Source organism: Lacerta agilis, chromosome 8, assembly GCF_009819535.1.
Source record: "Lacerta agilis isolate rLacAgi1 chromosome 8, rLacAgi1.pri, whole genome shotgun sequence".
NCBI classification, from domain to species: domain Eukaryota; kingdom Metazoa; phylum Chordata; class Lepidosauria; order Squamata; family Lacertidae; genus Lacerta; species Lacerta agilis.
In genome coordinates, this window is record NC_046319.1 from 32,526,577 (window position 1) to 32,598,665 (window position 72,089).

At 42.7% G+C, this 72,089-nt stretch overlaps 1 protein-coding gene across 1 annotated transcript; it reads left to right on the forward strand.

Annotated features, from left to right (window-relative positions):
* Window positions 1-17,092: 17,092 nt before the first annotated feature.
* Window positions 17,093-34,425, forward strand: MLYCD (malonyl-CoA decarboxylase). Its single transcript, XM_033156823.1, has 5 exons — window positions 17,093-17,779; window positions 26,629-26,741; window positions 26,903-27,059; window positions 29,615-29,764; window positions 33,876-34,425. Exons 1-5 carry the CDS (start codon window positions 17,186-17,188, stop codon window positions 34,407-34,409), a joined length of 1,548 nt encoding a protein of 515 aa, XP_033012714.1. The 5' UTR covers window positions 17,093-17,185; the 3' UTR covers window positions 34,410-34,425.
* Window positions 34,426-72,089: the final 37,664 nt, after the last annotated feature.

Sequence of the window (72,089 nt, forward strand, 5' to 3'; positions counted from 1 at the left end):
CTTTTTTAAATACACAAGTTTGCTTTCCAACAACATCTGGAGGACACCACATTGACTGGTATCCCTGTGCTAAACATTGCATCACACCAGCCCAAATCCAGCAGTATGAAAAGCAGAAATAGAAATCTAATTTCTATTAGTGCATCACCAATGCTGGCGAAAGCAGCAATGTAAATCTTCTGAACTTTATCTTTGATGCCTTCCTGTCTTTATTTCTCCCCTCTCCTTGTTGACTGGCGATAGCAAGGCACCTCCATCTTGGGAGCTTGTTTCAAGACACTGGCATGGAGTCTCCCTTTCTTCAGCTATCCATGTTCTCTGCCATCTCTTGACCTTGCTTTAATTATCAGCTCCTGCCTCCAGAGAGATCCATAACCGCAAATCGATCAGCAGGAAACAGAGGTTAACGAGAAGGGTTTTTTTTGCTACCAGACTCCACTGTTAGTTCTCTTATCATTTGAGGGCAGGACAAAGGGCTGCTTGCTCTTTGCTTGTGTGATGAGACACACTGCTTTCTTCCTAAGCAGTTGTAGGCTTAGGCACTGCTCAACTGCTTATCTTATAATTTGCATCTTATCTTCCTTCATGGATCTCTAGGGTGGCCCTTGCAGCTCAACCACCCAATGGTTATTTAATTTTTTTTTTGGGGGGGGGTCTGCTTATATCCTAATTTCTCCTCTGAAAAGGTCTTAAATGTGGCTTCTTTTGGAGTGGCAACACCTGCTCAGAGTGCATTTAAATTGTTAGGAGTTTGATGTGGGGTAGGCTATATGCTGAAACACTTCTAATTCCTGGATCCAGCAAGTGTTGAAATCTAAGCAAGGATTCAAATTCTTGGAATAGCCAGGCTAGCTTCTTGGTGAGGTGATGGTCTGAGTATGGGTCATTAAGATAACGAAGGAAGTGGCTCTGTGCCAGAGGAGAGATGGGTTGGTCCACCTCCCCTCCCTCAATTCGCTGGTAATTAGAAAGACAAAGGCCAGTGTTGAGAGTTGTGTGTGTGTGTAAGGTAGAAGCTAGAAGCAAGGCATGCTTACACCACAGCAGCCCTCTTACCCCACCCTGGGCTCCAGCATCCCACGCTATGCCACTGATGCTTTTGAATACCAGTTGCTGGAAACATGGGATGGGAGGGGGCTCTTGTTCTTGGGCTCTGCTTGTGGGTTCCTCACAGGCATGTTTGACTATTGTGAAAGCAGGATGCTGGACTAGATGGCCGATGGACGGATCCAGCAGGCTCATTTTAGGTTTTTAGGAACAGAATTTTCAAGAAAACAAAGGAGTCAAAAGACAAAGGGCTTAATAAAATAGGGTCTTCTGCTTTAGACCCAGCAGTTATTGACTACCAGTTTTGTAACCAAGCATTTTCTCCTTTCTGTGCACCAAAAAGGGCAGAAAACTCTCTCTTTCTCTCTCTCTCTCTGCAGCATAATTGGAAATTGTTTTCTTTATACTCGTAGATCTATTCAGGGCAAAAAAATAGATGGTGCTCACAAGTGCTTTTACAATCTTTCTTTTCAGAGCCCGTTGACAAAACATCCAAAGCAAGCAACTTTGAGCCCTTCTATCATTCTCAAATATTTTAAAATTAATTCTATTGGGAAAGGGATGTAGGACAATGAAAGAGGAGGATGTACCGTAACTTGGCAAGTTTTCTTTAAATATTTTCCCCCCCCTCCTTTCTGGCAGGTTATTTGCCATTTTATTACCCAAACCAAATGTAATCATGGATTTTGTATTCACTTTCCCCACCTTAATGTTTCCATTCATTATGCCTCCTTTTTGTAGCTAGAACGTTATCTTCTGGAGAAAATTATAGCCCTCTTGGTCTGAGATGAACACATTTTGCTTTAAATTGAGTTCAGAGTGGTTTTAGCACCAGATATGGCATTTACTGCAAATTTACAGCAATCCTGAGGGGGAAAGCTTTTAACTCACTTGATTTCCACTTCTCCATCCCAATGAAGGAATTTTTTTTAAAAAACAACAACACAAACCCCCACTTGGTTTCTAATTTCCCTTACAATGAAAGCAAAGTCTCTGTACCATTGCTTTCAGAATGAGAAAACTCTTTCCCCCAACAAAAGCAAAACCCTTTTGCAGATCATGGGTGTGTTTTCTGCATCAGGTGATATCAATGGATGTATGGACTGCCCCTTAAAGACTAGTACATTATACATTCATTTCCACACAGAACAGGAATGTTTCCACACTGGTCACTTATTGTGGAATAGCCACATTCTGTTTACATGTTTTTTTTACAGGCCATCTGCATGATGTCATTAAGAAAACACCCCCATCATTTTTCCTTCAGTTTTTGAGTTTTCTTTTTTCATACCTCAATAAAACCCTACTTTTAAAACATAATATAATAGCTTTACATTTTCACCAGCTGCAGATGATCCATCCCTTTGATATTCTGATGGGTTATATCCATTATAGACTGCTCAGCCATATTCTTGGTTTGCTTCATCCATTTCCTTCTCTATGGTCTCTCTCTCTCTCTCTCTCTCTCTCTCTCTCTCTCTCTCACACACACACACACACACACACACACCGCTCTCTAGGAATACCAGTTCGTCTTTTTCATCTTCTCTCCCTCCAAGTCTTCTCCCTTTTTTAAATTTTATTTTAGATGGTAGTGACTGATTATTTCCAGGCCACTCTTTGAATTTTTTTATTTTACAGGGTTGAGTAGAGTGGGATACACTGGCTGGAGTTAATGGGAGTTGAATTTCCACCAGTTTTTATTGATAAACTACTGGTGTTTTTACTGAAGTTTTGGTAGTGTTATGCTTTTATGCCAACCGTTGTTATATATTTTGTGAAAGTGTGGTTTATAAAATTTTAAAAATGAAATTACATCTAGAAGACACCATGTTGTCTATCACTGCTCCTTGTAATAGTAGGGTTGTATCCATTAATTTGTGGGACACGGGTGGCGCTGTTGTCTAAACCACAGAGCCTAGGGCTTGCCAACAGGAAGGTTGGTGGTTCAAATCCCCACAACGGGGTGAACTCCTGTTGTTTGGTCCCAGCGGGAAGGTAAGCGGCACTGCAACCCCCGAGTTGTCCGCGACTGGACCTAACGGTCAGGGGTACCTTTACTTTTACCTTTATCCATAATTTAGCATAATCAGCAAGAAGATCAAACCTATCCATTCTCAAAGAAATCAGCCCTGAGTGCTCACTAGAAGGACAGATCCTGAAGTTGAGGCTCCAGTACTTTGGCCACCTCATGAGAAGAGAAGACTCCCTAGAAAAGACCCTGATGTTGGGAAAGATGGAGGGCACAAGGAGAAGGGGACGACAGAGGATGAGATGGTTGGACAGTGTTCTCGAAGCTACTAACATGAGTTTGGCCAAACTACGAGAGGCAGTGAAGGATAGGCGTGCCTGGCGTGCTCTGGTCCATGGGGTCGCGAAGAGTCGGACACGACTGAACGACTGAACAACAACAACAACAACAAAGCATAATCAGAGTAGTCACACTGGAATTAATACACATTACTAACTTATGTTTATTATCTTCAGTTAAACTTAGTTGGGCACACACACAGTCACTCATACCTATACCTGTATATATGCACGCATATATCTATTCTTACAACTGTGGACAAGAGAAGAGAGCCCAGCAGGAGATGCAATGAACATCACTGTCACTCACCTTACAGATTCATTTCCATTCTATGTTGTACTAGATCTTGCTTTGTTCTGTTCCTTAAGCACAAGTGACAGATGATATTAAATTCGTAAATTACATGGATTTCATCCCTGTCATGGGCAAATTAGCTGATGGGCTTTGCTACCTTGAGGCTTCTTGATGGTTTTCAGTGCTGCGTGTTCCAAAGAGTTCACATTCCATTGCTTCACTGCCCCGGTGTTGTCCTTTCACTTCTTGTAGACAGGCTGAAAGGTCTCTCTGTTAGCTTTTACCATGTTGCTGGAACAAGAACACAAAGAAGTAAGGAACTTGTTTCCAGCGTACAGCTTGACAGGCATCCCAAAGGCTCAGTCGCAGTGAGATGAAGGTTCTCAGTGGCATGGTAAACCAGCCCCTGAGCTGAGCCCCTCCAGGTTGTAGGTAAAGACCCATGCTACTGAATGCTGTCACATGAAAAAGCAAAAACAAAAACCTGCTTTCAAATAGAAAGCTACTATAGACGAAGCTACAGCTTTCTCCCAGAGACCTTGTTGAACAGGAGAAGAGATCTTCATTTTGATTTTCCTTTTTTTGTATATAGAAGCATTCACTCATGTGTAAGAGCTGTTTGACAGTGGAGCAGACTATCTTGGAAGGTGGTGGACTCTCCTTCACTGGAGGTTTTTAACAAAGGTTGGATGGCCATCAGTCATGGATTCTTCAACTGTGATTTCTGCATTTCAAGGGGTTGGACTCAATGACCCTCTGGGCCCCTTACAATTCTACAATTCTGGAGTGATCCTGCCAGGAGAGGTGTGTTTGTGAATAGTGGACTTCAGCTAACAGGGCTGCTCCAGACCAAGACATGTATCCTCAGCACCAAGATGCCTCTTTAAATAGCCATGGCTCCTACCAGAAAATTCTGGGAGCGGTTCTTTGCTAAGCGTGCTAAGAGTTGTTAGGAGACCCCCCATTCCCCTCACAGAGCTACAATTCTCAGAGTTCCCTGGGAAGAGGGATTGCCTGTTAAATCCCTCTGGGAACTGTAGTTCTGTGAGAGGAATAGGGGCCTCCTAATGATTCTCAGCACAATAAACTACAGTTCCCAGTATTATTTGAGTGAAGCCATGACTGTTTAAAGTAGTATCATAACACTTTAAATGTATGCTGTAAATGTGGTCTTGTTCTGAAGCAAATCAGCCGTTTGCCCCATTAGCTGAAATCCACTATTCAAAAATACACACACATTCCACAACTCAGTTGCTTTTTCTTCAGCTGCAGATCTCTGATACACACTCCTAAAGAACCTGAAAACCTCTACTCTATACAAAGCAATCTAGTCATTTCCAATAGTGTACACTGTTTGCAAACTATCTCCCCTCTTTCACACCGCTATGGCTTTCTCCAGATCCACAGATCTCTTCCCCTTTAATTGAATTGTTGCAGCAGAATCCCTAGGAAGTCATTGGCATCATCAAGCTTCACTGATCCAATTACACTTGCAAGCTAATAGGGTTTACGCCCATCCCCAAGCGCCCACACAATTATAATTCTAACCAGCGGTAGAAAGAGACCAGGAGTTTCTCCTGGGGTTCGTGCTACAGATAGCCCAAAGTACCCCCAGTGCAGGGTAATTTAGATAATTGCTGAAAGAAAGATGATGGGGCAGTCTGGAGCATATTTCAGTTTGGGGGGCAGGGATTTACAAATGACAGAGGGTCACACAAATTTATACACTAGTGTGTCATATATTGAGCAAGATTAGTTTTGCAGAAATCCAGGCAATAATATTGCCATCACACTAGGAAGATGCCTTCTGTTTCATGCCCAAGCCTAGTGTTATGGATTCCTTTCTTAGATATGTTGCAGGTTAATAGCCCATAATGCAACACACTCCATGCAAGGCTGCCCTTGGGTCTGGTCTGAAACTGTCAGCTACTGCAAAATGCTGCGGCTAGGCTAGTGATGGGAAAAGGCCAGTGCCAACACATGATACCAGTGTTTAAAGACCCAAACTGGGTTCCTATCTGCTACTGGGTCAGGTTCAAAGCCAACAAACAACTTAGGCCCAAGGAATTTTAGAGACTCCCTTATGCCACAAGTCTCTCACTGATATAATCTGGGAGAGCATCATTAGCATGCCAGTGAGGAGTCTTGCCACCAGTGGAGCAGACCCAATTTTATAGAACTCCCACCCCCCTGAAATCAGGCAGGTGCCTACGAAAAGCATGCAAGCAGGACCTGAGCGCAACAGCATTCTCCCCTCCTGTGGTTTACAGCGACTAGAATTCAGAAGCATCACTGCCTCTGGCAGTAGATATACAGCATTGTAATAATAATAATAATAATAATAATAATAATAATAATAATAATAATAATTTATTTATTTATTTATACCCCGCCCATCTGACTGGGTTTCCCCAGCCACTATGGGCGGCTTCCAACAGAATGTTAAAATACAATAATCTATTGAACATTAAAAGCTTCCCTAAACAGGACTGCTTTCAGATGTCTTCTAAAAGTCTGGTAGTTGTTTTTCTCTTTGACATCTGAAGGGAGGGTGTTCCACAGGGCGGGTGCCACTACCGAGAAGGCCCTCTGCCTGGTTCCCTCTAACTTGGCTTCTCGCAGTGTGGGAACCATCAGAAGGCCCTCGGCACTGGACCTCAGTGTCCGGGCAGAGCGATGGGGGTGGAGACGCTCCTTCAGGTATACGGGACCGAAGCCATTTAGGGCTTTAAAGATCAGCACCAACACTTTGAATTGTGCTCGGAAACATACTGGGAGCCAACGTAGGTCTTTCAAGACTGGTGTTATGTGGTCTCAGCAGCTGCTACCAGTCACCAGTCTAGCTGCTGCATTCTGGATTAGTTGTAGTTTCCGGGTCACCTTCAAAGGTAGCCCCACATAGAGTGCATTGCAGTAGTCCAAGCGGGAGATAACTAAAGCATGCACCACTCTGGGGAGACAGTCTGCGGGCAGGTAGGATCTCAGCCTGCGTACCAGATGGAGCTGATAAACAGCTGCCCAGGACACAGAATTAACCTGCGCCTCCATGGACAGCTGCAAGTCCAAAATGACTCCCAGGCTGCGCACCTGGTCCTTCAGGGGCACAGTTACCCCATTCAGGTTCAGGGAGTCCTCCACACCTGCCCGCCTCCTGTCCCCCAAGAACAGTACTTCTGTCTTGTCAGGGTTCCACCTCAATCTGAAGCTGCTGACAGCCTTATCCCCCGTGCATTTGTCTAATCTGAAGCTATCCAGGCTGGTGGCTTTTTTTAACTGCTTCTGGTTGAACTAAATCATTTATCAGCCTTAGGCAGCATGGCCAATGGCCAGAGAAGATGGGAGCTGTGGCGTTGGGAAAGTCACAGGTTCCCATTGTTAATCTGTCGCAAACAGCAGTAAAACTTGAAAGCCTCGTTATCACCTCATTCACTGGCCAGAGAAAGGAGAATACACCGGTTGTGCTCTAGCAGATGGCAGAGAGAGAAGAGTCAATGGTTGAAAGCACCTTGGAGTTGTGGCACCTCTTTCTAAGGAATCTGACATCAGGTGTTGGTTCTGCTGCTGTATCGGAGTGCCTGGCGTTTGCCTCCGGTCATGTCCTACTTGTGTGCTTGAATCTATTTATTTAAAGCGACTAATACATGTCCTTCTACAAGTTTGCAACACAGTTTACAAAGAACAGAAATTGCCATAAAAACTGCTTAAAACCAAATTAAAACATTAAGGCATTACAACTTTAAAGAATTGGGGAGAGGGAGGCAATTAGCAGAGATAAAGCAGATACAAAGCAGCATAAAATCCATCAGCGAATCTGATTTAAAAGCCTGGGAAAATAAAAAGGCCTTTGCCTGGTGCAGAAATCCCATCTGAGCCTCATTGTAAAAGCTGATGTTGCAAAAACATCAGCAGAGGACGGTTAGGATGCCATGCTGAACCATGGGCTATCATTGCATGCAGTACTGTTTCCATTCTGCTGTACATCGTCTTCTGCTAAGACCTACATTATCACCACCACAACCACCACCATCACCAGTGTTATTATATTTATTACCTGCCCTTCACCCTGAGGTCTTACTATCTGCAGTGGTGAAATGTTGTGATTTATGTAATTCATCACTCAACGTGTGTAAGCTATGTGAGTTACGTTGTCACTACATTATTCCACCCCATTGTGTTTCATTGCAAAGGAAACACAATGCAAAGTAGCAGGGGGTTGAAACATAACCAATTTCATATTGTTTGCATTCCTTGAAGAGTATATTTTTAGGAACCATCTTGTTTTAAACTGTTTTTATGAGTGGGCTTTAATGTTGTAACCTGCCCTGGGACCTTGCGTTGAAGGGCAGGTAATTATTATTAACAACAACAACAACAACACTGAGAGCAACAGCAGCAGTGAAGACCAATTTTATTTGCTGGATTGATTTCCGCTCTGTCCATGGGACTAATGAGCAAACAGGCAATTTCTGCTCCTGTTACTTTTCATCAGAATTCTCTGACACCCCAATATCCCTAGTAGTTAGATGTAAAACAAAACAGGGGTTAAGAAAACTCAAATGCAAATGTTTCCAATACACTCCTTACAAATATACCAGGGGGAGGGGGGAGGGGAGAAACAGCAGCCTCAGGCTTGCTGTCACTCACCCGTCACAATAATAAACCAAGGGTTGCCAAAACACCCAAACCAATTCTATAGGTCTCCTATGAGGAAACTGAACTGCCCAAAATCAGCAAGTAAAGCTACTCCCACCTGTCACCTGTACTTGTCTGCAAAGGAAGATGATGTTAAAGGCAATGGAGCTAGTCAACGGATGTCAGTCCAGCTTCCAGATGTTGAGGGATTAACAACCAGAGGGATAAACTGTGCCCTTTTGCAGCTCCCACAACACCTGGCCGACTAGCAAAGCCAGAAGGTGAAGTTCAAAGGCCTGGCACCTTATACTTTTTAAGTAACTTTAATCCAGGTCTTTTGTACCTTTGAAGTACACATATTTTGGTATGCATCCATTCCTCCCCAGAAGCTAACATATGTCATCTTATATTCCCAACGAGGACTTTAATTAAGCTGTCATCTTTTCCGGAGCCACCGTTAACAGTTATTCGTCCGGCTCTTCATTAGATCTGGATTCCGTTTTCATTAGCTCATGCCGGCTGTTGACTTTATTCTCTGACCCATCACGGTACAAAGAAGGGCAGAGATATGACACCTCACTCAGAAACCCCAACACAACTAACAGTTTTCTCGTGACAGATGCCAAAACTGACTTGTCAGAAACTAACTTCGTGGCTTCAGCTGTATTAAATGCCGCATTCATTTGCTTGGATGATGAACGCTTGCTTCCACTCTGGGCTTTCAAACAAAGCACTGTTTATGCTACGGTTTTACTTTGTAAACTCTACAGCTTTGGAAAATCCAACACAGATACACACACAAGCAGATAGTATATAATATAAAACAGTTGCATATTCCTTACCCCTATTGTAAAGAGGTGGGAAGAGCTGGAAGCTTTATACAAGAGTAGAGTTACAGAAGAAGAAGAAGAAGAAGAAGAAGAAGAAGAGGAGGAGTTTGGATTTGATATCCTGCTTTTTACTACCCGAAGGAGTCTCAAAGCGGCTAACATTCTCCTTTCCCTTCCTCCCCCACAACAAACACTCTGTGAGGTGAGTGGGGCTGAGAGACTTCAGAGAAGTGTGACTAGCCCAAGGTCACCCAGCAGCTGCATGTGGAGGAGTGCAGACACGAACCCGGTTCCCCAGATTACAAGTCTGCCGCTCTTAACCACTACACCAAACTGGCTCCCTGAATCACCAGAACAGCTGTGGCTTGGTGGGGCCTGCTCTACCATGAGGCAGCAGCCTCAGGTGGCAGGTGCCATAGGGCAGGGAGTGGCATTGCTGTTGTGTACCTTGTGGCTTTCCTCATACTCCATGAAATAGATTTTATGTGTTGAGGGGGGAGGAGGAGGCAGGCAAAAAGCTCAGGTGGCATTGAGCAGTGTGCTCCTTGGGGGGCAGGTCTGCTGCCCCTCCTGGCTGTTCCCTGCCTGCCGCCTGAGGCAACTACCTCACTGAGTCTCATGAGTGGGCCTGCCCAGGCTGGATGCTTGCTGAAGCAACATTGGAGCCCTGCCCTGCTGCCAACCTTGCATTCAGCCTGTGCTCCTGTGCCTAGTGCTTGCTTCACATGTTTTAGACTTTATTAGCACATATTTCCACCCTTTGGCACATCTTCCTGTCTCAGGTACAGCTCACCTCCAGGGCAATATCTCCAGCAAGTTGTTAAGTGTCAGGGAAAATTAGCTCTCATTGTCTTGAAGCCTTCCAAGTGAACGATCTACTACTTCAAACTTCAGCTCCCACGATGTAGCCGGGATGAACATCGACACTAATCAAATATTTAAAAACCTAAATTGACGTTGGCTGGTGAGAGGGGAACAACAAAGCAGGCTGACTTGATTAAAACATTTTGCTTCAAATGGGAAATGCGGGCTTTGCATTTTAAAAAAGTTTCTTCTAAGACCAGATTTGCATAATTAAACGAAGGCTCTCCAGAAGGCCTCCGAAGCATCCCCTCCCCCTCTGGGATGACGAGGCTGTTGTTCTGGGGAAAAAAAGAAAAAGAAATAAATGCTCTGTTCTGTTCAAAAGTACACAGAAGTTGCTGTTCCCTCTATACCTGCTGTTTCCGAGATGAGAGGTAGCCGTTTGAATATTCAGGTGACCAAAAGGAGAGAAAGAATTGGATGCTATTTCTACTTCCCGCTATGCTTCCAGGAAGCTTTAATTACAGGAGTAATTGAAAGAAAAGCTGGAAACAAAACCAGCTTAATTTGAGGCATGAATGCGAGCCCATTTAAAACATCTTAATTGATGGAACAATTAAAAGGCAAGCAAACAGAATAAGCTTTAAAAAGGAGGAGGCGGGAGGTGAAAAAAGCAAACCCACAGGAATGGGAAACAGACAGCTGACACAGAGCGGACGTAAATCGAATGCAAAGTGTTTCCAAGAGTTCTCGCATTTCCAGGGAAAACAGCAGAAGACGCATACGGTTATTTCAGATCCCTAATTCTACAAAAAGTGGGAAGTTCCAGGTATAGGGGTCAGGGCCGGCCCTACCATTATATCCTACACAATATCATAGTGGCCACCCACTTGGACAGCTTTAAAAGAGGATTAGATACATTCATGGAGGAGAAAGCTACCAATGGCTACAAGCTCTGAATGCCAGTTTCTGAGAACCACAGCTAGGGAGAAGGACGTCATGCTCAGGTCCTGTTTGCAGGCTTCCCATAGGGGCACCTGGCTGGCCGCTGTGAGAACAGGATTCAGGACTGGGTGGCCATTTGGTCTGACCCAGAAGGGTTCTTTTTAATGTCCTTGTTAGGCAGAGTAAGGTGGAAACTTCAAGTGGCCATTGGTTGTGGGTGGAAGCAGCAGTGAGATGCGGAGAGGGCAAAGCTGTGTGTCCCCCCTAGTCTGTTCTGCACCACCCTAAACTAGACTGCAGTGTGTCAAGATACTAGGCTCATGCATTTGGTTCAGCAAGACACTTAGGCTTCTGGGTAACAGTTGAGATTAAAAGAAAGCAGGTCCTTCCCCCCTTCTAGTTGCAAGCACTCACAATTACTTGCATCTGATAATCTTGTACCAGGCCTTCAAGGTCAAGATAGCCAGTCCATTAATTGGGGAAACATTATTCAACTCCAGTCACAAGAAGACCATAGACTCTCAGTTCTGGAGAGTTACAGCTTCAACATCTTCTGATTGGCTGAGAAAAGTTGAGCTGGTTGCTATGCAAAAGGCCATAAGTCATCTACCGCACACCACAGACCTGGCTAGCAGGTGGGTGTTCCCTTCTCATTCCTCCATGTGCATCCCTCTTAAAGTGGCATGCTCTGTAGAAGATGACCATCCCAGATAGGACCATGCCACTCTTCAGTCAAGAGCATATAATGGCAGCGTTCTCCTGCCAGAACCCAAAAACTGTGGTTAAGCTACAACAGTAGTGGAAGCTCCCAATCTCCTCATGAGAAGGAGGGAGGAGAGTAGCCTGAGGTACATAGCAGCTCATCCCTATAATGCTAAACTATGGTTCAATCTTATATGTGCTGTGTATGCAGTAACTAACATAAGCAAAAAATACACACATGAAACATAAGCAAAAAATACACACATGAAAGCTTATACCCAGAACAAACTTAGTTGGTCTCTAAGGGGCTACTGGACAATTTTTTAAATTTTATTTCGAACCAACATGACTACCTACCTGAAGTAACAAAAGCAAAATGACATATCTAGGTCTTGATGAATGTACAGTCTCCTCTATTTTAGTGAAAGGAGCAGGTTTTCTGCTGACTGCTGCCACCCCAGGAAACATCTAGGAGTTTTAGGAGGTTGGGGTGAATTTTCAAGAAGAAATGACTGCTATTAAGATTTGTTTTCCTCAAGCATGGGCTGTAAAATAAGGGAAAGCTACAGGTCACTTGCTAAACAGGTAAGAGTAGTGACTTTGTTTTAAGAAAGGCAAGGAGGGAAAATATTCTGATATATTATTGCCATACAATTCTGCTATTTTTTTTCAGGGGGGGGGGATGCAAGTTTAGCTGAGGATTTCATAAGAGTTGCATGTCTTTTAATAGTGAATAGAATCTGTATTAAGAGAGATTGGGGAATCCTGGATCTCTTTCCATTTTGCAGCATATTAGCTGGATTGTAATAATAATAATAATAATAATAATAACCATTAGAATATAAAATAACTACCGGTACCAGAATACTAGAAATCATCCAGCCATATTATTTCTTCTATACACAACATACATAACAAGTATGCTTTTTTCTGTATGTACTATTTCCTCCCAGTATTAAAAACTAGCAGATGCACAGATAGGACTACAGGAAAAGGGGGAAAACCATGTATGCCATCTTGAATCCCTTGAAGGAAAAGGTGGGATATAAAAATGCAATAAATAGATGCAATACAGTATATAAGCCTTGATAAGTGCTTGGAACCCGAGTCTCTCACTGCTTAGAGATTGGGGTGGCGTGTATCAATATTTAGCACCTAAGTGGCTTCCTCGGTTGAGAAAAGGTCCCCGCTGTCACAATTCCTAGTGGCAGATTTCTGTGTCACTCAGAGGCAAGCCCAACTGAATTCCATTGGGAACTGTGAACCTTTGAATTCTGTGATTTGGCTCAGCATGTTGCCAATAGTTTCTGAAAGACCAACTGCAACCTCCTCTCCCTTGATATCCATCTGCAGAACAGGCAGCTGTTTGAGAAGCACATCAAATGAGCCTATTAGTATTAATTGTGGTGCTTACCTAGCTCACAAGTATTTCTGCATATTTAAATCATCTTTATAAAACACTTTGCCATCCCGGATGAAAGGGAGGAGCAGAGAGCAGTACGTCTGCCCGACAATTCCATTTGTTTGACTCGCTCAGAGATGTCTTCATGAATCCACGCGCAGAAACAAAGGAGAAATGGTGTCGGAGAACAAAAGCCTTTGATTATTGTGAATGAAGCAGAAGAGCAATTAGGTGTTTTTTTGGAAAGAAAAAAAAAGATTCTTTAATTGCTTGAGCCTCTAACACAGCCTCCGTTTGTCTTCCTTTGTAATAATAATGTTGTCTTATTTTTGAATACCCATGGGCACAGAGGGGGGGGACACCCCCAAACTAGTTTCAGTTTAGAAGTGTACAGTTGCTTGAAGACAATAGACGTCTGGGTTGCATTTAGCCCTAGGCGAATCCATCAATTTCAGTTTCTCAGTTTCTCCCAGTTTCAAGTTCAGTTCTCCACATTCCCACATCAGTTGATAATGATGACAACCATTCAATTTATCACCCACCCTTCAACCTAAAGTCCCAGGGCGGATCACGACATTGAAACACAATATTAAAAAGAGTTTAAAAACAACTTACAATTATATAATTCTCATGAAAATACATCAGCATTGCAGTGCAGATTTATCCTAAGACTTACTTCTTAAAATGCAATATAAAAGTTGCTTCCATTAATATCACACATTTTTGAATATTATTTTCATTGATATATATGCATTTTCATGCATGCTTTATGGACATATGACTTGGCTGGAGAACTGCACTTGCTAAAATTCTCAGAAGGGAATGTTTCTAAGGATGGTGTATCCCTGTTTGAATATTGTTTCTGAAAGTGCAAGTTAGGTAGGCTCGCCTTCGAAGTGCTTTTGTGTGGCTAGAAATGTGTCCTTCAACTGTGATAATACCTCTTGCTTGCTGGGAAGAATTGAGAGATAGTTGGAGTGTGTGCTTAGAAACCTCTGGCTTTTGCACAGCAGGAATGCAGCCTGTCATATGAGTCACATCCATTGCTCTGTCCACTTTTGCATCTGGCTTTACCCAACATGGGCATGTGGTCCCCAAAAGGTTGTCAATGAAAGGACGTGGCCCTCAAAAGGCTCTCCCTTCTTGTTCTAATTCATAGCTCAATCTCTCAGCTTTTACACTACACCTATACCTGTCCCTTCTCCAACAAACCAAATCTCAGTGGTTTAAGAACTCCTGGTCTACAACCATAACAGTTTCTCCCAAATGCCAGCATCTGATCAAATTGCTCTCCAAAACAAAACAAAACAAAACAAAACAAAACAAAACAAACTCATCTGTGTTGGGGTGCTTTTGTTGTGTGCCTTACAGAACTCTTCAAAGTGGCCTAATTTAGTTATAGCCATTCAATTTCAAGGAGTCAAGAGGAAGGAAAGATTGGTCCCAAAAGGTTGAAATTAAGGTCATTGGTAGACAATGTAACAGCCTCCGTCCCGAAACCGATTACTTCTTGTCAGGTCTTTTGTAATAAAGGACTTTGATTTCCAAGGGGCTCCAGGTCATTTATCCTCTGAGAAGGCTAACGTTCAGACAGAACTTCACCCGCATTGTATCGAGCTGTTAATTTAACCGCTCTGCTGTTATGTTCCGAGGCAGGGAAATTGCAGATGACTGTGCCAAATTACTGAAGTATTCTGAAATCTGACTCCTGTGACCTGTGTTCCAGTGGAAATTAATTTGGTCCAGAATCTGCAAACAGAACTTTAACCTTTGGAAAGTTGGAGAACCTTTGGAAGGGGAAGTGGGGAAAGAGAGAGGGAAATGTCATCCAGCAATCAAAGACTGAATGCCATCAAGCTTTCCACCCTCCACCTCAGACCTTTCAAGATTGTAATTCTGCAGCTGGGCAGACCCAGGTTCAAATGCTTGACTAGCAACTGCAATAGCCCTGGAATGTGCAGCCCCATTCACGGATCCAGACCAGCTATGCTTGCTTTAGTTGATCACATTTTCAAGTCACAAAATTAGCACTGTGTATACTTATGGCAGACTGCTTCCAGGGTGATGGTGAGTTTTGTTGTGTGTCAAAGTTTCCTAATACAGTACAGTGCTGTCAACAAAGTTGCCAACAGACCTGGAACAAAAACCAGCCAGACATGCTCCTGTGCTCAGAAGCTATCTGGGAAACAATTATGTGGCAGAAGCTGGGCAGTGTCACTAGTTCTGCTGCTGGATTTGGTCTCAGGGGACGAGTGCTTCAGAGGAGAGGCTGCTCTTTTTTTAAGGCCACGATAGTTATGTTCTACCTCCACTGTTAGAGGCAGTGAATGCCAATTGCTGGGAATCACAAGTGGGTAGAGTTGTTGTTGTGTTCAGGTCCTGCTTTGGGTTTCCCATAGACATCTAGTTGGCCACTGTGGGGATGCTGAACTCAGTGGGCCAATGTCCTGATCCAGCATGCCTCTTATATTCTTAAGGGCAGGACAGCCAGACTCACCACTGACATAGGCTATAGATTTAAGAACATGTGCTTGAGATTGCTTTCCTCTCCTACCTCTCATTCCTTGCCTAGTATCCTTTTAGATTGTGAACCTAAGGGCAGGAAGTGTCTAGGAGCTTATTTCTTTCTGTAAACTGCCCATTACCACCTGATAATAGCCCTCTTCAAGTGTTTGCTGTAAACCTGTCATGGCCCATAAATCCAGCACCAATTCAGAGAGACAGGCCAAGTTCAGGGTCCTGAGCTGTTTGCTGGAGATCAGGAGACCAGAGTGTCTAAGTCTGTCAGATGGAAGCCCCCAGAAGAACCTCCCAGACCACTGATGCCTGTTCTCAGAGTGGCCAAAGTAATAAACTAAAAGAAGAAGAAAAAGCAGCCAATCGGCTTAGCCCTCTGTTATGTATTGAAGTTCTCACCCTAGGCCACTAGGGGTGTGTGTATATAGTTCATTCTGCTGCAGTTTTCACTCAGGTCCGCATATGCAAAAGAAGGATTGTAAAAGGACGTTCAGGGATTGGTTAACTGCGGAAAGTTGTTACTGTTGCTTTGTAGCTGAGTTCTATATAAGCAGGCTGCTGAGGCCTTCAGCTCAGTCCTGTTCCAGCCTGAGAATAAACAAGAGCTGTTTGGAAATCACTGTGTCGTCTGCTGTGTCCACCCATGACTTAACACCCTCCAAGGCCCAGGTCAAGTGTACCCAGATGTCCCCTCCCCTCTGCACAAGCCTGTCTGTGGGAAACCTGCAAGCAGGACCTGAGAAATCTTGCTTCCTGCAGTTTCTAGGAACTGATATTCAGAAACATTACTGTACCTGACTTTGGAGGCTCTGGCACAGCCATCATGGCTAGTAGCCACTGATAGCCTTATCTTCCATGAAGGTAGTATTGTGATGGTGACCATCACAATCTCTCAATGGCAGCAAATTCTATAGTTCACTTACATGCTGCATGAAGAAGCATTCTATTTTGTACGTCCTTCATTGGATGCCCTGGTGTTAAGTGAGAGGGAGAAAAACTTTTCTCTAGTCACTTTCTGCATGCCTTGCAGAGTTTTATAAACTTCTGTCACGACACTTCTAACTCTCCTTTTCTGCAGACTAAAAAGTCTTTGATAAATTTCAAAACTAGTTCAGGTCAAGCCTATTGAGGAAGCATTGCCCTTGCTCAGAATCAGCGTTGTTCATTCTTAGTGATGCTGCTCCACAGCCAGATGCAGTTGTCTGTGTGATGGCATCCTCTTTACAGTTTCATTTTCAATTCCTTACCTAATGACCTCTTGGAATTGACTTCATCTTTTTTTCCACAGTTGCTGCACACGGGGTATATAGGAGCTGCTTTCCAAATTTCCTAGGGAGGCACTAAATTAGGAAATCCTCTTTTGTACTTTCAGAATATTGTCTTGATTTTCTAGATCTATATCCCCTTTGGAGTTGAGGGCTAGGGATAGAATTAGGCGGTTCCACTCCCCCGCCCCACCTTTGCCACTTGCTGAGGCAAGTTCCGCCACACTCAGCACGGCTTACATATTTCCACCGCCCCTAGTCTGTTGCTATTGGCCGCGACAAGACATGGCGACCGCAGTGGTCCAATCCCCTTCTTTGTTTTTCTTCCGCCCCCTGAGAGTGCTAAGACGAAGGCCTCCCGCCCCATTGACTTGCCGGAGTATATACCGAATTTGGGATTCCGACAAACGAGGGAAAAGGTTCGCTGGGCTTTATAATGCGCCGCGCGGGGCCGTGCGTGGCATCGGCGCAGCACCAGCTCTTCCGCCACCTGGTTCTCCGCTCTTCCGGCAGACCGCGGCCTAGCGCCGTCGCCATGGCAACCGCAACCTTCCCAGGCCCGATGGCCATGGAGGAAGCTCTGAGCCGCGCCGTCCCGCCGCTGCCGCCTTACGAGACCCGGGAGAAAGTGGCCGCGCCAGCCGGGGCCGCCCTGGAGCAGCGCGGCGCGGAGTTCATGCGCTACTACCGCGCCCTGGAGAGCGGCAGGCCGAGGGCCGAGCTGCTGAGCCGCCTGGCCCGCGACTTCGGCGTCGAGCACGGCCGGGTGGCCGAAGTGAGCGGGAAGGTGGCCCGGCTGCTGCAACAGCAGCAGCAGCAGCAGCAGGAGGCGGCTGGGGGGAAAGGGGAGCACGAACCCGGCGCCCTCCTGCAGGCCGAGGACCGGCTCCGCCACTACCTCACGCCGCGCTACCGGGGCCTCTTCCAGCACCTCGGCAGGCAGGAGGGCGGCCTCCGCTTCCTGGTGGAGCTCCGCAGGGACCTGCTCGAAGCCCTGGCGGCCAGGGAGGCCGAAGGGCCGCATGTCAGGGTGAGCCCCGGGAGGGTTTTTCTTTTCTTTCCTTCAAATATGTGTGTGTAACTCAGAGGAGACCAGTGGAAAACTCAGGGACGCAAAACTTCAGTGTGTCTGTCTACTCTTGAATAAGGTTTAGTTTGTTGCAGCCCATATTTCGTACCGCCTAGTGTTAAAAATCTCGGAAGCTGCTTACAATGTATTCATTAATTGCTTTATTTACAATCCCGCCTTTCTCCCAGTGCAAGACCCAAGGCGCCTCCCAGCATTAATTTTAAACAGATTAAGTTAAAGCTATATTTAATTGAAACAACAGCAACACAGATATATCAGCAATATGTGGTCTGAAGGGAGGTTTGTTTGCATGTACAGTAATGGGGAAGGTAGACATCCTCCCCAGCTCCAACTCTTCTCCTTTAAAAACAGCCTTGCAGGCAGAAATTCATGGAAGTTTATCGTAATTATTATTATTTAAATGGCATATATCACTGTTTTATATGCTTGCACCCATGGTTCTTCAGTGTTTCAACTTTGGGGGTTGTATTTGTTATTTTTGAATATGTGTCTTATTTTTATTTAAATTGCTTCATAAACTTGTTTATTATAAGCCAGCCAGAGAACTTTTAGCTATTGGGATGGCGAATGTATACAACAGGCCTGTGAGGTTGGTAAGGCTGTCTTAATTTTTAAAAGTCATCTCAACCAGCAGCCATCAACATAATCTTGTGTCAAAGCCATAAGTTAATGATAAATTGTGTGAAGGACTCCGTCTCATCTGTGCTCCTTGTAAGTCAGTCTTTTTGGGCAACCCCAAATTTTAGTGCTGTAGAGGTAAAAACTGTTTATATCATTATGCCTTTGAATACCAGTTGCTGGAAATCAGCAAGTGGGGAGAGTCCTGTTTTGCTCAGGTCTTCTTGCAGGCTTCCCACAGGCATCTGGTTGGCCACTGTGAGAACAGGATCTATATGGGCCTTTGGTCTTATCCAGCAGGGTTTTCCTTGCATTTCCAACAACGGGTCAGTATTTAATTGAACAGCATAACTTTGAGTTAGGAGGTAAGGAATCAGTGGTGTAAAGGGAGGTGTTCTTGACAGCTTACATCTCCAGTCAGTTTTCCTCTGACTGAAGACTCAGTGTAGTCCAAAACTGCATACAGTATCTTTCTAGATTGCACATTCCCTAGTTTTTTTATAGCTCTATTTCTGTGCCACTGCAATCTGATACACTAAAATTTAGCAGGTGATGACCTTCCTGAAACTTCATGCCAAGAACATCGCCTGGTTTGCTTTTGTGGCAGGCTGCTGTTAAAAGTATGGAAGTGAGGCCTGCAGGAAGAGTGAACAGCCTGACAAGCTTTGGAAATGTCATGAAGCCTACCAGTTTGATCTGACTTTGGAGAGAGTTGGGTATAAGTGTTTTTCACCCCACTCTTTACTTTGTTGCCCTGGGAGTCTTTGCTCTCCATTTGAGTGAAGTTTAGAATCCATGATTGCATTTTATTCTGCTTGGGTGTTGTTGTTTTTAACTAGATCTGATGGGACATTCTATAAATGCAAATAAATGTGGTTAGTGAAGAGAAGGCTCCCCGTGACAGAAGTTCCCTTCCCAAAATGTTGAAGTTGATGAAGCTAGCATCAGGGTCAAAAGGCTCATGCCCACTTTCCCCTTCATCCCATAAGGTTTTAACACCTGAAGAGGACTATTACTACAACTTATCCTACCACAAAATATAAACTATGTTCTATTTCACATTTCCCAAAACCCCTCAGTCCTACCTCAATGCCTACTCTTGCACTTGATTTAGATCAGGGTTCTAAATCTTGTGGGGAGTCTACATGAGTACAGCAGGCTCCCTGCCACAGAAGTTCCCTTGCCAACATGTAGGAGGTAATGAAAGTGATGGCAGGGGTGAAGGGGATGAAGCCAACACGTTCACAGTCCCACAGTTGAAATCACTGAAGGAATGGGGTGGCAAGACTGAAGAGAACTATAGTGGGAAAAGTTTTTTTAAAAATTCAGGAGGGTGAGAATTTGACACATGTTTGTTCCTCATATGTATGGGATGTTAGACCAGGGTGAGATGGGGTAAATGGGGGCAGGTTCACTCATGCAATAAGTGTTTGTGGGGGGATGGAATGGTCACACAGTTGTGTGTGTACAAAGTCTGATACTCATATACAGCACTGGCAGACACGCTTACTAGGGCAAAGTTTGTGTGTTAAGTGCCAAGGTTCTGTTTTCAGCTGCTTCAGATCAGCACATGATGTGCTAATAATATGCTTGGCCTTGGCAACAAATGCTAACCAAAACGCAAGAGGTGCAATCCAACTATTTCTGCACTAGCCTTGATGTTAGGCAAGATGCATGACATATACTCTAGATTTTAAGAAGTTTGAGTCTGTTGAGAAAAAAATGTTTTCATAATACTTTTATACATGCCACTTCATACACCTGGACCAGTGTCTATATTTTTTTTTAAGATTCTGCTGCATATTGTACAGCTCATACTTGTAAGAAACAAGGTATTTATAATTACAAGTATTACATATCTAGTTCAGAGTGTAGGGAGAATGGTCAGAACGCAAGTCCTTCTTCACTGGTTTGTTCCAGCAGTGTCCTTTGGCAGTGGTAGGCTGGCAGCGAATGCTGATCCCCAGCCCCCTGGACGGAGACATTGAATAACACTACTGTTTAGTTCCATTATTGTACAGATGCTGCTGCTTTCTAAAATCTTGCTTCTTCTGCCCAGAAATTGGTACCCTTTTCCTGGACCTATATTTTTTTGGCTGCAGCTCCTCTGCTAACTAGTAGCCTTTCTAAAAGATGGCCCATCCACATAGATACAGTTTAGCAGGAGCAATCAGAAAGTTCCCAAAACGTCATTTTAAAATGACACAATGTGCTCTAGTTATATGGGGTTTTATATCTAGTTAATTCAGCACTACAAATTGGAAGCTCCAGAAGCCTTATCCTATAAACCTGCTTTAGTAACTTCAGTCTAAATAGCTTCCTGTAGAGTAGCAGTTCTGCCACATGTGTCAGGAGAACAGTTAATTCTTGTTGAAGATCCTGCTTTTGAGCCATCAAATGGCATTTTAACATATCTTGTTTAGCTTCTTACATGCCCATGCACTGATCAAGTGAGTCCTCTTGTGCTGCATTAGTATGCTGCAGCCAGGGCAGGGCAACAAATATTGGTGTAGTAGAGTCAGTGACTGCTGAGTTGGCCTATTGTGAGTTCTGGAATTTTCATACATAATCCCCGGAGCTGCTACAGCATCTTGTAGGATGAGGCCATCACCAGCAATAGTTTCCACACGTTCACAGCATTTATTTATCACCAGCAATAGTTTCCACACGTTCACAGCATTTATTTATTCTCTCCCTTAATGGCACTACTTCTATCCAATGCATGACTGAGTATATTGCAGTCATAAATAAGATTGTTTGGTCATCAAGATACAAGTGCTGTTGGAATATGACTGAATTATATGTTTTTAGACATGATTTGTAGTCCTCGATCTTGCTGGTCTTGCTAGTGTGACTGAGCCTGAGGTCATTGGAGCCATACTACTCATGATGAACAAATTGTCCTCAGCAGCAGTAGAACTGTAGCCTGTTCCTATAGCTCGGAGCATATAAGCAGAAATGTTGAATGTTGCATTATGTGAACAATGAATAGTGGAGTTTATATCGAGAGAGAATGCACATCCCTCAAAATATGGATAGATTTGTATTCAAGGGTAGTATTCTAAGGTTAAACAGTCACCAGGATCAAGAGCAATGGCCCAGAGAAAATGACTCTACTCCTTAGTGACTAGTTGCTAAGAAACAGTGAATGTCTTCCTGCTGAATTTGTGGAAGATGATAGATTCTTGTGACCTAGGTACAGCGCTTCTATTCAGGCATATCTACCAGCAAAAGTTCAACTGTACATTTTATGGTAAAAAGAATTTCCCTGAGAGTATAAAAAATGTCCTTTGGTAGCATGGAAGACCATCTATTTTTAAGTGCCAAGGAGATTTTGCTTTTCTTTCAAGGCATGATGTGCCCCAGAGCTCCTCTTTAAGTCTCATCGCCTATAAAGTTTTACACATCTCTGTAGTCAAAACAATAGTAAACCATGTGGACAGCGCAATAATATTGTTTCTAAAAATGGTCTTGATACCAGTATCTGACTAAGCAGTCAGACCTTTGCAAGTGAAACAGGGATTGTAGAAATTCTAGCTCAATATTTAAATAAGGTAAACAGTCAAGAGAAGATTTTGCTGTTATATATATTTCAATGAGGACAATAACTTTCAAAGTGCCCTTTGCAAGGAGTTAGCAGCTTGAAATTCTGATTTTATAAATTGCTCATTTAGGTTTACATGCATCATGGCAACCCTTGTGTGCTATTACATATCCATTATAGAAGCTGACATTTATTTATTTATTTATTTAGGTAATTTATATACTGCTCGATATTTCAAAGAAATCGCAAAGTGGTTTACATAATAAAAACATCAGAAATAAACACAGAAGCTACAATAAAAATGAACATTTTAAAGCACCACAAAACATATGGAGACCATATTAGCCACTAGTAGATTCAAAATACAGAAATATAACAGAAACAAGCAGCCCTGCACCAAATATAGAAGTTTGCATGTACTCTCAGTTCTGCTGCTATTATCTCCCTTTACCACAGGAACATCCAGATCCACAACTGCAACTTCACTAGTAGTCTTGCAAATGTTAATTTAGAGAAAAGGTAGTTAACTCCCAAGTAACTCAAATTAATGACAACCTGCATTACAATATTCTGAGTTTTTCTTAATGGAAGTTAGAAGAACTGCTTTAATTTTTATGCATTAAGTCAATGGTTCACAACTGATTGTTTCTCCATCATCTCCCTTCACCATTACCCCATCACCCCCAACCTAAATTGGGAAGGAAGGCTACTCTTTTGTTCTAATGAAGCTTCCTTGTGCTTGGTTCTAGGAGTTGGCAAATTATATTATATTGTCGCACATTAGAAATATGATCCTTGTACGCAGAAGGCTGTCTGCATATGACTGTACAAGAATCATTTGCATTGGTCCAGGAATCAGGATTAGGTAATCCAGAAAATATTAAATTGTGTATTAGGAAGTAGAAGCAGCATAAAGCAAAAAGTATTTCAGACTTTCTTCCCCAGTAATGAGCTATGCCTCGCTAGACGAAAAACTCACTAGACGAAAGGCATTCACTAGCGGAAGGCTGCCCCGCAAGACGAAAATGTCAATGGGGCTGCCTCACAAGACAATTTTTTTTTTTTTGGCGCGAAAACCTCCGTGCTCCATTGCCGCTTCGCTAGACAAAAAATTTGCTCTATGAAGACACTCGTAGAACGAATTATTTTCATCTAGCGGGGCACCACTGTATATAAGAAATACATTGACCATACTCATTAAATATGTTTCTTAGGTTTTTGGAAAGAACAATAATTTTCTGCCTCATAGGTGATGCTGTAGAAATTCTATCTGGATTCATGTCTTGCCATCTGAGCTAGACTTCTTGCGAAGAACAAGAATGTTAGTTCTGGAGGCATTAGGTTTTTCTGTTTCTCTTACTGATTTGGAGTTAGTAGACTCAGAACTGTAACAGGTTCTTCCTGATAATCATGAGTTTGTTTTGTCTGCAGCAGACATGCTGCTGAAGCTTTTCTGCTTTCTGTGGAATATTTTGGGGATTGTTGCCTTGACTTTTCCATTACAAGGCAAAGAGAATACTTCTGTTGGATTATAATAGGAATCCACAGGCCTTTTGAGTTTGTGGGCACATTTGGAATTTTGAGAGAGCATAGTGGTCACCCTCACAAAGTGACTGATGTGGCTTCTCTCTCCCATGCAAAACACCCATCTCACATTTCTTTCCTTGCCTTTCCCAGACAAAACAGCTGTTTTACAAAAAGCAAATTCTCCCTTTGCCAACCAACTTATCCTTTCTCATCTGTTTCTTTCTCCACAGTCAGCTATGCATACATGAACTCTTTTGCTCCTAGATGCTCTTCCTTTCCCCCATTAGCTATCTGCCTTGCAGTGAGGCACAGCTGCTACATTGTACTTCTTCTCTTTGGCATCAACTGTCCTGTTTCTAGTAGCTTCCAATTAGAATTGTTCACTTTGCTGATGGCATCCAATTAGGAGAAAGAACAGTTCTAACTGACTACCACCAACAGATATAACTATTATCTCTCCTCTTTTTCAAGTCTTTTAGCCAATCAGAATGGTAGGAGGGCAAAGCAAACCATTCATGGATTGGGGGAGGGAAATGAAACAGAAATTTGACTGTCACCATTATAATTTATAATTTGGCCTGGATGGAACTAAAAAGCTTGGTGGATGCTCTTGATAGGATTCTGAGGGCACCACCATTGGGACTGTGATGTTAAATTTATGTGATATTTAGGACACTCAGAACATAATTTGTATACAGAAAGGAAAGCACCAAACTTGATATTGCCAATTCTGAAAAGAGAGAGTTAACAGACATAATTAAAGGAAGTATCCGTCTTAATGTGGAACAGAGTAGTAAATTAAAGTTTAAACAAAATGTGTGTATCTGTGAAGCTATTAGAGCCAGGATATAAGATTGACTTTTGCTGCTCTGGTGTCTTTCGGGAGACAATAATTAATTTAACTTAATGCCATCGATGGATTACTGTAGAATGAAGTATGTCTATGGTGTATACTACTCAGAGCTAGTATACTAATCCAGTAGCAAATATAGTGTATAAAAGGATAATCTGTTGTTTTTGATGGGAAAGCTTTCATTTTGGGGTTTTGGAAGTAATTACCTTGGTCAAGTGAAAACTCTCTGATGTATTCCTTTAAGTACTTCATTTTTTATTCTTGTAAGAGCATTATGGCAGATGTCTGTGCTTTGCTGAGATTGTTCTGAGATCTCAGTTCATGAAACTGTGCTGTGCATTTTTCAATAAATCGTCAGGTAGGTGAAGATGTCCTGAGTATTTTGTAGCGGCAAACTACCTCATCAACCTAATGTCTCCTGCTGGTTGAATTGTTATTTTCTGTAACATGTCCCACTATATTTATTTGCTTAAACTGAGGTCTGTTTACTAAACAGTATTTTTATGGATTACCCCCTTCAACAATTTGCAGACACTTAACAAATACACCCTCATACATGGTTTCCGAGAATGTTAAACATTTGCTCTGTATAATAGCAATATTACCATTCAAAAAAGAAGGAATTGCTAGCTGTAAAATATTTCAAGAAGGATTGTTAGCTGTTCTCTGTTCATTACCAGCCTCAGGTCAGTCTCCACTCTTTTGTGTTTATTTTAAAATTTCTTAGTCTGTTCCCCCACTCCATCCCCAGTAAACCTGTTTTTAAGCATATACTTCATACAACACTTCATACAACTTTAAGCATATACTTCATACAATGCAGTGTTGGGAACGAAACTCTGGGGGATTCTTTGGAAAGCCAGTAACTGACTGCACTAGAAAATGCTCCCAAGGTCATTCTGAGTCTAGCCATAAATTGCAGCAAATTCAAGTACCAAGACAAGCAGGAGAGCTTTTTTACTATGCTTCCCAAGAGGTTGAGTTGCCTTGATGCTAAACCCTCAGCAGCTGATGTCCCTTTGGAGCAATGATGCTCCAGCTGACATTGCAAGGAGTGATAACTTGTGGCAGCTGTCACTTACTACACTGTTCATTGGTGGGTGCTTTTATTTCTATAAACAGACACTTTTGTATGGGTTTTTAAATGTTTTATTCAGTTTACATTCTGCACACCAGTTGAAAAACATCTTATTATGCTAGAGGACTTCCAAGGATGTCTGCCAAGGTCCCTCATGGTTTGACATGATTTCATCAGTGTGAACAGGACCACAGCTGCAGGGTCTCTTTATCTCCTTTCCACCAACCTCCTAGTCCACAAATGTGTGGAAGTAGGAGGCATAGTATTGCCTGATCCTCCATGCATTGGCCTTAAATGGTACAGCAGAGCTCATTATCAGCCATTGGCTAGGATGGGCTAGCAGACAGGCTACCTAAGCTGCACTTGAGAAATACTACTGCAGGGATCAAACATAGCTCCTTGCTTTATTTATACATACATAAATAAAAATGTTTTTTTTATATATAAATATAACTCCTTGCCTACTTTTTCTGTTTTTGGAAAGGCTCTTATCTAAAGTTAACACATAAGCTGGTGATTGCATCACATTTAATTATCTTTCTTCTATCATGTCCATCTGCCAGAATTCTCCGGGAAGTATATATACAGTAGGCTGTGAAAGACCATTCAATTTAATTCAGTTGAAAAAAGTGATTGCCAGCAGTGTTTCTGTCATCTGAGGTGAGGTGGGTAGTGACCAGATAAAGGACCTGCTCAATTAAAACACTCAATTTATGGAACCCCCCCAGCTTCCATCAAAGCTTGCATGGCACCCACAATATCAGGCACCAGGCAATGACCTCTCTGTTCTTAAATATTGAACTTTGGCCCCCTTTAATCTGCTACTTTAAAAATCTGTTGGTTATTGTTGTTGGATTTTTAAAATATTGACATGGGACTTTACTGTTCTCTTTTCTGCATAGAAATGCTTAAGCATAATAATGAAATAATACTTATTTGAGTGAAGACTAGTCATTATAATTTATATTGAATGTAATGGAAGACTAAGACTCTAGTCCTGTAGGCATTTACCTGGGAGCAAATCTCATTGAACTCAGTGGTGGTTTCATTTTGAATAAATGCCTATAGTTTAGTGCTGTAAGCAATCCACTTGGTTGTCATAAAACTATGTTGTTATGCTGCTTCTGCTGCTGAATTGATGAGATGGTTTCCTCTCTCTTTATTTTTAGGAAATGAATGGAGTGTTAAAGAACATGCTGTCAGAGTGGTTTTCCACAGGATTCCTAAATTTAGATCGAGTTACATGGCAGTCGCCTTGTGAGATTCTTCAAAAGATTAGCGAGTAAGTGCCAAGAATTGCTGGTGTCTTCTTCTTTAAAAGTTCAGTAAGTAATGTACACATGCAGGTTCAAGGTTGCATGACAAAATAAATCTAGGGGAGAGAGTAGATCTTTGTGAGTGTCTTCTCTCTGTGTTAAAATGTAATTGTTATTTCCCCCCCAGTAGTGAAGCTGTACATCCTGTTAGAAACTGGGTGGACATGAAACGACGTGTTGGATCTTACAGAAGGTGCTATTACTTTGCCCACTGTGCAATACCTGGCGAGCCGTTGGTTGTTCTGCATGTTGCACTTACAGACGAGATATCTAGCAGCATCCAGGTATAGTTGCTCGACTTAATTTGTGATTTTTTATTTTTTTTTGCACATTAATCATCAGGCTTTGAGCATGTGACTGAAATACTTCCAAGCAGATTCTTGGAAATAAAGTACCTAAACATAATCAAGCATAATGAACCCCCATAGGGCTAAGATGAGCTTTAAGAAAACTAGCAGCCTACTGTGAAACAGAACGTCTTACAACACATTACCAGAAGACAAAAATTCTTGCCTTCGGGAAAAAACCAAAGATCAGAAATTGGGAACTCCCAAGGCCATAAATTACAACACGTTTTGAATTATAAGTGCCTGGGAATGGCGATCCAGGCTTCAGGATCCAACAAAATCCATATAAATTCTACTGGGAGTGCTGGAGAAAGATCTGCAAACTGCATTCTCAAATTCTTTAGAACCAAAGGGGGGGGGGGTTATGTCAGCTCCTCTATAGATCCTTCTTGGGCCCGCCATTCACTTCCTTCACTCCCATCAAGAAAGTTCAATCTAAACTCCTCAGAGCCCTCCTGCAAGTCCCCAGATGCGTTTCAAACGCATGGGTCAGATTAGAAACAGGATTAATGAGAGTTGAGGCTTACATTAGCTTAACATCAATCTATAAATGGCTGACACTAAAATTGCACCCCCAAGGCATAGCCCCACTGATGCTTTGCGACCTGTTCCAGTCTGGCTGGCAGTTAGCAGTCCTGAACACTCCCCAGAGCCCTTTTGGATTTGGGCCTGCCTGGATCAAGCAAGATCTGAGGTCAGACAAAGAATTGTGGATTCTGAGAGACAGCAGAACTGCCTGAGGTCCCCTGATTTTAAAATCGCAGAAAATGAGAGATACGTTGCTGCCCCGGCAGCATATCTCTATTTTCTCGAATCTAGAAGCTCAAGAAGGGCCTTTACTCTTGCACGAAGTTCAGCGTTACCCTCGCCAGTTCTGGAAGGATCCTTTGGAAAAGTCCCATACGAGCAGAGGCTTTGTGCCTGCCCACTAGGGGAAGTAGGAAGCCCCAAACATTTATTTTTTAGATGCCCATTTTATGATGAGGTACGCAGAGACACCATTCCCCCCTATTGGAGAGGCTTGCTGACCTTCCAGATAAGCCTAAACTAAATGCCCTCATCTTAGGCAAAGATCAAAAGACAACCTGGACGGTCGCCAGATTCTCTGCGCAGATTTGCAGGTGCAGTCTATCCTCCTGGAACAAACTAGTCTGGAGGGAAAATAGATGAAGTGAGCCCCCAGGGTGATAGGGTCAATCTGTATGGTATCTCAAATTTTAAACTTTTAGGTTCTCACATGTCTATTTTATTTTATTTTAAGTCTTAAGCTGTATATTGTTTTAAATGCATAATTTACTTTTGTGAAAGCCGTCCTATATGTGCCCTTTGAGCTGGTTTATAACTGTAATAAACGAATGGAATGGAATGAATCAAGCAGTATTTTCTAACTGGAAACTTGTGATTGAAACATAACATTTCAAGTAATTCCATGAAAAAATTGCTTTGTGAGCATGTTAAGTAGCTCATTTATCTATAATAACCTCTGTTAATCATTTGTGATCAAGAAGAAGAAAAATATATAATTAATAATAATTGTTCATGCAGCTTCCATGCTTAGTTGCCTAGAGTGAGTTGTTGCTCTCTATTGATGACTAAGGAAGTGATTAGCCTGTCTTCATACTATTTCTTAGATGTCTCTTATTCCTTTATTTACTAATATTTTTGAAAGTTGTCAAACAGAGCAGCAAGTGCTTTTATGCATGTTATCTTTAGAAGTAAGATTTTCTTATGAAATTTCTTGGAACTGTCCAGAGATAATAACTATAATTAAGGAAGATTCATAGTTACATGTGGTGTCCAGATCGTCTGAACCAGAATTACAAAAGCAAGCTTAATGTAGATTTGCAAACTGATTTGAATTAAGGTTTATTTGTTAAAGCATTTTATATACTTCTCTTTGTCCTGTTGGGTTTCAGAGCAGTGTATGAAGTATGAATTGACAAACCATAGTTGAGGCTGTTGCTCTGCCTTCTGGAAGCCGCTTGAACATAATGTTGAGAGGGCTGAGTAAAAGCAAAACACAAACAAGCAAGCAAGCAGCTCTGAACTATGGTTAGTGCAAGCAGTGGTTTGGTGTGATGTTCAAATTCAGCCAGTGAAGCAGAGAATTAAATAGTTGTCATTTTAGCCCTGTAAAGTGTTAGGCATTAGGCTACTGCTCATACTTCACAAAAATATTACACTCTGTTGATGAAAATAGGAGACTTAAGCAAACGTTGACCACTGTCCTGAGACTTTTTTTTAGGCAAACAGAAGGGCTTGCACATGCCCAGTTGAGCACTGACATCTTGTGTTTTCCTATTATCAAGCCCTAATGCTGCACCATGAGCTGCTTGTTAAACTCTCAACATGACAGCTGAGTATGCAAAGCAAGTCATCTGGGGCACAGGATTTTGGCTTATGTAGGATTCATTGGATTATAGAATGTGAAATTGTTGAATTTTGATGGTGATTGCAGTTACTAATGTTACATATGGTTAATTTTTCTCTAGGCCATAGTGAAGGACATTCCCCCCTTAGAAGTTGAGGATCTGAACAAAATCACCACTGCAATTTTCTATTCAATCAGTTTGACTCAGCAGGGCCTGCAGGGTGTGGAGCTGGGGACGTACCTCATCAAGCGAGTTGTTAAGGAACTGCAGGTATGTGTGGAAAATTGCCACTTGGTTATAGTACTAGAATCTAATTTGTATTTATCTTCATTTCTTCTGGTGCACTTGTACTTGAAATGCAACGTATAGGAACACAGGAAACTTCCTTATGCATAGTCAAATCATTGATCCACCTTGCTCGGTATTGTCTGCATAGAATGGCAGCAATGTTCCAAGGTTCCAGGAAGAAATCCTTTGCAGCCTCTCCTAGAAATACCAGGGATTGAACCTTGCATGCAAATCATGTGCTCGACCACTGACCACCCTTTCCCCAAGGTAGTGGTGGGGACACTCTGGAATGCAAGCCAGGGACCACCCACTGGACCTTAAGAGTTTGGCCCACCAGGCTGTTTGGGAGTAAACCATGGCCCTGTTGGAAATTCGCAAGGAAGCTTAAAAGTATGCCCCCAAATTAGTGTGTAGTGTTCCCTCTACTTTTCCAGACTTCTTGATAATGAGATTCCTGTGTTCAGAGACTGGCTAGGTCAAATTCACATATTGGAAGAGCAGAGTGTGACTTTCCCTTCATCAAGTGTGTGAAATGAGGCATTCTGAAAGAGCCCCAACATGGTAGAATTGTGAAGATCATCTTCTGGAAACATTTTTTATTATGATAAAGTAACATTTGTTAACTTGCTACCCAGGTGTCCTGTCACAGAGAATCATTTATGTTATAGCTAATGAATTTGAAAATCTTACTATAATACTTTCACCTCATCTGTTAACTTAGGTTTCTGGAAATTACCACTCATAGTGGGTTTGGGATTGTTCACTTGGGTTAAAGTCCACGGTTTTTGTGTGAACACTGTATGCTTTAAACTTAGTTTAAGGCAGATGCTTCGGAATTTGTCTTAAGAGCGCAGCTTACTCATTTAAATACCAAACTGAATTACTTGGTACTGCTCCATTTGTTGGGGTTCATTCTCATAGATACTAATGTGTTGTAATACATTTCTCATGGATGGATGTGAAATATCCTTTGGGGAATAAACAATGCAGGGAAAATAAGATATATCATTATTTGCTTTGTTTTCTCTCATCTATTTGATTAATTCCAAATCACTTAATTTCAAGCTTCTGTAACTTTTAATTTCCCAAGAAAAAGAGCATGTTAAATTATTGCCATCATGGCTATGTCAGAATGTGAAGTGACATACTTTGAAGTTTGAACTGGAGTGGTGGAAATTTTAACCATTTTAACCCTGAGATGTTTGTGAACTTCAGTAACTGTGGGTTAGTTTAAGAGGAGAAACAAGAATAGCTGGGGCAGTTCTGTCACTAAAAGGGCATGAGTGCAAATAGAATTGTGTGTAAAACAAATCACAACAAACACTTTTCTAAATTAATTTTTGTATTTTGCCAGGGACTCTGACAAAGTAGTGTAAAACTGTAGAGCTCTCTTAGCATCAGCAAATAGACTGGTGCTACTTTAGCTCAGTAAGAGCTAAGCAAGGGATAAGTGTCTTACCAAGGAAATCTTGATCTTCTTCAATTACTCTTGTTTCTTAAGGCAGCTCATCCCTTTATTTGATATTTGCATATGTGGGTACATGGCAGGAAACCCACACCAAGCTTTCTTAGACAGCAGAAAATAATGTAACTTGAAAGTTTAATACTTTACACAAAACCGCAGCCTAAGTATTTTGAAAATGTAATGTTAGAAAAAAGAAAACTCGCTATTCAAGTTTCAAGAAAGCTTGAGGAAAGTAAGTACAGAAAAAGGAAACATGTTCCTTTGCACACAGCTTCTTGTTGTGGTTAATTTGTAGCACGTAAACAGTCTCTAGATATATGATCATTATGAGATATTTAATCATTTTCCTGCAACCTTTGATGTGCCCCAGGTTAACCACAATGGGCATCTTATCTAAGTTGCAAAAGGAACAGGGTTACCTAAGATGCTGCACTTTTAAAAAACTAGGCCATTCTCCAGTAAAAATTATTCAGTCCTTTATCCATGTTTGCCTTCACTTTAACCCAGTGTGACACTTCTGTCTGTAAATGCCACTGTAGCCTCAGAAACTGCATCTCAGCTGCCACTCTTCATAAAGGTAGTTGCAAACATCACCTATTAACATGTCATGCTACTAGATCACAAACAGTGCCCAGGATTGGGAGCGTGCAGTCATTCTAGTAAATATTTTTTTGCGTGACAGCAGGCCACAGATTTTGATTTCTGTTTCCTTTCCCAGGTATCAGCAGGAATTAGCTTTAAAACTTTGCAATGCATCTGATAAAATGGGTTCTATCGGATGAAAGCTTATGCTGCAATAAATTTTAGGCTGTAAGCATGTCATAAGACTATATGTGTTAAATCTTTGCAATGTGCAAGATAGGACCAACAAACCAAGCTTATTTTAAAGAGGAGTTATTCTGTCTGGTGAGGCTGTTGGCAATGACTACTTTAATCTGTAATAGTCAGGATAAAGATGGTGGCATTGCTTTCTTTTTTCCCTTCCCTTGGCTAATGCAGTTCAGTGTTGTTTTAGATGAGTCACTGATAATAGAAAGGAATCTGCAACCTTCTACAGAAGCAGCAACAAAATAAACCCAGCATCTACTTCTTAATGGAGTGTGGGTTTCTGACAAGGAAATAAACATTAACGGATCTCTACTAGCAACCCTGGAAAGTAGCACATCAATTTAGCAGCAGCATAAATGGCCATGCTTTACTGCATCTATTTATTATTTTCTTCAGGAACTGGCCACATAAGATAAGCTTCTAAACTCAGCCATTCATCAGATATGAGATACTACAAAAACTGGGTCATTTTGCCAATTTGTCTTGTTATTTCTTAAAATAAAAGAAGCACATGATTGCGTTTCTTATCCCTCCCCCCCCCATTCCAAATAGACTCTGCCTTAATAAATTATGCTGAGGTTTACTCTTTTTTTGTTTGTAAACAAAAGAAATGCTATTTAAAAAATACATCAAGTTCTACATATAGGAGAGTGTTGTTGCACTTACGTCCTGCCTGTGGGCTTCCTATAGCCACTGTGGAGGCAAAATGCTGAAATAGATTGGTCGGACCCAGCAGTGCTCTTACAATAATAGAATCATAGAATTGTACAGTTGATCCAGAGCTTTCCCATTTCACCCATGTGGACTATGCTGTTCAAATAAATAATGTACTCTGTTCAGGTTAGGGGCACCTGAATTTTTAGCTACAAGCTTTGTTGTTATGGAAATAAGAATGCCTTACTTTCTTGTCCAGACTCTTTATTCTAAAAGATGGCTTCAAGTCTCTTAACTCCTACCTCTAACTACCAGTCACTTGGTATATGTTAAACTCAGAGTTTGTTTATTTATTTAACTCTTATTTTGTGTGAGAGAGACAGAGGGGAGGGAGGCATATTGGTGCAATTCCCTCAAACTGAAGATTCCTTTCCTCGTTGACTGCTACTCTGAATTCCCCACAGTTAAACTTAGTCTGATGAATGGAGACATTCTGTCTCTCCAGAGGATGGTGTGTTTGGGGGTGTACTGTCGTAGCTGTCCTGTTGCTAAACAGATTTAAACTGTGGATAAGATAAATATTTTTGTTCACCAAGCAGTTTGGCATCATCTGAGTTTTTCAGGAGCCTGAGAAGTGGTTGCTTATCTCACATACTTGGAGCGGCATCTAATAGTTGTTAGAGAATGGCTGATCAAGCCTTTATGGTATGGAAACTACTCTGCTGGGAGCTTAATTTACTACCTCAGTCTTGGGATCTTGAGAACTTGATATGTTGGGCAGAGGATATTTATTTCATTAGACAGAAATGAGAGATGAGGGATTTGTATCTTAAATGTTTTCCCACCTCGGTAGGTATGTTTTTCAACTGTGTTCTGAAATGGTTCTAAAAGGATATTAAACTCACATAACCAGCATGCTCTTGACTTAAGGTCCCATTCTGCTCGTTTCTGAAGGTGATCTGGTCTCAGATCTGTTTCCTTTGCTGATTCTAAGAATTGATTTGGCCAATTTCTGGGAAAACATAGTATGTGTTCTTGCTATTAGAGTCCTTATCCTACTGAGCTAATAATAATAATAATAATAATAATAATAATAATAATAATAATAATAATAAATGCTTTTCTTTATAAACTGAAAAACTGCAGGTGGAATTTCCTCAGATCAAAGTCTTCTCTACTCTGTCTCCCATTCCGGGATTCACCAAATGGTTCCTGGGCCTTCTTTCTTCACAGTCCAAGGAGACAGACAGATGTGATCCTTTCACAGATCCTGAATATCAAGAAATATCTGAGATCACAGGAGACCCTGCTGTTGAAATTCTAAAACGCCTCTTAGCAAACAATGAGTGGGTGAGGTCGGAAAGACTGGTCCGAGCTTTACAGCAACCACTTATGAGACTGTGTGCCTGGTATCTGTATGGAGAGAAGCACCGTGGCTATGCCCTTAACCCTGTGGCAAACTTCCATCTTCAGAACGGTGCAGTGTTATGGCGTTTGAACTGGATGGCCGACACAAGCCCCCGTGGCATCACTGCCTCTTGCGGAATGATGGTCAACTATCGCTATTTTTTGGAGGACACTATGAGTAACAGTGCTGCATATCTTGGAACTAAACAGATTAAAGCCTCAGAGCAGGTTCTATCCTTAGTAACTCAGTTTCAGCAGAACAGCAAACTTTAAATAAATGAAGCAGCTTGAAAAACAACAACAAATGCCTGTTTAATTAAATGAGAGTCTTGTGGTGTTTGTATATAAAAGGAATGTTGCTGATAAAACCAGCAGACACTGTCCCTAATCTCATCAAGGATTCAGTATTGAACTGCCAGGCCATTCTTGTTGCATTGACATGCTTTGCCAGAGAGGAAGAGCACATTTATGTTCTGGATGATACTTCCTGCAAACTGAAAAAGCTGGGTAAACTATACTTAGTGAAATGGCAAGCCAGTGGTGACTCCTATGAACTGTGTGTTGTCCCTAGCCTTGCTCACCAAATCAATAGCCTTGTTTAATCCACATCTTCAAAAGAGTTGCTGAACACCTGAGTGCTCTGACACATTAAAGGGAGAGGGAGATCAATACCAGAGTTACTAGATAAAAGGGACAAGTAAGGGAAGACTTTTTGTCCAAGTGCACAAACAAAACAGCATCTCAGAGCACTACTCTGAGATGTTTGTTTTACACACCCTTCCCTTCTGTTCTGTGCTAAACTCTTTGATCAGGCTATCCATGTTGGCATGGCACAGAATGGCACCACTTGAGTTATAGCTTTGCTAGGTTGGAGCGTGGAAACATCTTGGTGTGTGTGTGTGTTTGTGTATTTTGGCTCCTCTACTCAAGTGCTCTCCAGATAACAAGTGTATGGAATGAAGTGTCTGCAGCTTTTCAGTAGTTATGATTTCACAAGAGTTCAAATATTGAAGAGAGAAAAGTAAGTTGTAATGTGTTTTATGACGTTTACAGACTTGTTTTCAATATAAATGATATTTTTAAATTTGCATAATTATTTATTTATTAATCTGAAATGTTCTACATTAAAATAAGGTTTTGCCATGAAAACAGGCCCTCTCTGTTTTTCATGTGGTGCACCTACTTTAGCTAAGTTTTTAACAGAAGTTGATTCTGTTGTACGGATCCTTGCTACCCTGCAGTTTAGAAGACATGATGGAGAAGGGAGAGCCTGGAATCTGTGTCTCAGAACATGAAGCTTCCATTTTGAAATGGGCACGTTATATTTGGAAATGTGTGGCCTTTGATTTAGCTGACATACAAACAAGCTTCTGAAATTATGCCTCAGCTGAATGATTTTTCCAGGTCATGCTAGACCTCCATATTTCCCATGACATCCAGGCCCCAGGCTCCCTTGCTTTACTGCAGTCTTTTTTACAGTGCACATCTGCCTTGCACTTTACCCCTCTTTCCTCAGTTCTGGGCAGTCACCCTTACCTTCATTTTTCAAGCCACTGCCTTCTCACTCATTTTAGACACACAGAGGCCTGGTTTACACATAATGCTGAGCTTACTGTGTATTGAACTATGGTGTTTTAAACCATGTTTTGTTTGATCATCTGACGCCATGGTTTATTGTTGGCTCACAAACATTGGTTTGCTTTAACCCAAGCTTGGTGCTGTGAATGAAAACAACACCCTTAACCATGGTTTGCTAGCCACACCAAACACTCGCCAGGCTATGAAAGAATGAGGCAAGAATAGCTATGAAGCAAACCACAATTTGGAGAAAAAAGCTATAGTTTGATGGGGGGGGGCACAACTCATAGTTTATTAAGTGGTAGTTGCCATGGCTTAACTTTATGTATATATGCACAGATCCTTCTCTCCCTCTTTGCTAGGTGTGCTTTCTCGCTTCTTGTCTGCACTTTTTGTTCATTGTTCTTTTGCTGAAATTCACTTTGAGTTGTTAATACAGTGGTACCTCGGGTTGCGCACTCAATTCGTTCCAGGGTGCCGTTCGCACCCCGAACAGTGTGCAACCCAGGCGGTGCGATATTGCGCTTCTGCACATGCACGAACTGCGCAGACTGCTTCTGCACATGCACGGACATGCGCAGAAGTGTCCACGTTCCGTGTTGCACTTCCGGGTTAGCGGAGTACGCAACCCGAACGTACGCAACCCAGAGCGTGCGCAAACTGGGGTATGACTGTATGTTCCTAGTTCTGTAGTGACACAAAGCTGTTCAAACTGATTTTACCCCACTAGTGAGTTCTAGGTCCAAACCACAGGACACACATGTTCATAAAGCTGGTGGCGATCCCCAAGGCTCATCTAGTTGGAACACCTTGGACAAACTCCACCCCCCCTTTCTTTTCCCCTCATTTTTGGCAGTCACGCCAATACTTCAGCTTGGGCCAGTTGCTGCTTGTCACTGATAACAATTTCAACACCTTTATGCCCCTTTGCTCTATATGTGGAGAAGGCCAATGAGGTCTTCTAGTCTCTGAGCAGTTTGACCTTAACATCCATTATCATTGACATGCCACAATAGATAAATGCCTGCTGACTGAATCTCCAAGGCAGATGGCAATTCCCACCATCCCTAATCACTGACCATGTTGATTGGGAACTTTTTAGCCCCCTGCTCTTAAGAGAATACAAATAAAACCTGGAAGGAAAAAGTCCCCTTGTGGAGTGCTGCTCTGCAGGGCTCTGCTCTTTTCTACTCTGCTTGTCTCCCTGCTCTTTCTATTCACTGCTTCAATTAAGTCACCATAACGTACCTACTGAGAATGCTCAGGATTAACTGATGTATTTTGTAGCCGCCCCCCTTAAATCTTTTTTGTTCCTTTTCCTTAAATTTGTTTTGTTCTTTGAACCTTGCGCTTCCCCAAGTCTCCTGATGCCTACCTCCTATGCATGGATAATGGCGTTTTGGTTGCCTAACCATCCACACTTGGAGAATTGAGTTGGACATTGGTATATATTCTAGGTCAGTTGCCTCATTCTTGTGTGTGTTGATAAAAACAGCTGCTCTTAAGAACCTTCTAGTGAGCATCTCAATGGAATGATAAGAAGAGGAGAAGGAGTTTGGACTTGATATCCCACCTTTCACTCCCCTTAAGGAGTCTCAAAGCAGCTAACAATTTCATTTCCCTTCCTCCCCCACAGCAAACACTCTGTGAGGTGAGTGAGGCTGAGAGACTTCAGAGAAGTGTGACTAGCCCAAGGGCACCTAGCAGCTGCATGTGGAGGAGCGGGGAAGTGAACCCGGTTCACCAGATTACAAATCCACCGCTCTTAACCACTACACCATGCTGGCTCCCTCGGAGAGTTTGCATTCTGTATATATTACCCATAGCACAAAGTCAGTTTTACCCAGCATCTGGCCCGGCAGTGGCAGGGAACCTTTGCTATAAACCTTTCTTTTCCTCCAAAAGTATATAATTGCAATCCAGAGCTATGTCACATAGCTAGCAGGCATGCAGCATTCCATCAACAAATCAAAAGAAACTATCCAGATACCAGTTAAAAACCTTACCAGCAGCTCCTGATGGAGAATGAAAGTGTATCTGGGGAGAATTGTTAAAGGGAAATTAAGTGAGTCCCTTTGCTCAACTTGGAGAGTAATCTTGAAGGCTATGCCAGAATACAGTATTTTACATGCCAACATAGCACTTTGTCAGCACCTGAAAGTCTTTTCTCTCAGCCACTGGATAAAAAGAAAATACTGCAAAGTTTCGGAACAGAACTGTAGCTCTCCCTTCTTTTTAAACTCCTTAATCAGAAGCGTTGGAAGCAATGGAAGACCTGAAGCTGCCAATTAATACTTAGGGCTGTTGACCAGTTAAAGAACTTAGTTGTCTAAATGCCTGCCTCTTGACTTGAATTAAATTGTAGAGCCTCAATATAGTTGCCTTATTGAGAAAAGGAAATAAGTGGTAAACAATACCACAGTACTAATCATTTGAAGGAAGGGGGCCGCAGATAACTTTCTTTTCATTTTTCTGTCACAAACCATTATCGAGAGCACAAGAGTGTAATTCCTTCATGCTGACATCAATGGACAGGGGTAGGAACAACTGCTTAGCTAGCATGTGTATCTGTTCCCTTCAATATCATGATTCTTTTGGTTAAAATATTTGCAGTGGGTAACAGCTACCATAAATGACCCCCGCTGAGCCTTTAGATCTTGCTTCCTACTGTCCTTGTAATCACCAATGGAGCTGCTTCATTGCACTTCGCTGTTGTAGAACAGTTACTTGACAAAATCAACATACTCTCTCTGGGCCCTATTAAATATGTCTTTGCAGTGGACGGTTGCTGAATTAAATTCCTTGCAAACTTTGTAAAATGCAGGTTGCTGTGTTCCTGCTGGGTTGTCTGCATGTGTAGAGATTGTCTGGTGGTTGAATTTATTCACTTGAAAGGTTTATAACCCACCCTTCTTTGTAAGTGATCTCATGTCTTTGCCGTAAGTGGAGCCAAAGTGGAAAAACTAGTGCAGCAACATCTGGACGGCAGAAATTTCTGACCATTGGTCGTACTGGCTGAGGCTGATAGGACTTGGAAGTCCAGCAACATTTTGAGGGGCACAACTTCCCCCACCCTGGCCTAGAATATCTGCTCCCAGTGTTAAGTATGATATATAATTGCCATGGAGGTAAATTCCTTGTCTTTAAAGCTCAGTTTAACAGCTGCTTTACAGCTTTTTGATATGTTACAAAGTGCTCAGGCTGCAAATAGATGGATTTTTACAAGATCAATACTTGTATTTGAGAAGGTTTTTTAAAAAATCTATTCAGAGCTTCAAATGAAATTATAGGCTTTACAAGTTCTCAGCTACGTTTTCTCCAACATGAATGCAAACTAAATCTGTAATTATTTGACTGACGTAGTCTTCTATCCAAGAACTGACCTATCTGAAACCTGCTTAGTTTTAATAATGTAAGTCCATTCTCTGGACCCACGTATAGAATTCTGCAACACCAAATTCCCTACCTATCATTGTTTCAATTCTCATATTCTAGGGCAATGGGGGGGGGATGAGCCATGTATCAAATGAACCTCTCACTGTGTGTGTACTTTGAACATGTGTGGAGAACCAGGTGTTGATGAAGTACAACTCACTTCTGCCCCAGCAAGCCTGGCCAATAGCCAGGGATGTTGGGAGTTGTAGTTCAGCAACACCTGGAGGACCAGAAGTTCCCCACACCTGAGATTCTTCAAAATCGCAGAGAACCGCCTTCTCTACACCAGATACCTGATATCCTTTATAAAATTTGGAGATACCAGGATCAAAGTTTGAGCTTTCTATAGACAAAGCGTATACTTTACCACTGAGATATCTGTTGATTGTTAACTAACTAAAAGTAGTCAAAACAAAAAAATAAAAATAAAAAATAAAAAATAAATCATTCCAGTAGCACCTTAGAGACCAACTAAGTTTGTTCTTGGTATGAGCTTTTGTGTGCATGCACACTTCTTCAGATACACTGAAACAGAAGTCACCAGACCCTTATATATAGTGAGAGAGTGGGGAGTGGTATTACTCAGAAGGGCACTGTTGGCATTTGATGGCATACACAATATTAGAAGATGAGCAGTTAAATAGTCCTGAGATGGTATGTTTGATGTTGTTGGGGCCAGTAATGGTGTTGTCCGGGTGTATGTGGCAGCAAAGTTGGCATCTGGGTTTATTGCAGGCTCTGGTACCAGTGTCCATGTTAAGTACTGTTGTTGTATTATTGTGGGTGAGGAGTTGTTTAAGATTGGGTGGCTGTCCGTAGGCGATGAAAGGTGTTCCTCCCAGAGCTTGAGAAAGAGAACTGTCATTGTCTAGGAGAAGTTGTAGATCTCTGATGATTTGTTGTACTGTTTTAACTAAAAGTAGTTAAAGAAGGGATTTTACAAACTGGTGATGACAAACTAAACATTGAATGAAGCTTTCACTGTGTTTGGGTGCTCTAATCCCCCAGGTGAATAGAATGCAGGAGCTCTGCCCACCCTCGTTTCCCTCCCCAACCTGAGGACAGTATTCTTCAGTTTGGAGATTATAGTACTCACATAGGTTCCCCAACTGATTTCAAACCTTGGAAGAGCAGAATTCTAAATTTGGTAGAGTGCCTCTACGAGTAAAATAGGCTCCCTGCTTCAGAAGTTATTCCTTTAATTTATGGAGGGGGATAAGGATGGTAATAGTGGATGGGTGAAACTGGTACACTCATCCCTGCTCTCTCTCATCCCATGAGGGATTAGATTGCCTCAACAGGCCTATTGTCTCTGCACCTCCAACTGCACCTTTACAAGAGAATCCTATAAGAAGGGTATCGCTGGATCATGCCAAAGGGCCATCTAGTCCTTTGTCATAGTGGCCAACCAGATGACAGTGGGAAGCCCACAAACAGAATTTGAGTGAATCCGTACTCTCCACCTCCCAATTCCCAGCAACTGGTTATAAGAGTTGTTTATCCATGTTAAATCATTGTAAGTGTCATGCTGGATCAGGCCAAACACCCAACTTAATTGAGTGTTCTGTTCTCACAGTGGCCAACTGGTTGCCTGTGGGATGTCCACCAACAGGACACGAGCAGAACAGTCCACTCACATTTCCTTAGCAACTGGTATTCAGAAGCATGACTAGTAACCATTGATAGCCTTACCCTCCAATGATTTTTTAAAAATTCCTCTTAAAGCCATCTAATGTTGGCAGCCATCACGTCTCATGGTTGCAAAATTCTGTAGTTTATGCGCTGTGTAAAATAGGTGTCCCCCCCCCATCCACTTTTAGTCTGTCCTGATTCATTATCTGCACCTCCCAAGGTTGCATATGGCGGTAACATTTACATGCTGGCCTTGTAACTGTCGCTGTCAAAATAATGTTTTTAGATGGGTGTCCCTAAAATGCTGCTGCTCATCCAGGAGTAAAATTACATCGGACGTGGCTGTAGGACATGACACATCTGTCTGTAAATGTGCACCTTTCTTTGTTCGCTCTCTTTTTTTCTTCCCCACGCTGGTCCCATGGCCTTCCTGCCAAGGTATAACAACACTCTTTAGCTTTCAAGGTGAATTGTAGCACTGTTTGCAAAGGTGACTGTTGCTGTGAACAAAGAGCTTTTATTCGTGGTGCAAAAATTTCTCACGTTTGAGAGGTTGTTCTGCTTGAAGTAAAACACTCCTCCCCACCTTGAAAGCCAAGGTATACTCTTTATTTTTTTTAAAGTCGCATTATGGGCTTATAAAGTATTCCTTCTGATGCCTGGGCTAAGCTTGAGTTTGTGAAAGGTGAGCTTCCAGTGTAAAGAAAATGGAAAAGCAGCTTGTAAATTGAATATTTGTCAATCACGACCCCAAACCAGCATAAAAGTGAGGTTTAGCTCAACTGGGTAGAAATGAATAGTGCACCTGTATCTTACAGGAATCTTCTGCCCTTCGTATGCCAGCTTTGCCCTCCAATCCTTCTCTTCCCCCCCCCTCCCCCTGACTTTTTTTTTTGCCAGCCTTCTGTTGTTTTATGCTTTGGAAAGCATAGAGTTTTATGCTCTAGGTTAGCTCAGCTCTAGGTAGCAGCAGTTCTCTTGTTTGTACTAGAAAGGTACACGCAAATAAATTCCAGTAAAGCAAAAGATGAGGAGCTGGCTGTACAAAGAATTATAGGCTAGGAACATAGGCAGCTGCTTTATACCAAGTCAAACAATTTGCCCATCTAGCTCAGCATTGCTTCAAAGACTGGCAGCGGCTCTCCTGGGTTTCAGGCAGAAGTATCTCCCTGTCCTACCTGGAGATGCTGGGTTCTTGAACCTGGTACCTTCTGAATGTGTAGCAGATGCTCTGTCACTGAGCATCCCTCATGCAAACCACTTTTGAATCCTGCAAAAGTGTTAAACACACAGCTGGTTTACAGAAGCCTGGCCTGTTCCCCACCATAAATGGCCTTCCAACTGGGTCACAAAGTATATTGACTCGAGTTAGCACAAATTGTGTGTGTATTGCCACTGCATCTCCACTATAGGCTATGGACTTGTATACACACTTTGCTGTCTGTTCTCCAACCCCAATGCACCTACAGACTTCTTCCTTTGACCAGTAGTCAGCTAGATTGTTCACCTCATCTGTTTTTTTTCTGATAATTGGTGTCAGGTGTTTCCAACAGAAAATTATTTGTCAGAGGATATGATGGTGTATTAATATTTCTCCCCTGGCTACGCCAAATGCTTTATGTAATCTTTATCTCTTATCCTGCCGGCAGTCCTGTGTGTGTACTCAAGATCACATAAGGAGCAAATCGTTGCTCCTTAGCACTCTCCTCTATCATGTGTTGCATTGAGATTTGTTTAAAGCAGCCTTTCCCAATGTCTGAACCTATAGTGTGTGCAGGGGGCATCTGCTATGTATTGGTGCGGAAACATGGAGCAATTCTACTTTTAACTGCTGCCAAGGTATCACTTGGGACCTTCATATGGCCCTGACTTACTTTGGTTCTACAGGTGCCTGCCAACTTTTCACAATGTATTTTGAACCTGGGCTTAACCTAGTAATCTTCCCACTGTCAACGTTCAGAGCTGGAGCTTAGAGAGAAAAATAGAGAAATATGCAGTTGAGCTGGCAGGCAGGGAGGGAGGGAGTGCCCTTTTATGCCTTATTGAGCATCCATAACCATCTGCCACTCACTGAGCATTAGGTGAGAGATCCTACAGAAGATTCCACTTTAGCATCCCTCGCTCCACTGTCCACACCCAAGAAACGGGTCCAAGATCTTCAACACCAGCAGTGGGCAGACTTCATGCTTATAGAAGCTACTTGACCAGCCAGAGTTAGGGTACAGGGGAGCGATGTGGGTGGGGCCATATATGCAAAGATGGCTCGGGGGTGGACTTAACAGGGATGGGAAGGGGACCTGTGGCCCTCCAGTTGTTGGACCACAACTTCAAGCATCCTCAGCCATTGGCTATAATGAGTAGAGCTGATGGGAGTTGGGAGCTCAAAAACAGCTGGAGGATCAAGATTCCCCATTCCAGGATGTCTTTGGTCCGATCCAACAGAGCTCTGCTTATGTTCTTATCAGACTGGCCAGGTATTGCATCAGTGCAACCCAGGCTGATAGTCCTACTCTGCTGTTCTGCTTGTGTTCACTCATGCGGTGGAACTCCTCTCTTTTCTCCAGACCTGGGCACACCCTTGAAATCTGCCACAGAGGGTTGGTAGAGCAGATTTTAGGGGTGTACATGGAAAGGAGGATGAAATCTCATTGGTCTTGCACAGTGTTGGATACAAACCTGTCATCTATGTATGCATGCAGTAGCAAAATAGCTTTGAGACTGTTCCCCCTGAAGTTGGTGCCAGTCCTTTTTCCCCCTAAAAAGAAATGTTTAGGGTTACTCTCATTTTCCTACTCATATTGAAATGTTGTTCAGTCGTGAAATACTGCCCCTCAATGAGGCCAAACTTAGATTCACAAAATGTGTACCCCTGCATACCCTCAGGAAATAAAGCACTGGTTCATATTTATTGCCTTTCTGAAAGTTTGAGTTGTCAAGATTACTGGACATGTTTGAGCTGTCAAGTCTAGGACAAAAGATACTCAGTCCTCTGGGGGGCATATGAAGAATTTAGCACAGATTAATTCTCTGCTAAGGAATCTACCCCCTTGTGGTTTAATCCTGGTAAGTAGCAATCTCCTGATTATTGGGGATTAGTCTGGAAAAGCTAAATGAACCTTTTACATCAAGTTGCTTTTGGAGAGAGAAAATTAAACAGAACCATCTTTCTTTCCCCACCCCGTTGCCTAATTACCCAAAAGGGAAATGTGGTGGAAATTTTTTTAAGAGTGGGAAAACTCATTACCTTCCTGCATTCAGCATCTAAAAATATACTTAAGTGGACATGATGAACTAATGTGATCTTTAAAACACAAGGAAAAAATGGTTTTGTATCTTTTAACAGGAAAATGAACTTTTCTCCTGCTGTTTCCACAGAGACTATGGATGTTATTCTACTCAAAGCAGACCCATTGAAATTCATAGGCACGATTCACTTAGGCTCATTAATTTCAGTGGGTCTACTTGTGAGTAGAACTTGTTTGCTGACATCCCAATGGGACGCATCCAGAGATGTATCCATTAAATTGGAACCACTAGAATTAGCAGACATAATAGGCCCATTCGTTTCAGTAGGTCTGCTCTGAGTATGCTCCACAGCAAATACAATTTGGACACCTGGAGTGGATTGAGGCTCACACTGATCCATTGGGGTGGTGCATATCAATTGGGTGTTGCCAAAGTGTAAAATGGGTGGGGTGTCAAAAGCTTTTGACATCACAGGATCACAGCACACACAACAAAATTCCCTATGAAAGGGCCGGGCGGGCACCCACAAATTTCGGTGCCAGGGCCATGTGCACTGCATGGCACCCATGGCCCTGGGCACCCACAGTCACAGGGCCAAGCTGGCTGGCACTCCTGCGTACACCTGAGTAGACATTTATAGGACTGCTATGAGGTTGCAGTCGGAAGCATGCGTATTGAGGCGTAAACCCCATTGCACTAAGGCTGTGTACACATTAAATACACATCACTTCCCCCGAAGAATCCAGGGGAGAAAAGTCTTCTGGTTATTAATGATAATGGCACTTGGAGCTCCGAGAGGGGTAAACTACAGTTCCCATGATTCTTCTGGGAGATGCTACGTGCTTGAAATGTATGGTGTGGATGCAGCCTCAGTGGTGGTCCCTCTCTGTGTAAGTCTTCCTTGACTTGCAAGTCACTGTGTTTCAAAAACAATTTCAGGGATGTTTGCTGGTCTACTAGGGGGAAAGCTATTTATTCCACTGTTGAAGGGGGGGGGATTCCCCCAAATTGTGTTACTCATAGAACCTAAGATGTTTTTTTCATGCAAACCTTATAAATGGAAGTCTTCTGGCACTTCAGAAACCTGGTCATTTTATTGCAGATTTACATAGCGATTTATATGTAAATTTGCTTTGCCAAAAGCTGCTCTGTTCAGGGCACAGACAAAGAATAGGACGCAAACCGAGGCCATTTGCATTTTGCTCAGGGTCGGCCCAACTGGAGCATTTCTGCAGAACTTATTTGCTAGGCTGCTGCAGAACATTATCTCTCCTCGGCTGAAAGTTTCACTTCAGCGTCCCCGAAAATTAGCGGAAAACATTTCCATTCTCTTCTCTAAAGGCCGGTAATTCCCTTTTCCTCTCCCTACCCACAAAACAACAATCCTGAAAAACACACACACAAATTCCCGCTGGGAAGGCTGAGCCGGGAAATAGCTTGGCATCTTATTATTTATTATGACTTGAAGTTTCCACCCCATTTACTAACCTAACCAAGGTTTTTGAATTCTAATAAGACAATAATAAGATTCAATTTAAAAGTTTCATAGGATGGGAACAGATGTAGTTTAGTGACTACTGCCAAGGCCACTAACTTAGATGCCTTTAAAAAGAGAATTAGATGAGTTGGTGGAGCATAGATCCACATGGACTCACAGAGAGAAGTTTACTATTCCCTGGGTCTTTTTGCTCTCATAGACCAGTAGGGAAGCATTTATCTCTGGAAATTAATGCAGGTAAAGAACTGGCTTAGAGGGGGGGGGGACCATGGAATTCTGATTAAAAGCAGGTTGGATTGCAAAAGGCTACTGAAACACAAGAAAACTGAGCATATGAAAACTCAGTGGCAGGAACTGGGCCTTGCAGTAACAGAAAAGAAGTTAAATTCTAGGAAATTGTTGCCCAGGGCTTAAACTATGTGAGATCAACACAGGAAGCCTCGATTCCTACCACCAGATGGGTTAATTACTTCTCAAGCATATTTGGAGACCAACATGGCCCTACACTGGAAATGGTAGAGTGTAAGGACTTTTCAATGTGTCTCAATGGCTCCCAGTCTCTTGCAGTGCAGTAAAGACCCTTATCTCCAATATGAAAATAAATAAGGTTCCTGGAGAAGATATAAATAACATAGATTGGTGGACGCCCATCCTGGCAGCCTTATTTACTGCCATAAATAGTACAGGGAAATTGCATCCTTGTTGAAAAATGTGCATAACATTTCTGATTTTTAAGAAGGGGGACAGGAACAACCCTCATAGCTATCAACCAATTAGTGTGCCATATATTTCCTCCAAGCTTTATGCCTGGGATCTTCTACAAAAACTATTAGACTGGTTGCAAACTAACCACATCATTTATGAAGAACAAGCAGGGTTCAGAGGAGGATATGACACTATTGATCAATTCTTTACTCTGAACCACATTGTAAGGAAATACACTAAGAATTGCAAGAATAATCTATATGCAGCCTTTCTTGATGTTTCCGCTGCTTTTGATTCTATAAATTGAAGCAGACTGTGGGAGTAATGATCAAGATCCAACACAGACCGCAAACTTTTGCTATTGATTCAAGAACTATATAGCGATATGGAAATGAGGGTCAGAGTTGGTCTAAATGGAGGTATGATTGAAGCCTTTAAAACATCAAGAGGAGTGAAACAAGGGTGTGAAATTGGCTCCCTCCCCTTTTAACTTTTATATTAAGGACTTGGTGCTCCAATTGGCTTCAGGAAACTCTTCTTTCCCAGTAATCAGGGATAGAAAGATATTTATTTTGATGTATGCAGATGATCTGGCCAGCATGACCAATGATCAGGGATGATGGGGTTTGTAATTCAGCAACATCTGGAGGGCCACAAATCACCCAGTCCTGCTCTAGTGTGTATTATCCTCCCCCCCCCCAATGTGGTTTTTGTCACTTAGAAAATTCCTTACCATGGCTGAAAATAGTTTAGCTCCTCAGATCCTTTTCAGGGTTAGTAGAGACAGTAGAACTCTATCAGGAGTGTTAAATCATGGGAGAATATCAGTAAAGCACATTGTTATCACAAAACTATTAGTAATTTAACTCAGAGCTACAAATGAATGATTCACATTGCTAAGTGCCGAGAGACACCCTGTGTCACGTGATTGCTGATAAACAAGGTGGAAATGTGCATGAAAAAGAAAGCCCAAGCCATTTCTTAGCTCTCATCAGGCAGTTTCACATATAAGGGAGAGAGAGACAGAATTGGCTAGATTTTTCTCAGATTATCAGCTTTTAGGTCAACTTTGTATAATGCAGTTGCTTCTCAGATGCTTCACTAGAACAAGATCTTTCACACTTATTTCACAGCCCATTGTGTGGGTGACATTTACATTCCTATTCTATCTATGACTGAATGCCCTTCACATGCCATTTGACTACAGATTTCCAGAGACCTGCCTACAAAAACTAGCCACGGTCAACCTGTTCTTGGTAAGCTCTTTCGCTATACTACAACCGAATATTGGAAATTTGGGGCTGAAAACGTCTCTCCACAATGTCACAGTGCAACATAGGAGGTTTTCTTACACCACTTAAGACCATTGATCCAGAGAGTTTAGTGTGGTTGGCACTGACTGGCAGCATCTCTCCAGGGTTTCAGGTAGGAGTCCTTCCCAGACCTACTAGGAGATGCTAGACATTGAACTCGGGACTGTTTGCATGCAACCCAGGTCCACTGTCACTGAACTATAGCTCTTCCCTGGTGAGGACACATTGGAAGGCACTAAAGGTGGTAAAGGTAAAGGGACCCCTGACCATTAGGTCCAGTCGCGAACGACTCTGGGGTTGCGGCGCTCATCTCGCATTATTGGCTGAGGGAGCCATCATACAGCTACCGGGTCACATTGCCAGCATGACTAAGCCGCTTCTGGCGAACCAGAGCAGCGCACGGAAACGCCGTTTACCTTCCTGCCAGAGCGGTACCTATTTATCTACTTGCACTTTGACGTACTTTCAAACCGCTAGGTTGGCAGGAGCAGGAACCGAGCAACGGGAGCTCACCCCGTTGTGGGGATTCAAACCGCAGATCTTCTGATCAACAAGCCCTAGGCTCTGTGGTTTTGTGGTTTAACCCACAGCGCCACCCACGTCAGAAATTAAGTTACCAGCAAGCACTTGAAATAAGGATTCAGGCTGGGACCCAAAGAGCTGCTTGGAAAACGCTTATTGAGCTGCCTTAAACATAAGAAGAGCACTGCTGGACAGAATTCAACTGATTCTTGTAAAAAAAAAAACAATATAAAAGAGACTCAGGACAAGAATACAAAGGATTAAACGAAGTAATAGAAGAATGTGTGTTAAATTTAAGGGAAAAGAAAATACAAATACAATGTGATGAATTGCAAGATTTTTTTATGATTGTAGAATGTTGTTTTGTATGATGAAATATATTTTTCTTGATAGTTTAAAGCTTTTCATATTTTTCCTTTTTTGTTTTTTTCCTTTATTTCTCTTCTTTTGCTTTTTGATTCAAAGTATGTATATTTATTTGCTTTTAAATTAATAAAGATTATTTAGAAGAAGAAGAAGAAGAAGAAGAGCCCTGCTGGACTGGGCCAATGGCACATTTAGTCTAGCATCCTGTTCTCACCGTGGCCAACCAAATGCCTATGGGAAATGAGAAAGCAGCACCTGAGCACAAGAGCCCTCTCCCCTCCTGCACTTTCCAGCAACTGGCATTCAGAAACATGACTGTCTCCAACCAGAGAGATAGAGCACAACCATCATGATTGGTAGCCAGGGGTGTAGCCAAGGGGGATCAGGGAGGGGCAGCTGCCCCCATCAATTAAAAATACATAGCAAACTGAGGTTCTTAACAGAGTCCTGTAGTAAATATTGACACACATCCGGAAGACACGTGCACACTATCAGCAGACTAGCAGAGTCAGCAGAAGCAAGATTGTGCAGGAATTGTGGCATCAAGCATTTATTATTTACAGCAAAGAAAACAAAAGAAACATGGCGTGCTGTGTGAGCTCCTTCTCACACATCCTCTCTGTCTGGAGAGAGAACAATGAGCGGAAATTCATCAGCCTGACTTCCGCTTATACACAAAACAGTGATAAGGAATGGAAACATCCGGCCATGTGACCCTCTGCAATAGTGGCAATGAAAATACTGATGGTTCTGTCCCCGCCCCCAATAAAAAGCTTCCCCCACCCACAAAATTCTGGCTACGCTCAAGCTGGTAGCCACTGATAGTGTTCCCCCTCCCCCCATGAATTTGTCCTGTCCTCTTTTAAAGGCATCCAGGTTGGTGGCCTATAGAAGTCCTTCCTTTTATTCATCCTGAATTTTCCAGCATGCAGCTTTGTTGGATGTCCATGAGTTCCAGTGTTATGAGAGAGGGAGGAAAACCTTTATTCTATCCACTCTCTCCATGCCATGCATAATCTTATAAGTGTGCTATGCCGCTTCTTGCCTTTTCTCTAAATGAAGGAGTCCCACATGCTGCACACCTTCAAAGAGGGCATTTGTTTGCTCAGACCCAATTCATCATTCTCGGTCCCGAACTCAAAATTCTTTGGCTAGAAAACATTCTGAAAAGTAATGAACATTTACTGAGTCACAGGGTTTCCTTTTGTCAAATAAAAGGGTAGAGGGAATACTGCCAATTACACATGCTTATAGAAAAGTCTTGGCAGGTTCCTGGCTAGGAATCAAGGCAGGTGCAAAGGGAAGAGTTTCTATGAATAATGCAATTTGAGATCCCTTTGGTGCTTCAGGATTTCTTTATTGTGTGTTTAGACCTTTAACCTCCCCCTTAAATAAATTCAAGACTCAATTTTTTGGTTTAGTTTTTGGCAGAATTTAGGCCACAACTTTATTGATTACATCAAGCGAGTGGTTGCATAGGCTCTGGTTCGACTAGCTCCCTGCACCGTTGCAGGTAGCGCTGACCCAGGGCACCAGCATGTCAGCCAGGGTGAACACCTGGAACAGCAGAAAGCTGGGTCAGGCTAGTCCACCACCCAGATGTCCCCTGGACTGGGGCACGGGCACAACCCCTCTCAGGGTTGACCAAACCATTGAGTCCCTGGATTCCTTTAACGGAATACCCTTCATATAGGGATGGTGAGAGCGTTCTGCCACCCATATCACCTGAGCCAGAGCCTATCTGCAACCTTACAAGTTGTGACAATTTGCTACATGGCAGGCAAAACCCAAGTGGCAAAAGCCAATCAGCCAAGTGGGGAAAATTCCTGCCGTGCCCCTGTCCCAACGACAGATGACACACGATGGCATAGCAAGGTCAAGTGCACAAGCCCTAAAAATAGGGAGAGGTGGCCGGGTGTTCCGATGCACGTGCCGAAAGAGGAAGCTCAGGGACATGTGCATGGGCTTATGTAGGTCCCTCGATCCGTTTGGCTAGCGTCCCATTGGTCTGATTACACCCAGCATCAAGGGACCTACCAATAGGGTGTTGTGGCTATCCAATCGAACCCACCCACAACACAGGGTTTGGTTGCCAGGTCACACCGCAACACGTGCCCTCTTTGAGGGAGGACACGATTTATTATTATTTTAAAATTGAATCCTATTAATAGACAGGTCAGATTCACTTATTAAGGAATCACTGCACACATTTTTCTTTTGAAGTGAGATTTTCTTGCAGAAGACTTGTAGCTGTTTGACAAAAATGCAGGTCTGTCTTGACATTGCAGCTGTATTCGAAACACTTTAGCAGGTGTTGACCATACTGCAATATGCTGTTGAGGCGTTATTATGGCAGCTTTTAGTCTCTTATAATACCTGTAATTTTCTGCTGTGCACACTAAATTATTAAATTGCCCCTGAATCTGCTTCACTTTAGATAATTATTTTATATAGCACTTTACATATTCAATTATTCCAACATAATGCTTTGAAGTGCCATTCCCCTCCTCAGGAAATTAGTTGCTGCAGGTTATGATTCCTAGGAGACTTCTCCTAAGCAAGTTAGGTATTTGTGGGGTTTTTTTTTGCCCCTTTTGTGTTGATTCCTGCCACAGCCATTATTTGATTGAGGTGTTTTGGCCTTGATACATTCTTCCTCCCTCCTGATGACACTATTCCGATGCCATTCCATACCTCAGAGAGCACCGTAGGGTTTGTGATGTTAGCCACATTTTAATCTCTCTTTTAAAATGGCACGATTGTGGTTGTCATTCATCTATTACATCTGACAGTCATTTTATACAAAAGAAAACCATCTCCATGCAATTCAGTAATATAAAGTTGAATAAATAAAAGCAGTTTAAATCTGAATTTTTTTTAAATCAACGAATGACACAAAATGCATAAAATCCTCTTCCAGTATGATGAGACCAAGTCCTATCCACTCCACCAAAAGATGTGCTCCATTGTAGGAGACAACTTAACTACCCAAGGCCTGAGTGAACTAAAAGGTCTTAGCTTTGCATGTAAAGATTAACAATGTTGGGTGTACCTCCCTAGCAAGAGCATCCCACAGACAGGGGGCCACCACTGAAAAGGTCTTTTTCTTCTGTGGACACCTCCCTCAGGCGGGGCACAAGAAAAAGACCCTCTGATGAAGACCACAGGTTCATATGGGGAATCCTTGAGGTCTTCTTCTTTAGCGATTACTCGTAGCCAAGTAAGATTGTCTTCCATAAACACGGTTTTAACATGAGTCCATAAGTGACTGGAGGCCAATTCTGGACCCACACGTCCTTATTGCAGTGTGGAGCCATATGGGGGTATTGTATACTGGAGGCTTCCTCAACCTCGGCCCTCCAGATGTTTTTGGCCTACAACTCCCATGATCCCTAGCTAGCAGGACCAGTGGTGGGGGATGATGGGAATTGTAGTCTCAAAACATCTGGAGGGCCGAGGTTGAGGAAGCCTGGTATACTGGCTAAAATGATGACATTTTTTTCTAGTTCTTGGAAAAGACACAAGTGCCTGGAAAATGAAAAGGATTTCCGCCTTTGAAATCCCAGTAATGTCCGGGAAAATCTGGATGTATGGCAGCCCTACACTAGTCCAGCATCCTTTTTTCACCATGGCAAACCAGATACCTTTGGGAAGCTTGCAAACAGGACCTGAGTGCAAGAGCGCTCACCCCACATGTGATTCCAAGCAACGGATATTGGGAGGCATGCAACCTTTGACTGCGTGGTAGAACCAAGCCATCGTGTCTAGTAGCCACTGAAAGCCTTGTTGTCTATTAATTTCTCTAATCCTCCTTTAGAGCCATCCAAGTTGTGGCCACCAGTTGTGGGAGCAAATTCCATAGCTATATGAAGAAGTCTTTTCCTTCCCAAAGCCTCTTCCAAGTATACCCAGAAGCTTGAGAGTTGCATTTTCATTTAGTTAATAAAAGTTAACTGAAAGAACACCTGAAATGTACAGAATGCAGCAGAAGAGTGGATGCAAAACATAAATAACGAAGGGGAATTTGCAAAGTCCTTATTTCCCTCTTATCGCTGATTTTGTTTTCATACTTTCACACCGATCAGCATATGTTTGCGGTTTCTCTCCCCCCGCCCCCAACATCCTTCCCAGGTTCCTTTCGTTTGTGTTTTAATTTGTACCTGCATGTAGAAAACTGGTTTCCACCACCTGTTCCTGTTTTGTTTTCTCAGTGGGGGGACATAATTCTTCTTAATCTACTTAAAGGATTTAAATGGTGCATTAACATTATCCCTTCAGGCTCATGACGCTATGCCATCGTGGAATGTATAAAATATAAGGCGATTTCATGCAGCCATCTTTGGCTCTCTGGCCACCAACAAACTCTTAAGGCAGGAGAGTAAATGAAGGTCATCAACTTGCACTACCTAAATCTGGTTTTCATATTCTCTTATTTCTTGTTCAAGCCTCATCTTTTTTGGGGTGGGGTGGGGGAGTTTACTATAGAAACATAGGAAATTGCCTTAAGCCGAGTCTGGCCATTGGTCGATCTAGCTGACTGGCATCAACTCTACAGAGTTTCAGACAGCAGAACCCTACCTGGGAATGCTGCAGATTGAACTAGGGACCTTCAGCATGCAAAGCAGATGCTTTATCACTGAGCTACGACCCTCTCTTTATTCATCTGTGATACAATTTACCTTTAGCAAGGTTGCTTTCATTCCCTAGGGCCCATGAACCCGATTAGGTCTGCCAAGCCTTGCTTTAACTGTTTTAACGAACCAAGACCCTGCAATGACCATCTGTGGCCCTTTTTTTTGCGAGAGATCCAGAAGGAGGCAAAACAAGAGCGGACCTTTTTTGTGGTGGCTCCCCGCTTATGGAATGCTCTCCCCAGGGAGGCTCACCTGGTGCCAAAAACTCTTCTCCCAGGCCTTTGGCTAATTAAAGGCCTGTGTCACCTTTTTTGGCCTAGCCATTGTATGCCCACCTGCCCTGCACCTGAGGTCCTATATGATGGATCCAGCTGCTCTCCCCTGCCATAGGGCTTAACAAAAATCTCAAGGTTATGCTTCAAAGAGTGTCTATACAAAGTTCCACCCAACAACTCTTGACCTCACTAGCATAGGTCAGTGGTAACAAAAGTGGTCACAAATTCGGACAGGGGAATGGAAGACAAGTTATATGATGAGAAGTTGAGGGAGCTGTGTATGTTTTTAGCCTGGAGACTGATGAGATGGGGAGCATGATGGCACTCTTCAGGGATGAGCAAAGGGCAAAGATTTGTTTTCTGCAGCTTCAGTAGGGGAGGAATCAGACTAGTGCTGCATTCACAAAGCAGCTTATTCTGTTTCCCCCGAATTTCCTTAATTGTTAGTTTCTTTATTATATTCAAGCTTTCACATGATGTGAAAGCCATTTTTGGAGAACTAATAGAATATAGTGCATGTTTGTGTTATTTCATTCCACACAAAATACCTTTTGCCTTAAAATACCCTTAAGCCAGAGAATTGCAGGAGCAAAGTGACAAAATTTGGGGTGGTATCCCAGCATAGTTTCCCCCTGCTGTTTTCATGGAGCAATCACAGGGGAACAGAAGAATGCATGTGTGGAAAGGGTGGGCGTGTAGGGGCACAGTCTAAGGATGTGCACTGTTGTGTCATACCAGACCCATTGGTGTGAATGAAATTTAGTGTGACATGCCAGTGTATCGGTCAAAAAGCCACAGTTCCATAGCCCAACAGGTGCGGCAGTTTGAAAAGAACATTAGGAAATGGCACAGAAGTGCTAGCATTATAATCAGAAAAACTAATGAAATATTGTCCATGTCTGAATGCAAATGGGCTTACGTGACTGGTGGGCAAATTTTGGCTGAACATTAAGGGAAGCATCTTGACAATATGAGTAGAAAATGGAACCAATTACCTGGAAGGGTAGTAAAGGTCTTCAGGCAGAGAATGGAGAGCCAGCATTTGGGGATGTTGCCACTGGGGATTTCTGGCGTCAAGCCAGGGCAGTGAACTAGGTAGTCGTTTGGCCCTGGGATTCTGTTCCTCACTTGTGGTTATCTTGCATGTATATTGGAACAGTTGCTTTGTGATATTACTGGACCATGTGTTGGAACCAGCTGTGTAACATTACCAAACCAAATATTTCGAGCAGTGTTCCTGATCTAGTACCAAGCGAGGTTTCCATTTCCTGTGGGTTGTATCCAGTGCTAGTCATACGCAGACTCATTGAAATTAATGGACATGATTAACTTAAGTCCATCAGTTTCAGTGGGTCTGTTCTCAGTCCATCCTAGTTGGCAACAAATTGCAGAATATCCAGAGCTCGATGGAAGCTCATGGACCTCACCAACTGCAAGATTCCAACCAAAGGCATTTTGGCTACAAAGCTCTTCTTTTTATTACAATTAATCTATTAATCACATTCAAAACCACCATTTGTCCCCACAAGGACAAGGACACCAGCTGCAGCCTCCAGACCAACTCCAAGGGATAGCCCCATATAGAATGTTTCCCACCTGCTTTTGCATCCAGTAATGGACATTGCAATGTCATAGAGTTCACCTTGACCTCAAGAACTCCAGAAGGCCTGTCTTTTGCTGGCTTTTTCACCACCTCTGGCTTCTGCCCATATTTGTGGTGTGTTTCTGAAACCCACAACAGCAGTTAGGAAATAGTGGGTGGAAGTCACAGCAGTGTTCACTTAACATAACATCTCTTTACTCTGCCAAGCAAAGAGACTCATGGAGACTTAATCTGAATCAGGTGTATTGGAAAGTGTTAAGATAAATGACTCATAAATTAGTGCCCAACTTAAAAAACAAGAGTGCCATCTCATTGTTTTCAACAGCTGCACTCATAAGCTCAGTGTACTTTGTTGATCCTTTCTAATTGGATTACAGGGGATTAGTCTCCCCTAAATTTGGAGGGCAGAGAAGAGGAAGTTGTTAAATGCTTGGCAAGGGTGGCTGTCTGTCTGTCTCCACTCAGTGCAGTTGTCTGTTTCTCTCTAGAGATTGACTAAGGACCTGTGGCTCAGGAAACTTGTTCCACATAAATTGCTATTCTGGACAACCATTTAATCGCTGAGCTGCAGTCTAAAGGAATCAGGATGAACTCTCAAGTATCCTTGCTGGTCCTGGAGACAATCCAGAGCACAGAATTTACCATACAATGATCCACGGGGCTACTGCTCTCCAGTCTCAAGTTTAGTGCCACTCCACATCCACACACCCACTCCCTGGTCACCAGCATCAGACACACAGCCAGGAACCCAGCTTGACACTACAGCCTCTGACTCAGTGCCTTGGTTGCTGCTAGACTCAGAGTTCACAATACTAAAGAGCTGCCTGTTGCATTTGGGCTTCCTTCCTCTTACTGTACCTTTCATCCTCCAAGTAATGAATGCATACCCCCAATCTGTCCTTATTTCAGATTTTTCCCATTTCCACTGACCTTTCCATTACTTATTTACCTTCTCAATTTCCAGCAGGCTTCACAGTGTGGCTCCGTGATTGTTAAATGCATTCCTTAATCTAGTTCTCTCTCTGAATAAATAGCTTGGTCCAGCCTACGCTTTATTGTTTCTTGCCCCTTTTAACTTCATGACATTTCTTCATCACTTAAAAGTTGCCTTAAAAACAAAACAAAATGAAAACTGTAACCTTTTCATCCTGGACCCTTGCTAATAATGCTCTGCATTCTTAATCATTACATGACTCCTTTCCATTCTTTCATATGCATTGCTCCGCCATTTAAAAGCTCCAAGTCGCATTCTGCATCTTGGTCATTTCCTCCTCATCACATTGCCTGTGCTATATGGGCACATACCAATGCAGACATGGCTCTTCTCTCTTGCCTAAGCGGCAGTTTCTATGTATTTCACTTGGTGATTACAATTTTCATTGGGTAGCCCTAGTAGTGAGCATGTGGCTGGGCAGAGCTAAGGATGGAAGAAGGCAGAGTTTTCTGTCCTCCAAAGTCACCATGAAGAGTCAGCAGAAGGATGCAGTGGGATAAGGAATTGAATACTCCATAAAGGGCTTGCAAATATCTGCACATATAAATAAATTAAAATATGCACCAATCAGGGCAAAGGCAACCACTTTCAAGATCCATTGACTCATGGAAGCAGCAAACACATGTCTCCCATTCAAATAAAATGGAGCTTCAAACTGTTCTAGCTTTGCCTGGATCATGGCCAAAGGAAGGCAGAAGATTTCGTTGGGAATGTCAGAAGGCATTGTTTTCTGTTCCGCCCTGTATTCCACTGCAGTTCATTTCCCACCCAAAGGTATGCTATTTGTCTCACTTTCTGTTGTGGCAAAATTATGAAATCCATGGAATTAATTGCACAAACTACATGGTTATGTTATTTCACCCCATTCATTTTAATGCAAAGGAAACACAACACAAAGTTTAACCCATTACATATTGTTCTGCAGACTGAAAACAACTACTTTCAGTCCTTTTCACTGCATCCGTTTAATAATAATAATAATAACAATTTTATTATTGTTCCAGACATGGAACAAAGAAGCAAAGCTTGCCATTTGCACGGAAGCTCACTGCGCAACAGATTGTCCAATCACTTGCACAGCAAAATTGCACTGATAAGTTACCTTAACATACTGCTACTTCTGATGCAGCCCATTGAAACGAATGGATCAATAAGTTATTCTTGTCCATGCATTTCAATGGGTCTACTCTGAGTAAAATTTAGACACAACTCCCAGGATCCAAACATGCCATACACTTGGCTTAACAACTGTGTGCTTTCAGTGCTCCTTTTGTCATAAGCTTTCCTCCCCAGTGTGTGTGTGTGTGTGTGTGTGTGTGTGTGTGTGTGTTATCTTTCAACAGATAAAATTAGACAATTCTTGCCTTCCACCTCCCTTTTCGCAGGCTACATTTCTTCCTTTATAACTCATCCCTGGAGAAAGGTTCATGACTGAAAAATCATTGCTAACTTCATTTTCCGTCTTCAGCGCACATTTCTTTCCCAGGGCAATAATAAGGAGTAATGGCCAACAGATCTTGCGAGGCCTGCGGAAGGCAGCAAAATGCCTTTTGGTGTTTTCTTATTTGTTGCCATATTTAACTTATCTTAAGGATGCTAATTTGTCTTCCCGGCTTAGCTGTTTGTCTTCCATTTAGTGATCGTTTCCAGGCTCTCTGTGATGTGTTCAGAATGAAGCTGGCTTCTCCCCCAAGTCCCCTTCCCCGCACAACAGAGAAATTAAAAGTGGAAACCTGTGACCCCAGCTCTTCTCTTTGAAATAGCTTGTTCAGCCGAACTGCATCCATATTTTTACTTCTGCAAAAACCCCACTGACTTAGGCTGCAATTCTATACCCACTTCCTTGAGAGTCATAGGACTTTGAGTAAAGATGTAGAAGATGGTGCTATCAGGGAAACAGAAAGCTGCCTTATATTGTGCCAGACCACTGGCACATCTAACGAAGTATTGTTTATTACAATAGCCTTCCTCAGTCTAGTGTCTTTCTCATGATTCTGGAGTATAGTGTCTATCACCCCTAGCCAGCATTGGCAATGTTTAGGGATGGTGGGAATTGTAGCCCAAGACATTGGGAAAGGCTGCAGCTCAGTGGTACAGCATCTGTTTTGCATGCAGAAGGCCCCATGTTCAATTTCCTAGTCTCTCCAAGTGGGGGTAAGAATTTTCACTTCCCAAACCCTGGAGATCTGCTGCCACTCAGTGTAGGCAATACTGAGCTAGGTGGACCAATGGTCTGGCTTGGTACAAGGAAACTTCCTATTAGCATCTTATTCCATCTGGAGGGTAGAAGGTTAGGGGGAGGCTGGCCTACATTGTGCGGCAGCACCTCTCCAGTGCTGCCTTTGCCATTCCTATATTGAGATGCCAGGTTTTGCATGCCAGCCTGTGTTCCTCTACTGAGCTAGGGCCCTGGTGATGGGTCCTGCTGCTCTGGTTCCTGTGCACTGACCTTGCCATTCTCTGTCACCCCATGAGTACTTCCTACACCAACCTCTCCAAATCCCCAGCTTGCACTGGTGTATCCCAGTCCTGGCTACATCCTTCACTGGGATCCTCTTCCTCTTCTCCATTGTCCTGCCAATTCATGACAACAATATCGTGTAAGACCTCTTTAACAAGTCAACCTTTAGCCAAAAGAACAAAACAGTCTCCTGGCTTTTAAATCAGTGGAGTGGAGGACGACCCATTACAGAGCAATTTGGGGGGCAGGAATGGCATACTGTAAGCAGAGAAGAGTTTTCCACCATGTGCTATAGCTGAGGAGGTGAATTGCCACTTGGTGTATGAATGGGAAGTTTATAATAATGTTCTTCTATCTCTTTATTTAGAGCATTTGTACCCTGCTCCTCAGCCCAAAAGGCTCCCAGAGCGGCTTACATAAAATCAAAACAGGACAGTCTCTAATAGCATGCTTACAATCTCAAGCAAAAGCAAAAACCAAACGAACAAACAAAAAAACCCCACAAGGTAAAAGGGACAGGGAGGGAAGAGGAAAATAAAAGCACAAACTCAGCCATCAGTTTCTAAACAGTTGTCCCTATATTAATTAGCTGGCACAATTCAGGGGCATGAGGTGCCTGGTGGAGCTGGGCCTCCAGCAAAGCTGACAAAACAAGACTTCTGCTTCCCATCTCTCCCACAGAGGTAGTCTGATGGAATGGCTGCCCTCAGGTGACAGTGGAGGGAGAGGAGGCCTGAGGGAGCTGGCCTTCCACAGCTGAGCTGATAAGAGTCCTATGATGCCTCCTGCATCCAGCAGTGATCTGGGCATAGAGGTGGAGGCTGTAGGGGCACCAGATGGACAGCCAGGTCAGTGCTCAGAACTGACTGCAGAAGATGGAGAGACCCTTGCACCTGAGACAGTAGGACAAGAACTCCCAGAGGATTCACCCAGACCACCGGGGCACCTTTCTCTGAGCTCAAAGACCCAGACTCCTGAGGGGATGGGAAGTGGAGTTCAAACCACCTAGGGAGCAGTAGGTGGGAGAAGGCTGCTCCTAACCTTAAATTGCACCGTGTCTAGGAAGGTTAGCCTTGGAACTGTCTAGAAAAGTTCTCTCCATCATGCTTGACGCGTGATGGTCTATTCCCAAATGGACACGACCACTTCACGACACACTCTTTTCAAGATAAGAGTATCGGCAAGGGAGAATGCTGCCCATCTTTACACAGCCTGCCAGCGGGGGCAGGGGATATTTAATTCTCCAAGTGAAAAGAAAACAGAATTGGCAGGGAGATAAAAGCTACTCAGTGTTCTTCAGAGTCTGTTTTGGAAACCCTGGAGAGTCGATAACAAGCGGGCATTAAAATATTTGTTTAAAATAATTTTGTTGGTGTCCCTTTAGATTTAAACAGGAAGCATCACCTGTCACTCTGTGGAGTTTCTGCGCCCTCTCTGTCAGGTGGTGGAGAATATACAGCTGCCTGCTTGACAGAGGTAATGAATTCTGAGACAGGTGGTGTTTCTTGATTATGCGGCATTATAATTGTAGACCTTTTCTTGCGACGTCCTTGACAGTTCACTTTTATATCAGGAATGGCATGCAGATTAACTGATGTCGGGCTGGGGGGGGGGGAGGTTGCACCTCTCTAACAAAAAGTTGAATAAAATTGCTAAGTGGAAAGCGAGGGAGGTGAGGAAATGGTGGCTGGAGTGGGAAAATGCAAGGGATCTTTTTACAGACGTCTGGTAGTGTGCCAAATGCCAGCCATAAGATGGCTTCTACTAGTGCAAAGTCACAACTGATGGCACCCACTGTCTGCACTGACTTTCAGCAGCAAGAGCAGCCCTGTGGGTTGAATCTCTGGAACTAAAGCTCCCATCACCCCTGATCATTGGCACAACTGACTGGGGCTTACGGGAGTTGGAGTTCACAGCATTATAGAGGGTACTGCGTTGCCTTCCCCTGTCCTATAGCATCCCAGGGAGCAACATCCCAGGGAGGGGTATTTCCAGCTACCCCACCCCTTGTCCTTGGAAACCCTATAAGAAGCTGCTGCAGAAGAGGGACTGTTTCTAGAACCAAGATGAAACTGTAAAGCTCCCTTGCTTTTGCCATTGGCCACTGGATCTTGCCTATGTAACCTTGTTATATTTATATTACTAAAATGTTTTGGTTTTTTGGAATTTGGTTTTTTGTGTTGTTTTGCTATGTTGTTATGAAATTGTTTTTGCACTGTTTCCTTTTTATGCTTTATTGTGCTTAAGCATCAACAAAAGAAAGCCATACATTTACGTCACCTGATATACGAAATACGTTAACAAAAAAATTAATTCATATGTTCTGACTGTAAATCTTCTTTAAGTACATCTAACTTCCCGTCATCTCCATATTTCATTTGATATTTACAAACTTATTGCATAAACCTATCCATTCAATTTATAATAAAATATTATTTCTCCTGAGTCATTGTTTTTTACTTAGTCCAGCTACAGAAGTTATTCAAAGGCCGCGACCAAGTTCATACTGCAACAGTTATTCTTAAGATATATTTTGAAAACTTCCTATTTAACAATGAATGTTTGTTGACTTATCTTTCATTTTTTCAGATAATTGGGCTAGTTGTGCATATTCAACCAATTTTTGTAACCATTCTGATCTGGAAGGGGTTTTATCACATTTCCAATTAGACGCTATTAGGATTCTTGCTGGGACAGTGGCATACAGAAAAATTTCTCTTACGTTCCTCGGAATGTCTGGTCCTGTAATTCCGAGTAGGAAAGCTTCTGGCTTTTTTTTTTTTTAAAGACACCCTGAACATTTTTTTCTTAATAAATCATCCCAGAAAATCCTAATTTTTTTACATAGCCACCACATATGAAACATTGTACCAATTTCCTTTCCACATCTCCAACAAGTACTAGATACTGTATATTTTTATACATTTTCGAAAGCTTCCATGGGGTCACATACCAACGGTATTGCATTTTTTGAAAGTTTTCCCTCAGAGTGTAGCACGCCATAAATTTCCAGTTTACTTTCTGTAATTTCCCCCACTCTTTCAATTTTATATTATACCCAAAATCCCGAGCCCGCACTGTTTCCTTTTGAAATGGCTTTGTTTTCTTTCTTGTAAGCTGCTTTGAGCGTGATTTCTTTTTTTGGTGGAAAAGCGGCATACAAATAAAATGAATGAATGAATGAATGAAACGCCAAGGTTCTGACTCACATTCAGAGGTTGAAGACATGTGATTCGTGCAGAATGGTCTCATGTTCAGTCTCCAGCTTCAGGTTGGAGGGAGCCCAGGACAGGCTGCCCCCCTCCACCTGCAATCAATCTGTTGAGTATCAGGTTGAGCTTTGCATCATATCCACCCACCATAAGCTTATCAGACCACACTGGGATAGGAAGTGGTGCTCAGCTCAGCAGCAAGAAGTGCAGAAATGAAGTATCCGGAGTCCCTGCTCCATCTCTAGATGAACTCTGAATGCCTTTAGGCTGGGAACCAGAGGCATTTTGCGTTAATAAGGATGCTGGCTGCTGAATGCCAAGCAAACAAACAAAACAAATATTTTGCTGTAATAAAATGCTTTTACATGATGGCAGCCGTGCATCAGGTGTTGATGCTGGACCTTCCCAGTGTTTTCTGTTTAGGACATTTTAATGCATGCAGTGGCTTTAGGGGGTAGGGGTGGAGAGGCAGTTCTTCAAGAAGCTCAGATTTTATGTAAAAGTTAAATGCTTTGGATAAAGAGCACAACTTCTCCTGAATGAACACCACTGAAATCCAATGGGGGTTGTGCAGGACAATTTCTCCATAGACTGTTTGCAAAGGCAACTCGCATGCTGAATAATTCACGAAGTGCAAACACATTAAAAAAAACTCCAAAAAAACCACCCCACCCCTAATTTTGGATTCTCTTCCATGTAATAGTTTTGCTGAGTTCTTTCTATTTATACATTGACAGCTGTACACTGCAAAGTGAATACTGTTTATAATTAATAATGTATGATCATTATGATGCTCTGTACGTCTTTTATTGCTTAAATGCGTCTTCATGCAGCTTTAGATCATCTATTTCTTCCTTCCTTCCTCCTCTTATTCTTTGGGAAGAATTCAACATATGTTTTCCTGGATTGATGTGGAGATCCGCTTGCTGGATTTAAAATTGTAAACAACGAATAGCGGCTTTTTTTGGAGGGCAAAACATATCTTGTATTCTCTTAAGTTCTGATGATCACTGGTGGGAGAGGAAAAAAGCAAATCTTAAGACTGTAATCCTAAATACTATAGTCCAGGGCTGTCCAGCTACCAAGAGACTGCGATCTACTCTCACTATAAAAAACTGGCAGTGATCTGCCCATTGGATTGACCAAGCTTGTTGAGCTTTTTTAAGGGAGCCAAAGTTGTTTTTTTAGGGAGCCAAAGTAGATCACAATTGACCTGTTGGACAGCCCTGCTATAGTCAAATGAAATTGCAGGCAGGATTTGAGATTAAAGCAGCGGAAGAAAAATGACACTTTTGTAATAACTAAAGATACAATGCAGTAGAAAAAGGTTTGAGTAAAAACACTGTGGAGGTGGGGGTGATAAGTCAATTTATGAAACAACGTAATTATTTGATATGGAGATTATTGTGAAATTGTTTGACACATTTAATAAAAGAAATTATATTGAAAATAGAAAAGACTGCAATCCTAGGCATACTTCCTGGAAAGTAACATCATGGAACTGAGTGCAATTTACTTCTAAGTAAAGTAACGCATATGTTCAGCTTATGCAACTCATATTTTGTTTTTTAAAAGAAGTATGGCTGTGTCTTTGAGCAGGTTTACCTCTCATGGTCCATCTCCCTGGAATTTTTCCCTTTGCACAGTATGCTAGTTTCTGCACACAGTCCTTTCTCCTCCTTTCAGGCAAGCAAGATTCACTCTCAGGGTTCAGGGACACAAACACTCAATGAGACTTCCAAGTTGGCACCACAGGAAGCTGACTTATTGATCCATCTAACTCAGACCATCTAACTCAGACCATCGAACTAGCTCAGGTTCTCCAGGATTTTGGATGCAGAGTCTCTCCCATCTCTACATGGAGATGCTGGGTATTGAACTTCAGACCTTCTCCATGTGAAGCAGGTGTTCTACCACAGAGCTACAGCCCTTCCTTGCTGAGGGATGCAGTCTGGGGAGAAGGTGTGCAGCCGAGGTGAATTTGGGGCCTGGGGAAAGCCTTGAGGATCAGATGCAGAGGACCTCATTGGGCCAGTGCACCTGAAGTTCTCCATCCCTACTGTATAGTGTCTGTTTCCCTATGGGAAGCATCTGATAGCAGCATGCAGCACCCTTAAGCAGCTGCACGGCACCTTGGAATTGACACCCATAGCCATGCTGACATCTGACATGTAGCCTCCATCTCAGGATGCAGAAAGCGACAAGCTGCAATTTAAAAATGTCCCGCAATGCATTTTAGCAACATATATTCAGAAGCATACCACCTCCAATGGTGCAGGGCATGGCACAAGTGGCTAGGGAGACAACCCCCCCCCCCCATGATACTGGAACTCAGGATCATCCAGTGAAGCTGGACATTGGAAGATTTGGGATCTGTGGAACTCACTTCCACAAGATGTGGTGATGGTCACCAACTTGGGTGGCTTTTAAAGAGGATTAGACAAATTCATGGAGGATGAGGCTATGAATGGCTACTATGCTTCTGAATACTAGTTACTGGAATCATAAGTTGCGAGAGCACTGCTGTACTCAGGTTCTGTTCACAGGCTTCCCATTGGGGCAACTAGTTGGCTGCCATGAGAACAGGACATTGGACTAGATGGGCCTTTGCTCTGTTTTGGCAGGGCTCCTCTTGAATTTTTCGCTTCTCCAGGGTGTGATACCTGTTATGTATTCAGGGTCTCTGTTTGCCTGAGCTTGAGTCTGGACTAAGGATTTTGAGCCCCTGTGTTCTGATTCGATACATCACAGAGCAATTCAGGATTTGGGCCTCTCCCATTAGCCCTTAAACTCTGAGTTACGATTCGCAGCTTGGGAGTTTAGATAGCCAATCACGTTGGGAGTGGGAGTGGCCCAGGCCTTCAGAAATGTATATAAGCAGTTTCTTTGCCCCTGTTGTCTAGTTCTGTAAGTTCAATAAAGGTTCTTGCTGTTATCATTGTGTCTTACCTCGTGGGAACCCACCTACACTTCAATACCATTCATCTTTTCCTGTAATTTCTGTCTTTCTCACTAAGATGGAGTGAAGAACAGCTACCATTAACATTTCATCAACCCTCCCAAGTGGACATGCTAAGGACATTTTAAAAATCCTCAGGCACCAATTGCATCTTGGAACTGGCATAATATTCTGACAGATGAGAATTGTTGTGAGCAGATTGCTCTTTGAAACAACAGTTCCAAGAAACAAACTCTCTAATAGTGTAAAACTGTCTGGGAAAACACGCCAAGCTTTTCCGAACAGTGTAACCATGTTTAACACATCCTGAAGTGACTTATTAGTGGCCTCGTTCAACCTTTTATATTTCCCAATAACAACCCAACGTCTTCATCTTATCACATGGCGCAACAATTGACTGAGTCTAGGTAATGGAGCTGCCTGCGGGCTGCACAGTCTTCTAGATTTTAATGACTCGTTAGGTACTTATTCACTTTTAACTTAAACAGCTTGGCCGTTTTGTAGAGAACGAACCTTTAAAACGGAATTAATGCTTTTTTAAAAAAATGTAATTGAACCGCATAAGAGGAATTCCGCCAGTGGAATTCCATGTCTAAACCAGAAACTTTAATCTGGTTTCCCCATTATTTGTTCTTTCCTCACTTTGCCCTGCCTGCACCTCTTGCAACGCTATCTACAGCTTAATGACCTTCTCAGGCTTCAAGGTTTATGTCAGTGGAATCTCTCTCTTTCTTTCTCCCCCCCCCCCTCGGAAAACAACAACAACATATTTTGCTTTTTAATAAACATCCATGGACCTCAGTTTGATCACAGAAACTGACAGCTGCTTCTCTCCCCCTCTCCATCCACTTTTGGGCTGTAAATATTTTCCTTCATGTTATCTGACCCGTGAGACCCAGAAGAATGCTCAAAACAAATTCATTTGAATTTCAGCTAGGTTGTGCCACCAATCGATTGCATTTTTTAAAAAATGGCTCTGGCGTGCTCTGGTCCAGGGGGTCACGAAGAGTCGGACACGACTAAATGACTAAACAACAACAACAGTACAAAATGTGGGGTGGTGGCAGCGGCAAAATACTACAAAACGATATCACCTTCCCTCTTTTTTTGCTGCCCGTGGCACCTAACTTGTGCTGGCACCCACAACATTTTATAAAGGTATGAGCACAGGCACTTCGTGTTCTCATTACGAAAAAACCCACTATATACAATATACCTTGTGCTTTGATTCACATTGCCCCTAATGTAAAACTAATAGTAGTTGTGTGTTTTTAAGCAAAATGGAACATCAAAATCACCAATAATCACAAAGCCCATAAAGCTCAGGTCAGAAATCAATCAATGTTTCTTTTGTTGCCCAGGCAATGAAAGGAACTCAATTGACAGCATAAACAAGGCAGGACTGGCACTAGTGGAAGACATCACTGGGCACTTGCTGAGGCCAAAGCTCTGCAAAGGGCCTACTGCTGGCCTTGCCTTGGAATGAACCCCATTGTGAGACTTGCTTCCAAAGAAAGAGGCACAGGATTGGGCTGTACGCCCTGCCTCCAATTAAATATCTCTCTCCGTTCCATAAAATGCCGAATGATTACAAGGAGTGGCTGATGCAATGGTAAGCTCTGAAATTAAATTTAGACACCATTAAAGTGGCTCGGAGAAGATTTGCTCATTTGTTGCCTATCCGAGTGATGTTTACAGTACATGAAAGGCAAAAAAACCAACAACCCCAATTTCATTTTGGGAGTATCGTCTCCACTTAGCAAACACTTTATTAAGGAGACACATGCAAATAAGGGATCTTGTTCCATCTCTTTAACATAGCAACGACCAGCCTCTATTTTAATCTAACATCTGACTGTCAATTCTAATTACTAAGATGCATTAAGGGTTGGCAAAGAGATTGAGAGCAACTCCCACGAGTAACTTGACTTGAGTTAACCCAGAACGGATGATAATCATTGTCTATCTCTATGTGGTCTTGACGCCACATTACAGGATGAGAACCATAGAAACAAGAGAAAGAGGCTTTATTAAACCAAACTGTTATGGACGTCTTCTAACGTATAGTAAACATCTTTACAAGGAAGTTCCCCTTCCCTGTAGAAATTAATGCTTTATTACGGCAGTTTAGCAAATTTTCTCTTTATTGGCCAGGCTGTTCTTAGGAACATCTCAGTTTCTTTATTCCTACCCATTTATGAGAGAGCTGCAGCTATAAACATCACTGGATGAATACAAAGCTGAACATTTCTTGATATTTCCAGGTTATTTTTTATGATTCATGTACTGCTGTAATTTGGATGCTAATTTACCATTTACTGTTCAATTTGGCTTTGATTGAGTACAACCTTTCTCTTCCTGACTTCCAAGGGATCAGTGACTGACTTCCAAGGGATCATATTGCTAGAGATATACATTGCAATTCATTTTTTGTATTTTAAGGGGAACAACGTGTTATATTTATGGCTTTGGTGTGTGTGTGTGTGTGTGTGTGCGTGTGTGTGTGTGTGTGAGAGAGAGAGAGAGGGAGAGAGAGAGAGAGAGAGAGAGAGAGAGAGAGAGAGGCGGGGGGAAATATATGGTGGGAGTATGAGCAGCACAATCTTTTACATAACACTATTCTTTGTATCATACATCTCTCAATCTTTGGAATGAATACGTGTGCATCCCTATAAATTTTTGTTTATACTGAATTAAGAATATCAAATTCATTATGCAGTGCAACTGAATGAAGAACATCGGCATGCAAACACAAAAAAATCTGCATTATAACCTTTCCTTGCTGGAGATGTATTTCGCTGGAGACCAATAGTTGTGGGTATTGGGTAAGTTTTGCCCCCATCATAGTAGCTGGGAGAGTGCTCTTCTGCTCTGGTCCTGATTGTGGGCCTCCCATGGGCATCTGGTTGACCACTGTTAGATCAGGATGTTGCACCAGATGGACCACTGACCTGATCCAGCATATATTCTTATGTATTCTATTACTGTCCATATGAATGAATGACGCCTCCCCTCACAAAGTCATTTACTGGGGAACCCCCCCAATATTCCAATATCTGCAACAAGGAACATACTTTGCCCACTCCCTATTGCATCTCAGATTGTAACCCCTTTACTTTGTCCCACAGATCTTAATGAGAGCCATTGAGAACTAAGATGGCTCATTTATGTCAGGGATGAGGAACTTTCAGGCCACCCAGATGTTGGTGGGCTCCAACACCCATCAGCCCCAATCAGCATGGCTAATGGTTGGGGATGATGGGAGTTGGAGTCCAACACTATCTGGAGGGCCACATATTCCATGTCCTTGCTATAAGCCCTTGATGGGGATTGAGGTCTAATTCACACCACACATTTAAAGCACATGAGTTTCCCCAAATAATCATGGGAACTGTAGTTTGTTATGGGTGCTGGGAAGTGTAGTTCTGGGGAATAAACTACAGTTCCCATGAATCTTTGGGGGGGAGAGTTGTGTGTTTTATATGCATGGTGTATACACAGCCTAAGTCTCATTGAAGCAAGTCTTCTCAGTGGGGCTTATGACTAAGGATATATGCTTAGGAATACACTACAATAAGTCCTCATTTTATGTGTGGGTTTGATTCCAAGGGTTACACATATATGTGAAACGCCTGTATAGTCAAACCTTTGGAGATGCCCCACAGGTAGTGGGGATAGTGAGATGGAATCTACACACATATTTAAAAAAATGTTGTGAAAATGCTTTTAAAAAAACGTTTTGAAAAATACATTCAAGTTTGCATAGCTCACTGTCGCCATCTAGTGTCACATTTGTATATTGCACTTTACAACACATTTAAAATGTTTTATTTGCAGCTGTGTAGCTGAGTCCCTAGAGCAGGGGTCAGCAAACTTTTTCCGCAGGGGGCCAGTCCACTGTCCCTCAGACCTTGTGGGGGGGCGGACTATATTTTTTTGGGGGGAAATCCCCCTCACCAACTCTCCCCTCCCTTCTCCACAGCACTGGACAAGCCCGGTGGCAGCTTACCTGTGCCTTGCAAGCGGCAGGGGCTGGCGGTGGCGGCACGAAAGGGCTGGCTCTGGAGAGGGGCTGCTTAAAATGGCGCTCAGCCAACTGCGGCTCAACAAAGCCCAGCCCCCTTCCTCCTCTACGCAGGGTGGGGAGAAGCCAGGAGGAGGGAGGGAGGAGGTGCTGGTGCCGAGGTGTGTGTGAGGGAGAGGGGGGGGATGGCACAACCCGAACGATCAGAATCCCCACACCGATCCACACAGCAATTCCCAGACCATCTGCGGGCCGGGTCCAGAAGGCAATTGGGCTGGATCTGGCCCCCGGGCCATAGTTTGCAAACCCATGCCCTATAGCATCCTCAGCACTCCCCAAACTGGTGCACCAAGTGGGCCTTGTCCAGTAAGCAAGGCAGAGAGTTTAAAAGTTCTTTTTCTGTTGAGTAGCCCAAGTGGAACTGGAACGAAAAGAGGTAAGCTCTCCGCCTTGCTTGGGACATGACTTGTGCAATGTCAACCAGCCTGCCTTCAACTGCATGTGGTTGAGATCGTGCAGGTTAAGATGAGGGATTGCTGTATAAATGTATATCTCACTCCATGATGGTCTCCGTTTCTGGGTCATGCTACAGCAGGGCTAGCCAATGCAGTGGCCTACAGAGGTTGCTGGAGGTTGCTCCCACCACATTGAGGCATAATTCCACCACATACCACCTCCACTTCTGCTCATGATTTGGGGTTTGTACAGAACACATGCATAACCCCTCGCAAATGCACAGGAGCTGGTAGCAGCCTGAATGTGGTGCCTTCCTGTTATGGCAAACTTTTTTTTGTGTTGTTATTGAGAGGGATCGGTTTGTGCTGGAAATAAGGGCATTTGTAGCCTGAGAGAACAAAATGTTGAGGCCATTTTGGGACTGACCAGCAGATGTCTCTGTTTGATACAGAGACACATAATCCAGTCTTACATCCTTCCCCCAGCTGCATTCTGTCCCCGACTGAAGTTTTTGCAAGGATGTTTTATATTTCATTTTGGACTTTACTGCCAATGCTAGGCAAGGCTTCCCCCACCTGCAACCCTCAACCATGAAACGTCATTAGGAAATTATTGTGATGAGGAAGGCATTCATTCATACAGGAATAAGTGTTTTTCTGTGTAACGGGAGGAGGACATGGCCTGAGATAAAATTAACAGACTATTCCCCAGCATAATGATGACCTATTTGTTGTGCTGTTTGCAGCAAGACATTAGGAGCCCAGCTGGAACACTGTTTTGAAAATGAATTTGTTAACAAACAAGGTTTTCTTGTAGTAATTATTAACATTATAATCCCATCCGTCCTCCAAAGTGTTTGGGGTGACATAGATGGCCCTCCCACCTTTTATTCACAGCACACAACAACCAGCCCAAGAATGTTTTCAGTTCTAGAGCTGAAATGTGTGTAGAAATAATAAAAAGGCCTCTACACACATGCAGAGTGTTTCTAGTAAACATGGCCAGTGAACAATGGCAGTCGAGAACAGGGATCACCAAAGCTTTTTGGAGTTTTGAGAAAGTGTCATAGGCTGCAGCCCAAGAATGGCTGCTGTGGGGTTGTGGCATAACACAAAATGGCTGCCAGACAAGCCAAACCAGTGTAAACAGGAACTGAGCACGAATAACATGTGTTGTGGGGTTTTGTTTTGTTTTTAAGGGAGGGATAGCCCCCTCCCCATATCTTGCCATCATGCCTGAACAAATTCCAAGTAGCTGTGGCAAGTGGACAGGAACCTTACACAACCACATTAGCCCAAGATTACGCCTTGGTAGGTTGGGGGAATGAATGCTTATAGTTCCCAGCACTGCTGATTTGTGAAGCCTTTCTCAAGTTTTCACACAAAGAGCACCTTCCAAATTGGATTTGACACAGCAGAATAAACATCATCAACTTCAAACTAGGCCCCTGTTGCAACATGGTAAAATGTTGATGGAGGTGGGGATTTGTGTGAGCATCTTTGTATCTTTTGCCTTCTCAGAAAAAAACAGTTGAAATCATTTTAGCACTACTTCGCTTTATGATCCCAGTCCAGAGTACTTTCTTATCTGTAATATTTACTTTTGCAGGGAATTATTATTATTATTAAAATTTGCATATCACCATCCAAATATCACAGTTCACAGCAGAAAAATACAAAATGGGGCACAAATTACATAATAAGACAAAATCAACCCATGACTCCCCTCCCACGAATGCATTTAAAAGGCCATAGAATGTTAATCAGTCCAAGGCCTGGTTATAGGAAAACATTTTGCTTGGTGCCTAAAGATATGTAATGAAGGCACCAGGCAAGCTTCTATGGGGAGGGCATTTCATAAAAGGGGTGCCACCACAGAAAAAGCCCATTAACTTACTGGTACCACTCTCCGGACCTCTTGTGAAGGAGGAACACAAAGAAGGGCCTCAGATGATGATTGCAGGGTCTGGGTCAGCTCATATGGGGAGAGACGGTCCTTGAGATATTGCAGTCCTGAGCTGTTTAAGGCTTTATAGGTCAAAACCAGCATTTTGAATTAGGCCTGGAAATTAATCGGCAGCCAGTACAGTTGGGCCACGATCAGTTATAAGATGCTCAAACAGTCTTGCCCCAGTAAGCAACCTGGCTGACAAATTCTGCACCGTCTGAAATTTCTGAACCATCTACAGAGGCAGCCCTACGTATAATGCATTGTAGTCATCTCACCTAGAGGTTACCAGAGCATAGACAACAAAAGTTCAGCTATCCCTGTCCAGATAGGAGCATAGATGGGACACCTGCTGAAGCTGATGGAAGGTATTCCATGCCACAGGGGCCACCTGAACCTCAAGAGACAGCATAAGATCCAAAGGTGCCCCCAAGCTATGTACCCACTCCTTCAGAGGGGGTGTAACCACATCAATAGCAGGCAACCTCCTATCCATCTGTGTAGTCTAGGGAAGCACCCACTAACAGTGCCTCAGTCTTAACTGGATTGAGCTTCAGCTTGTTGGCTCTCATCCAGTCCATTACCAAGGCAAGACAGCAGTCAGTCCAGCACTTCCACTGCCTCACCTGCAGATGTAAAGGAGAAGTAGAGCTCTGTGTCCTCAGCATATTGCTGGCAACGTCCTCCAAAGGGAAGATGTTGGCTGCATCTTTTCAAAGTGTTGCAGTAGTGCTTTTATATAAGGGTCTGGGTTTTTTTTTCTTACCCTGATGCCCCCAACTATAAATACACACTTTAGCTTCTTTTTTTGATAATGTGCACCTCACGCCCACCCTAATGCCAACACATTTTTTGATAGATTTCTGAGCCTGACTCAGTAGTTTTGGGGAAAATGTTTACCTTTGACTGTGAAGTTTTAAATGAGAGTTAATCACACTAAAGAGCTTCTTTCGTCAGACAAATTATATATTTACATACAATTCTCTAATTGGTTACAGTATGTTGCTTTCCAAATATAGCACCTGCTAGCAAGAGATGCTGTTAATTTAGATATAACTAGATAAGCAACAGGGTTTTGCATTGTAAACCCCCC

Bases quoted from the DNA above. Each gene is read 5' to 3' on its own strand.
- MLYCD (XM_033156823.1), top strand. From the start codon at position 17,186: ATGCGCCGCGCGGGGCCGTGCGTGGCATCGGCGCAGCACCAGCTCTTC. The intron at 26,742-26,902 runs GTAAGTGCCAAG...TTTCCCCCCCAG, and splicing joins ATTCTTCAAAAGATTAGCGA to TAGTGAAGCTGTACATCCTG. The intron at 27,060-29,614 runs GTATAGTTGCTC...ATTTTTCTCTAG, and splicing joins AGATATCTAGCAGCATCCAG to GCCATAGTGAAGGACATTCC.